The sequence below is a fragment of the Manacus vitellinus genome, unplaced genomic scaffold, assembly GCF_001715985.3.
Source record: "Manacus vitellinus isolate BGI_N305 unplaced genomic scaffold, ASM171598v3 scaffold_6_pilon, whole genome shotgun sequence".
Taxonomy (NCBI): domain Eukaryota; kingdom Metazoa; phylum Chordata; class Aves; order Passeriformes; family Pipridae; genus Manacus; species Manacus vitellinus.
In genome coordinates, this window is record NW_021940750.1 from 26,198,462 (window position 1) to 26,270,550 (window position 72,089).

General features: G+C 39.2%; 1 protein-coding gene across 1 annotated transcript; it reads left to right on the forward strand.

The window, feature by feature from the left end:
* Nucleotides 1-5,024: 5,024 nt before the first annotated feature.
* Nucleotides 5,025-58,079, forward strand: KCNK13 (potassium two pore domain channel subfamily K member 13). The gene is given in 4 exon segments (XM_029964137.1): nucleotides 5,025-5,771; nucleotides 5,842-5,972; nucleotides 5,974-6,149; nucleotides 55,018-58,079. Coding segments are annotated over 4 exon segments (1,947 nt in total). The 3' UTR covers nucleotides 55,911-58,079.
* The last annotated feature ends 14,010 nt before the right edge of the window (nucleotides 58,080-72,089 follow it).

Sequence of the window (72,089 nt, forward strand, 5' to 3'; positions counted from 1 at the left end):
GAAATGGAGCGCTGTGCTCTAAAAACTGAGATAGCAACTTCATTGTTGGACTTTCCTTTTAACAGTGTTACTATTTTAGTAATTTTCATTCTGTGAGAATTAGAGAAGTTCTCTAAGTAGGAAGATGTCTTTACATGAGGAAAGCTTTAAGAGCTCTAGAAGGCTGGCTAACAAGTGGTTTTCCTGAATTTGTAAAGGATGTGATTTATTATGTTACATATATGAGTATTTCTGTTTTTGTCATAGAATGGTTTGACCAGCTCTGAGGCATTCCTGGTAAATTCCAGCTGGAATCTTTCAGTGTCCAGGAACTTGGTGTGATTTAACTTTAGCTCTTCAAGGCTCAGATTAATGAAAGTGTCAGAAGATCCTTCCAAAGTCTGCCTTTGGGGACAAATAAACCAAGTGATCAGTTCCAGTAGGAAAACACTCAGGAAATCTTTCCAACAAAGAGCCGTGACCCAAAGCAACTTAGGCTGTGGAATAAGCATGGAAGTGAGGCAGTGCTGAGTGGCAGAGGGGAAAGAAGAGTGAATGTGAGGGGTTTGTTTTGTTGGACAGTATGTGGTGTGAGTCTAATGGTTCAAATAAAGGCTGAGTTTGGTTGAAAATGACATGCGTTTAGTTTTGTTTTAACTGTTTAAACAATTATCTTCCAAAAAGACAAGGAAAACCCATTTTGAGAAAAACCTGTCCAAAGATAACTAAAACTCCAAGGTGGCAACAGTCTTTTGCAGCCAGTCCTATGCAACTCAAACTGAGCTGCACTTCAGTACTCACTGGAGCTGGACAGAAGGCTCTTGGGAAAACCTTTGGCCAGAAAATGTTATTTAATAACAATTTTCTAGACCTGCATGTTCTCGGGTCCCAGGGCAGACTTAAAAACGCTTCTTGATTGTCCAGATTTTAATTTTTTTCTTGTCAGAGTATTTTTAAATTATATTTTTCATACCACCCTAATAAATGTTTTGTTTCATACTCTGGGTACCTAATGCGTGTGTTTGACAAAAGCTAGAATGGAGATGTAATGTTCTTTATGGTGCTAGATGGTGCCTAATCCCACAGATATTTTTGCTGACATTCTACAGCTGTGGAATTAATCAGTGCCCCAGGATGTCAGAATTTTAGCCAAACACTGACAGTGGTCACACCATTCCCTCTGTCTTACCTCTGAGTTTCTTTTAATCTGAGCAACTGTAACTGGCATCCTGAAGGGCAAAGAAAGAAACTGGAAAGTACTGGAGGCTGAAAGGAGCTGAGTAAGTTCAGAGAATTAAGTTCCCATGTTAATCTCCAGTTTTTCTATCCTTGGCTTATCTTCTTTTTGTAATATACTTTTCTGCTTCTCTGTTTATCAAAAATTTATCACTACTCAAACTAATTCCCGATTACTGCTCTCTAAATACGTTTGCAGTGCTTTCAAGGTATTGCGATCCCATTGTATTAATCAATGTAAAAGTTCATCCTTTAGTTGAAAGTATTTTCCACTGTTTAGGATGGAGGAATGCTTGGAGGCTCTTGGAGTCTTTTACCAACTTTTTTTCTGACTCTGTTCTGTCTTTAAACAAGTTGATTTGTGTGTCTTAGTTCTCCCTTAACTGCAAATTATTGCCTCTGAACTGTGGTTGGTTGGTCAGCAGTTTGAGAAACTAAGCTGTCAGCCCCACAGTGGTTTTCTTACCTGTTGAAATGATGGAAGATAAACAGCATGCAAAGTGACTTCCAAAAGTGGAAGTTGTTCTTGAGGACAGCTCTTTAAGAGCCCTTTATAGGGGCTTCTAAGCCCTGTCTATCTCTGCCTCACTTTTCCAATTGTAGAAATTAATTTGCAAATACCTTCAAATAAAAGTGCCCCTATGGGGTGTTCCCTAACTATAAGTGAACTGTTGTCTTCCCCAAGAGGACTAGAATGCCACACTTCAGCAACTGAAGTAAAAGAGATGGAAAAAGTTTTCACATTTCTCATTTTTTGAAAATCTGTTTTATATAGCCAGGTTCAGCCATCTTATCTGCTAAGTGCCTTCTGGTTTGTGAAGGCAAGGAGCAGCATTCCAGCTGAACATGAGCAGCAGTGTGCCCAGGTGGCCAGGAAAGCCAGTGGCATCCTGGCTTGTACCAGAAATAGTGTGGCCAGCAGGACCAGGGCAGTGATTGTCCCCCTGTACTCAGCACTGGTGAGGCCACACCTTGAACCCAATGTCCAGTTCTGGGCCCCTCACTGCAAGACAGACCTTGAGGTGCTGGAGTATGTCCAGAGAAGGACAACAGAGCTGGTGAAGGGTCTGGAGCACAAATCTTATGAGGAGCAGGTGAGGGAGCTGGGGGTGTTTAGCCTGGGGAAAAGGAAGCTCAGGGGAAAACTTATCACTGTCTGCAACTACCTGAAAGGAGGTTGTAGCAAGGTAGGGGTTGGTCTCTTTTCCCACGTAACAAGTGACAGGACAAGAGGAAATGGCCTCAAGTTGCACCAGGTGTGGTTTAGATTGGATATTAGGAAAAAATCTTCACAGAGGGTTGTCAGGCACTGGAACAGACTGCCCAGGGAAGTGATGGAGTTAAGATCCCTGGAGGTATTAAAAGATGTGTAGATGTGGCACTTGGGATATGGTTTAGTGGTGGACTTGGTAGTGTTAATGATTGTGGCTTGGACTAAATGATCTCAAGGTCTTCTCCAACTTAAATAATTCCATAATTCCCTATTTCATATTCCTGCTCCTCTAGCAGAATGTTTCATTATGTATAAAGTTTGCTCAGGAGTATATTTCAGCTCTCCCATAGCTCCTCCCAAGATGATTAGTGATTTTTGGTTAAGTGTACCAGCTAATCACTTCCAAAGGAGATCTCTAATTAAAAAGTAATTGACCCTATGAAAGAGTGAGAGTAACTAAATCCCTGCATGAGTCTTCCAAATAATTTGATGATGCATTAATAATAAATCTATTCTGACCAGACATTTGTTGGTAATCATTACTAGTGACTGTAGCTTTCTTAATTACAGGGTTGTAATTCAATATTATCAACAGAATGAGTAAGTACATTGATTTTTTTCCTATTATTTTATAATGGTGCTAAGATTCACCACCACCAATCTGTTGTTACTAAATGCCCACACACACAGACACCGGGGAGCTGTGAGCTTGTGGTGCTGAGGGGTAGGACAGACATAGCAGGTTTCCTGGTAATGATGCCACAAGTGGCTGTACTGAGGTTAATGGCAATGCTTTCAGGGCTCAGGCTCTCTTGATGCAAACTTAGCTTTGGGGTTAATTTAAATATCAGCAACATATTTAACAACTTTTTTTACCTGAAACTAAAAGATTAATTTTAATTTTTAGCTTATGCCAGTGAACACATTGCATTTCTTTATTCAGCCTTGCTTAAACGATCTGAATGGGTGACTGCATCATTACACTGTTTGTGTTCTCCACACACTCCAGTTTTTCCAGGTACCTACCCAAGAGCAATGGAAATGGTGACCTTTGTTACACAAAAGTATTCTTTAGAGTAAGTACCTTAATTAAAACAGGGGAATAAAGGAAGAAAAGGAGCTTAAAACAACAAAAGGTGCCACACCTTTGATATTTGCCAGCCTCTTCTCATTTTCTTCTTCAGGATTCCAGCCAGTATTAACTCACTCTTGGTCTAGTGCTTAAAAAGCCACTTTTTTGAAAGATGATTAAATCACTGCATATCCTTCATAGTGTTTTAGTTTGGTGAAGATCAAATTTGACAAATTAAGGGAACTTGCAACGTTTGATGACCAGTGACAGTAGTAAACTTCATTGTCTTTCAAAACTGTGCCAGATGGTTTTACCTGCATTAATGTGATAATTCCCTCTATGCCCAAGACCAACACCAAAATAACTATTCCACACTAACAAAATAATATGTAAATAAGGAGGAACTTAATAACTTTGAATAATTTTCCTTGGATAATCCTTAGGACAGTGTGATTGTTATTCACATTCCTTTGGGCAATCACATTGATGTCATGGTTGCAAACAGTTAAAGGCTCCTTTTCCCACTGTGCTAATCCAAGCCACCCTAGAACAGCTTTCGTGGGTGGAGATTTCAGTGTGGACTGAGGGTGCTCACTCAGTTCTGCTGCCTATGCTGGCTGGGAGCACACTGATTGAGTTCTTTCTTCTTTCTGGATGGCAAAGACTGGCAATAGGTTGGGAGTTTTTTACTCTAATAGGAACTATTAATAATTTTAAAGATATACCAGCACTTTTTATGGAAGCATGTGGTTACCTTTAGCACTTGTCACAGTCTGGTTAATTTGACTGGCATCTTGTTTTTCTATTTTTCACTAGTGTCTTCCAGCATCGCTGCTAATTTTGATTGCCATATGTTAGTCTATACTGAAGACTAATGATGAGGGAATAAAAACTTGCAACATGATGTACTGTGCAACATGAGCTACCCAAGCAGCTGTTGCCACACAGCTGGTGATCCTATCCCAAACACTGGCAGAGAACTGCCCACAGTGCACCCCCAGGGCTCAGACCAATACCCAAATATATCTCAGGCTATGAGACCATCAATGGCTCTTACAACCAGTATCTACCATTGTGTGGGATTTCTAATTGCTAAGACCTTAGGGTTCATTCCCATTGCATTTTGACTGCAACATAATTAGAAAACAGAAATAGAAAAGAGGTGAAGGGGAGTAGATGTTACAGTAATAGCTCGTTAACCTGATTTAAAAAAAATATATGTAGGTTGTCTTTCACTGGAAAGTGTTTATATACTAATATGTTTAACAGAGCTGAATTCTAGCCTCCAGTTATTTTAAAGTAGAATTCAGCACTATACTAACTGCCAGATATTGCTAGGTTTAGCTTTTTCTTCTTGTAGTAAGAATATTTCCAGAAGATTTGGATCAAGAGCTCTTTGAACCTGCAAATAACGCTTTTTTAAACCACACTGCAGCTGGAGAGCTGCCTCTGTCTTCCCTTCACGACTTCCCTTTGACTGCCCAGCGCTGGAGGATGAAGATGTAACACCTTGTCGGGAAGGCGATGGATAACCAGATCTGTGGAGAAGGAGGTGCCCTCTTTTGGCAAAGGGCGGTAATTTTTATGGCTTTGATACTAGAGGCATATCACCGACTGAAGGGTTTCACTCCCGACCTCTCTAAGAGGCGCCGTTGCCTGGGGCGCTCCTCGGCCCCACGGCCGGGGCTGAGCACAGGCCGGGAGGGAAGGGGGAGCCCCTTGTCCCCCTGTGAGAGGTGGAGGCAGCGGGGCGGCCCGCCCTGCCAGCTGCTCTCCTGGAGCACCGGGGACACCCTCGGGGACGGCGGTCGCGCCTCTGCCGCGGGGAGCGACCCTCGGGGCGGTGGAGGACACCGTCGGGGGCGCGACCCGGGCGGAGGAGCCCCGCGGGGGGAGGGCGGGCGGGGCGAGCTTGGGCGCGCGATCCGCCTGCCCCCGGCCTACCAGGCAGGAGGCGCTGGCGATGCTGTCCTGCGCTCCCGCTCCGGACGGTGTCGGGGCGGGGGCAGGAGGGATATGAAACTGGGGGCACGGGAGCCCGCCCGGCGGGCGGGTGGGCTGAGAGGCTATGCGGGCGGGGGGACGGGGCGGCGGTTCCTCGCCGCAGGATTTGCGCTGCAGCCCGAAGCGCGTCCGCCGCGCCACTGCCCCGGGGCGGAGGTCCGGCCGGCTCCCGGCGATGCTCGCGCCGCCGGGCTCCGCGGCGCCTTGAGCCCCACAGCCCGCGACGGCGGGGCGGTGCGTGATGCGGCGGCCGGCAGCGGGGCCCGCGTGCGTGGCGGCGCGGAGCCGGTCGCGGGGCGGGGATGCGTGTGGCGGCGGCTGCTGCTTGCTGCTCCAGCCGGGTCGCCTGAACGCGGACAACGCGCGGTTCCTCCTGCTGGCGGTGCTGATCGTGCTCTACATGCTGTGCGGCGCCGCCGTCTTCTCGGCCATCGAGCTGCCCACGGAGCGGGAGGCCAAGGAGCGCTGGGAGGAACGGCGGGATTGGAGAACTTCACCCGGGCCCAACTCAGCCGCGCGAGCTCCGGCTCTTTCTCCGGGAGTACGAGGGGCCAACGTGGCCGGGCATCCGTGTCGATGACATCCGGCCCCGATGGGACTTCACCGGCGCTTTCTACTTCGTGGGCACCGTCGTTTCCACTATCGGTGAGCGGCGGGACGCGCTGGCGGCAGCGCGGGACGGGCGGGACCGGGGCGGCGGTGGCGAGGCCAGGGCGGGGGGGCCGGGGATGCGCAGCCCCTTTCCTCCTCCCCAGCTCCCGGGCTCACAGCAGGCTCCTGCCGGTGCCGGGCATGTTTCTGTTTATTCGCTGCTCCTTTTTTGCCTTCTCCTGTCAAAGAGGCGCTGCCACGGTCGCACCACGCTTGCGGGAAGCGCTCGCCTCTGGGAGCGCCCCCGGAGCCCCGGGCAGCACCGGCTGGCGCTGGGGGTCGTGCTCCGGGCGGGCAGGGAAGCGGACACCACACTGTTCCCCTCGCCAGTCACTTGCCTGCGCGGAACAACTTGTCCAGGATGCGGTGGCAGACTTTGTGAGAGATCAGCACATCCAAAGCCGAAAGCTCTGAACGATCGCTGTATGTCTTTAAATTCTGGGAAATCTTATAGCAAATGTTAGATCTGGACGTAGATTGTTTCATAGGCTGTAAGATCAGAAGAGCCCTTTCTGAGAATTATTTGGTTCTAACAAGAACCATGAAACAGATTTTATGGTGTCCAGCTGCAAAGTGTGCAACTTGGAAAGGCTGGGTTTCAAACCACTTGGCTTTTCGCTCTTCAGGCTCTCCGTGGCAGAACCATCAAGTCAGTGGGCACAGCTTATTTTGCTGTAATAATAAATAAGTAAACCCAAGTTTATTCTGGCTGAAGGAGCCTTCAGGGGAAGGTGATACTGAATAGAAATTCCGAGGGGTCTGACAGGTGTACATTAAGATTAAAAGGGATAGCACCAGGAACTGACATAAGCACCCCAGGGAGCCCATGGGTGTCAACAGAAAGGCTTCATTCGAGCAGCTGCAGACAGCTAAAAGCCTTGTTAAAATGGAGCTTGCTTTAGTTAAAGACAGGCAGTCTGTGTGCAGTTACCACTGTGACAAATGGGGTCACTAAATCTTAGTAACGGTATATCCAGTTCACATTAGACTCCCTCCACATGTGAAACGCACGCTGAGGTGTGAATGTTTAATCCCCAACAGCATTTCTTTAGGAAATCTCTATTAACAGTTTTTTCCTGAAGAGCAGTTTAGAGATGCCTTGCTTTTTGTGGTATATGTGAGAGCTTGTGCTGTCCTGCAGCACACTCCTCCCTAATACTGACTTTTTTAGGTCTGGGGTTATTCTGTTGTTAAAGGCGTCATCGATTTGGTTTAATATTTCCTCAAGGCCTCAAGATTGGGTGTTTTGTGTCCTTAGACCTAAAGTCTGTAGGACGCAAGAACTATGCTTCACTGTTCTGCTGAACTGGTGATTTAGAGTAACTTATAACATTGTTAAGCCCATTTTTGTGAATGTCTGTAATTTGTTTGCCACTGTAACATCTCCCTTAAAGCATGCTTCTTGTATGATCAAAATAAAATGTTTATACTAACCTTTGCTACAGTCATAAAATCGTATAAAGAGCCAGGATCAGATTTCAAAAATCTACCTTGTTTGCCTGTGTTCCTAGAAGAGGTCAGTTATATGTGACTTCTTTTTTTTGTGATAGCTATTGTCCATTTCATACCTGCACTGCTGGAGATTCCACAGCTTCCACAAGGAATCCAGCCTTGTTCATTATTACTCTGAGGTTTTCCTGATGTCTACCTTACTGCAGTTCAGTTACTTGCGTTATTTTTGTCTTTCCATCCCTCATACCCAGAGAATGGCCTCTTAGGTACTCAAAGACCGTTGTCAATGTGTCCCTTCAGTCTTCTCTCAATTCAGAAAACCACAGTGTTGTAGCCCCCTTTTCCAGTGATACAGTTGCTTCTCACATGTTAATAGTTCTACATTAATATATGTCTTCTATAAATGAGATTGGTAAGGAGAGAAGTGTATCTGTGGTATTACTAACTGTAGTTGCTCACAAACACAAGTATCCACTTATCCACTCACACTTTTTGGTAATTTCTCTGGCTTGCTGATTTCCATTGCCCCCATTTTACAGCTCCATCAGTGTTTCTGCAGAAAAGTCCTCAAGACTCCTTTTTCCTTTAGACTCTGTATGGTCTGTAGCCTTTGGCAATTTACACCCTTTCCCTTCTTTTTACCTGACATTGCTTTTCTAAGTCTTATCAATGATGGCACTTTCTCAATGTGTTTTATGAATTGCATCATTCTTTCTTAATCCACTCAGTGTCATTGCACACTTTCATCATATCAGTGGTGACAGGACCCAAGGGAATGGCCTGAAGTTGTGTCAGGGAAGGTTTAGGTTGGATATTAGAAAAAGGTTCCTCACCCAGAGGGTGGTTGGGCACTGGAACAGGCTCCCTAGGGAAGTGGTCACAGCACCAAGCCTGACAGAGTTCAAGAAGCATTGGGACAATACTCTCAGGCACATGGTGCAACTCTTGGGGATGGTCCTGTGCAGAGCCAGGAGTTGGACTTGATGATCCTTGTGGGCGCCTTCCAACTCAGCATATTCTGTGATTCTGTGGTATATCTCTTTCGTAATCTTCTCAGTAGCACTTCTGCTTTGTGAGACTGATTGTGCATTTCAATGCTTTAACTTAGCTTGTGCTGTGGACTGGGATCTCCAGGCATTCACAGGATCCTGCTTCGACCAGGTCCCCTCAGATGTGCCACTCAGGAGCATTTTCCTGCAGGCTCTGCAACCACACTCGTGTGTCAACCATACTGGTGTCCTAACAATAGATTTTATTTTACACACCTAAAATTGAGGGAGCCACAAGGAGCATCAAGTCCAACTCCTGGCTCTGCACAGGACACCCAAAGAGTCAAACCGTGTACCTGAGAGCATTGTCCCAATGCTTCTTGAACTCTGTCAGGCTTGGTACGGTGACCACTTCTCTGGGGAACCTGTTCCAGTGCCCAACCACCCTCTGGGTGAAGAACCTTTTTCTAATGTCCAATCTAAGCCTCCTCTGACATAACTTCAGGCCATTCCCTCAGGTCCTGTCACTGGTCACCACAGAGAAGAGATCAATGCCTGCCTCTCTGCTTCCCCTCATGAGGAAGTTGTGGACTATGAAGAGGTGTCCCCTCAGTCTCCTCTTCTCCAGGCTGAATAAACCAAGCTACCTCAGCCGCTCCTCATAAGGCTTCCCCTCTAAGCCCTTCACTGTATTCATGGTCCTCCTTTGGATGTTCTCTAATAGTTTAATATCTTTCTTGTATTGTGGTGACCAAAACTGCACACAGGTCTCGAGGTGAGGCCGCACCAAAACAGGGTAGAGCAGGACAATCACCTCCCTTGACTGGCTGGCGATGCTGTGCTTATTTAAATTTGTGCAGCACAAGGTGCCTTGTTCTCCTACCTAACATGTTGCTGAGAACACAGCTGCGCTGGGCAGGGCACATCTCCAGGATGAAGAACCACCGCCTCCCTAAGATCCTGCTTTATGGTGAACTTGCCACCGGCTGCTGCATGAGAGGAGCCCCGAAGAGGAGATGCAAGGACTCCCTGAAACAACATCTCAACCTCGGCCATATTGATCACCATAACTGGTCTACTCTGGCCTCCAGTTGGGAGGCCTGGAGACACACCATCTATAACACTGCTGATGCTTTTGAGAAAGCACACAGGATCACCCTTGAGGAGAAAAGACAACGCAGAAAGTTTCGTGCCTTGCAGAATATACCACCTAAGGAATCTTTCTGCTGCCTTTTGCAACTGGACGTGCTTATCTCATATTGGCCTTTTTAGCCACCAGTGTGCTTGTAACAAACATGGGTAGAGCCCTCCCCAAATCTTCGTTCACAAAGCCCAGCCATGATGATGATGATCTGAAGTAAGTCAGATGAATTAATGTGTCCTAATGTGCCTGTTCCTCTTCCCTTACTGGAATAAAACAACTGATGTGCCAAGTGCAAAGGTTGATATTTATACTAGTGTTGAAATTTAGTGTTGAAATGTAGGTGAAATAAATCCCACCTTACCAACCTACAGATGGGCACCCAGGCAGCAGCAGAACCAGATCAACACACCCCTGCTGACAACATGACTCTAATGTCTCTGCCACAGGTTCTCTCTCTCTCTTAAATGAGATCTGTGCTCTGTAAAGGAAATAGTGTTAGTGGTTACACCTTTTCAAGAAGACTGGAATTAGTTCTTTTTGTGAGGAGTTGGCATTCTCCAGGGCATGATTTTATCATAATAGGGCATTTCTCTATTTACAGGTGTATGTGCTGGGAGCAGAGCACAAGTTCTCTACCAAGTTTTTGAAACATATAAGCAACTTTAGAAAAAGCTTTCTGGATTTGAATTTAACCTAAGAAGTGTAGAAGGCAACTTCTGTGACCACAGAGTGGCAGAGTTCATTAGTCTTTAGAGAAGAAGGAGAAAGTACAGGAAAACAGGGGATTTTGAGAACAAAACTTTCCATAAAGAGAAATTTGCAATTTGGAATCTCAGAGGAACCAAAACTAAAGAAGGCAGGCTATCAGTTTTCTGGACAAGAGATGTGAATGATGCTGGCTCATGGGATCCAAATGTGAGATGTAAAAGGACAGGAGATGTAATAAAAGACACACGTGTCTAAATTTTAAGTTACTTGTTGTTCTCTGTCACAAGAAGGAAGCATATAGAGAATGCGTAGAAAATTAGATCAGTGAAGACAAATAAAAGGAATAATATGGAAATACAGGGAACAGATACAAAATTATGCTATTAGCAAGGGGTGTCAAGGGTTATGTGAACTGATTCATCAGCACAATACTGGTGAAAAAGACTAAGAAAAACATTGGTCTGCTGTATAGAAAAGAGGAAGAGCTCTCAACAAATGATTCCAAGAAGGCTGAAATGTTTAATGGTTTTTTCTGCATCAGTCTTCTGAAAAGGTCAACTCTGAAGTAATGTGTGGTACAATTAACACTTGTGAGAAAGAGGAAAGTGAAAGAACAGGTTAGAATCCCTAAATCTGTCAGACCTTTTCAAATCATTTAGGCCAAATCAACTGTATTCTAGAATATTCAAAGAAATTGCTAAAACAATAAGGAGCACCTTGGCAACTTATGGAAGGGGCTGAAATTCTGGGTGACTTAAAATGACAAGCATTTTGCCAGTCTTTGAGAAATGGATGATGGAAGGAAGGAATTTTCAAAGACTAGGCTTAAATTGCAACAAAGAAGATTCAGGTTGTATAAGGAAAAAAGTTTCCTAAGTGAAGTGAAGCAATTGTACAGTCTCCCTAGGAATGCCATAGAGACTTTATCCAGAGTCCCTTACGCTCAGGTTAACCAGGCACCCCAAAAGAATTACAATGTGCAATTATGCTGCCCTGTTTAGTATACATCTCAAATTAAATAAACTTTAAACCAGCCCAAAATAGAACTGATCATGGACTGAGAAGCACTTACTTAATTAAAGCAATGAGGTCAGATATAACAATAACTGCTGCTGAAAGGAAAAAAAACTGGATGGAAAAATAGTCATCAAAAAAGCAGCTAAAAATAAACAGAATGTTACTTTAAAGAACTTAGTCCTGCAAGGAAGGACTTTGCTGGAAGTCTGTGTTTTGGCAGATGTAATTAACTGTACCTCCCTCTGCTTGTGTTTCATACAGTGGTATGTTTTGGAGACAAAGAGCATGAGGAAAGTACTCCTATTGTCCTTTTTTTGCACAAAACACTGCTGAAAATGGAACATAGTCCTTCAGTTGGCACGCAGCAGGGACCTTTGTAGGAGCTCTGTGTGCCTGAAGGAAATGTTGCCAGTTCACTGGGTGGACAATTGGAAGGAGTCTCCATCCCCAGGCTATTCCACTGCAGCCCTTTGCAGAGACAGAGATGAGGAGCACATCGTGCTCATGGCTGCCTTTGCAACTCCCTGGCAGACTGAGCATACAAACACTGGGCCAAGGAAAGCTCCAGTAGGTGTTGGATTTCCCCAGATGGGCCAACTGGAGAATGGGTCCATTCTCCAGCCAGGCTGCTCTTGGCCTATGCACATTGTGAACTGATATCGCTGCTAAAATTCTACTGTGTCTGCCTAAGACTTACTTCTAAGGCATCTATAATTTTCCCAGCCAGAAGTTCCCTAAGGAGCATATGCTGCAGGCTGAACTGGAGATAGTTTTATGTACTGCAGCACTCAGCAAGTGAGGTTTTCTGACTGGAGCAGTGACACATGCAATGCTAAGTTTTCCTATTTCCTGGAGGAAAAATTGCTCTTTTAATTGAAAGCAGAAGCTGAATCAGGGCTGAGAACAGTAGACGTACCATGAAGTGGGATAAGTTGGATGAAGAAAAGAAAAACACTAATTTAAACAAATTACTGGCTGGTTATAGGAGCAGTCTTAGTTTGTCCAGTGAATGAATTCTAGGAATAAAAATGGTCTGGGTATGCTGAATAGTGATGCTGTTTAAAAAAAAAAAGAGAAACTACATTGACTTAAGTGATTAATAACTAGTCAGTTCAAGTAATGATTTATATTATAGTTATTAATATAAAATAATTATTTTGACTTGGATTAAGCCACATATACAAAGAAGGAGAAATTTGTCCTAAATTAAATCATAAATGCTGGGGAAAGGTTTGCAAACTTGAATCTCAGCATTAGCTGACTGTCTTAAGTGATTTAGAATAATTTGGTCAAGATATAAAATACTGGAAACAAAGGCTTTGTTGCTATTTATGTTTACTTATAGATAGCACTGTTTGCTCAGTGGAATTATTTCAGCTGTTAAAGTGAAGCATTTGTTCAGGTGACTGATACACTAACAGTTAATATATTAAAGCTTTTTCAGTGTGGTAAAATACTTCAAAACAGAATTTTTTCAATATTAAAAATGAAAAAAAATAATTTTGTATATGAATGGTAAAATATCTTTCAAATATTATTCTGTAATTTAGATTGCCAGAAGATATATTTAGGATTATAACATTGCAATTTTTATAGCATTCGTGAGACATAAGTGTTCCACTGATTTCACACTGCCATCCCTGAAGACAGAATATGGCTTGTGAAAATGTTTCAGTCTTCTTGACTTGTGAAAATTCAGTATATCAGTAGGTGCTGTTGATTGCAAATATAGCCTAGGCTTTTTGCAACCTCAAACCAATTTTGAGTTTGAGGTGGTTTTGTCCTCACAATGAGAATGTTAATAAGACCTTAAGTGTGATTTTATTCACACAAAAATAATCATGCCTATTTTAAGTGTGATAGTTTTTAACAGAAAACGGTTCTGCTGATAATCTGATAGTCATCAGTTATTAGAAAACAAAAGAAGTGGCAAGTATATATTCCTTCAGAGTAAAACTGTAACATTGTAAAAAAAACCCCCAAGTAGTAGCAAAAGATTGAATTTAAAAGTACTAAAGGTACAGACTAAAGAAAAGTTTTCTATTTTGAGCATAAATTTGCATCTTTTTTGTACTTTTCTGCAACACTCTTTTGCAGTAATTAGTCGGAACTTCACAGCAACAGCTGTCCAGCCTTCTTGCTAAAATAAACTGTTCCTTGTGTACATCTGTGCTTGTGATTCTGTCATTCATGCCTGCCTGTATGGACAGCTGAGCTTCGTTCATTTTCTCTGGTAGAGGACAATGCCTGCCAAACAGGCATGATATTGAATTTTGTGTTCTTATGCACACAGATAAAGTAATTTGTATAGTCAAGCTTAAAAATCTTAAACAGCTTGGTTAGAGTGAAACCATGTTCCACGAATTGTTTTGAAAATAAGGAAATGTTATAATCCAGTTAGAAGCAGAAACTTTTTTTTCCTGAAGTTATTTCTATAAAATATAAATAGAAAAATGCTGTTAAGGTAGAATCTTCTCTTTAAATGCAACTTTTCTTTCATATTGCAAATTAATTCCTTTTTTTAATATAACTTCCTTTTGTAGTCTTCCTACATCGTATCTCTTTTCATTCCCTGTATGCTGTACACTGGAATCCGTTTTGCTGTTTATTCTAAGAAAAGTGTTTTGTAATGGCCAGTTTCTCTTATTTTCTAAGTAGGAGTTAATTTTGTTACACAGGCTGCCCTTCTTCCTTTCATCTTTCATGTGTAATGCTTTAAACAGGAATTCTCATCTGCCCACAGAACTAGAGTCTGCATCGTCTGTCTCAGGCTGCAATATTCCTATTTCCTCGAGTCAGCAGATACAAGTTTGGATTGCAGATTAATGAGAAAGTTCTTAAGACTGTCCTATGTGCTCCAGGGAACTGTACTGGCCATTCTTTCACCACAAATTTAAATATCCTTGTGCTGAAGGAGATCTACCTTTCAGACAACATGTAAACCAAAACCTTGTAACATTAGAACAGTCCTGACACCTCTTTAAGGGTAAAACTTTATCCTTGCCTATATTTTAATTTGGATACTCCTGGTACAGGTACAGAAAAGGAATTCTCCCCATGTTTTCAGCTGGACAGTGTATTCTGGCTGTTCTCTGATATCCCATGGGGATATAACTTTCAGAAGTTATAATATTGAAATATTGCAAAAAGAAATAAAACATTTACTCATGAGTGCCTTTAGTTACTCTTGATGGCCATTAATGACAATTTCAAGGTTCCCCACATTTGTTTCTTCCAATTTGTTTGTCTAGAATCCAAAAGGGCAGAACAATAGGAGGTAGCATGTAACATGCTTATCATAACAAAGTACTAAATATTTTGTAATTTATGCAGCTGAAGCTGCATTAAAAAAAAAACAAACTTTTCAAATTTTATAAGGAGAAATGCTCCTATTAGTGATGGCTTTTCTCTGTTCCTCCTCCTGAATGAATTATCTCCTCCTTCAAGAACTAATTCAGGAGAGTACTGGGAAAAGAAATTAACTGGATAAGATTTTATTGAAGAAACTTTTGAACTGTTTTTCTGATGTATTTAAAATTGAGCATGTGAACAACAAGATGGGTGAGTTTCCAATCAGTTCTAAAGCAACCATCTTTTGCACTGTACTTCTGTATAGATAGTGAAGTGTTTTACTACCCAAATCAAGGACAAAATACTAGTTTTGGAAATATGATTTTATTTAGTCTACAGGTTTATATCTTATCTTGGAGGGCTGTTGCACTGATGAAATTGCAAATAATTTAAAGATTATTTTTTTTAATCTTACCAACATTCAAAGGAATAAATACTATGTTTCATACAACCTGCTGCAGAGCATTCTCTCCCTAAGGAAAACATTGGTATGCCTCAAAATACACACAGAACAGATCTGCTTTGTTTACTAGGTGATTTTACAGTTATGTTTCATAACAGACTTGCACTTTTAAAATCAAATGTTGTTTCTATTGAATAAAACCCATCAAATATTATCTATTAATACTAGTTTATGCATTTGTTCTTCCCAGAGTTCTTTCCCATTGTCTCTGAGGCTCATTAACCTAAACATGTCCTAGAAAAGGACATGTAAATCCTGCTTTTAACCCTCTGTCCATGCTTAAAGGCAGAGCTGCAGTCATCTGGGTGTCACCACTCTTTTTAAAGAAGATGCCTGGGCAGCAAGCTGGCAGAAATGAGGAGGGGATGGCCAGTAGTGATCAAGGCAACTTCAGAAAAAAAGCCCCTTGTAACGGGCTAGTAGGCAGGCAAGGGTTTAGGATGAGGATCACAAGCTTAGAGACACCTGCTGAGCTTCACCAGCGGCGCAGGTACTCACTGTGCCTTGCTCAAACTGAAGTGATCCAGCTGTCTTTTGGTGCCACTGAATATTTTCCAGGCTAAATGCCTTTGTCCTTCATTCACAGGTACTTCAGGTATTTTGAAGGCATAGGTTTGGATAGAGTGTTTTCAGTATAGACACTTGCCTTTTGACAATGATGCTGTGCTCCAAAATCTTCTGACTTGCATGTTCCTGAACTGCTTGATTTAATGGTGCACTCGGCAGTGTCAGGTTAGCAATTGGACTCAATGATCATAAAGGTCTTTTCAAACCAAAATAATTCCATTATTCTATAACCAGTCTTAAGATAGATTTTGTCCCTTACACAATGACAATTAGAGCATCACAGAGGTACTTGTTCCTACAACATTTAATTTCTTTATCAATGACTTACAGCGTGAGGCTTTGTTGCTAACTGGCGTATCTGTAGTTCCTGAAGATGAAATACCTGTAATATAATGACAGAATCCATTCATTAACAATGTCTCTCCATTTATTTCACACAGGAAATGCTATTCTTCTCACTATTTCAATGGGAAACATTTTAATCAGAGCATATGTAGAAAATATTGTCACTTGGAGTAGATACAGTTAATTTTACTTTAACTGTGGCAAAGGCTTAAAATTTACATAATTTCATTGTAAACAAGAGCTGTGAACTTAAAACTTCATCTTCAACATGTATGGCTAGGGATGGGACCCATCCTATGGCCTTCGTAAGAATTTTGTGAACAAGGAACTAATGTGAACCAGGAACATATTTCAGGTAAAAATGGCCTCTCAATATACATCGCTTCTGTCTTGTCTCAGCTTCAGCCTGGCATTCCTACTTGGAACCTTCTCCCAGGCTGTCCCAAGCATGCTGGAAACCTTTCCAAGGATTAAAAAAATTATGCAGATTTCTGCACAGTTCTTGTCATGGAGATATAGATCATGTTGTTACAGCTGCACTATGAGTTCCTCTGACAGGACCAATCTTGATGGCAGAAAATTCTCCTCCAGCATAAGGAGTCACTTTGCTCTGAAACAGCCAGATTGGTATTTAAGCAGCCACCAAAGTTGATGAGGAAAGGGCTCAACAAGTGCAATAACTATCACCGACTCTGCATATTTTTGGGGCATCCTTGTCAGAGTCTCTTGTGCAATCCTAGCTGGAATTCAAAACTGCGCTGATTCAGTGGGGTCCCTGGGATGATCCATTTGCACACACCCACACACACCCATAGCCACTCATACCCCACCCCACCCAGTTGCTCAGGAGAAAATTCCCTTGCAGTAGGGCAGTCTCTCTGATCATCTGGGGTGTAATTCTGAGCATACTAGGGTAGTGCTGGTTAGAATAAATGAACAAAAGTAGTGTTTTTTCATCTCTTTTTTTTTTCTTTTCCTAAAGCAATGCATTATATCAGCAACACTTTCAGTTGCAAACAGATTATTTTTTCCATGACAGAGCATGTTTCATAAGAACAAAGTAATAGGAAGTAGCCCAAATCAAGCAGGAAAACGAGTATCTAGAAGCATACAAAAATATCGGCTCATTTTTCTACATGTTTATTTGCTTCTGTAGCTGTGAGATACAACAGTCTCATAGCTAGAATTACCTCCCCAGCAGATTAAAGGGGGAGCATTGGCTAGTGTTTGCAATCCTGACAAAATCATGTCAACTTCTGACAAAATGAATAATTAAAAAAAAAAAAGGCATGAAACACATTAAAGTATTAGTTTGAGGTATCTTAGAGGTGACAGAGAATTAGGACCTGGTCAGCAGAGAGAGAAATGAAAGCAAGAAATATGGATAAGCAGAAACACTGCTCTAACTTCCATAAGCACTTCCCAACATATGCTCCAAGTGCAGGTCGGAGGTATAGCTATCTGCAGCAAGGAGACTCTGGGTGTCAGAAGCCACATTTTGCCTTGCTATGATATTAGAAAGGTCAAGTGACTAAGCTGTAAGTTAAAATAGCTGTGGAAGAAAGAAATAAATGTAAAGGGCTATGAATTTACAGGAAAACAATGAGTATGCACGGCAGGGGAGACTTGTCTGGTTGGGCTGAAGCATTAAAATCACATCATTTATTAACCTTTCATCTTAATTGCATCTTGGTTAAAAATACAGTCCCTTTTTCTCCCCACCCCCTGCTGTTCTGATTCTTATCCTATCTATTAAATGGAGCTATGCCCAAGGAGCTGTGCCCAAACTATATAACTGGCAAAACTGAACCCTCATGCCATGGTTGATGCCTGTGATTTGTGAGAAGGAAGATGCTCTCTTCAAAGCAGTGTGTAGAAGTTCTTTGCTAATACTGGCTACTGTAGGAGTCTCCTGTATCCAGGGATGGGGGATATGTCTTACTGCTTCTCAGTATCCAGTCCACTAGTCCCCCACTACCTTGGAATTATGCCTCTTGTAGCTGAGGAAGGACTTGTTTCTGACAAAAATATTTTTTCCTCATTCTTCAGTTCTATTCTGTAAGTCTTATTTTCCATGCAATGCCTAGTGGGCCCTGACCCTTTATTCTGCTGTAATGCTAAAATTATGGTGTCCAGATAACCAGCTACAGAGAGATGGGTATGAAGTCTCCTCCTGACAGCAGCTGAATTTCATCTTCTGACCTGGAATAATGAGTATTCCTCTTTGTCTGAGTTCTTGTAAATCCAAACATTTGGTCATCATTTTGTCTGCTCTTTAATGGTAAATTAGGCTGCAGAATATCTGTGACTTCATTTCTGCAATGCTACTGCTTAATACAGACTAATGTATAAAATGAAAATGTGTTTCTTAGCGGAACTTCTTACAAAGCAGATACTCTTTGAGAAAGGAGCTGGCTGGTAGTCAGTCAGTAATTGGCCCAGTAAACCCCTTAACTCTGCAACTGTCCCGGGGCACAGGGTTGGTGCTCAGAGTGCAAGAGGACAGTTTGCAATTAGCACCATGTTCAAAGGAGTTACAGGGACCAGGTGACCTAGTGGAGCTGTTCAGGCTCAAGATAATATTTGCACTGGGAGTCCAAAAGTTTCTACAGATCATATACAAAAGTTATCTGCAGGAATACTTCAGTTTGTCCTCATTTTTCAGAGTGACATGGAGCAGACAGATATGTAGTGTCAGGGGTTTTGCATGCTGCCAAGTGCCCCAAGGACTCCACTTGCTGAATCTGAAAAAGAGTGGGTTTTGGAACATTTCTGGTATTGGGAGAGTCGGAGGCTTTTCCTGGAATAAGAGTAGTTTCTGCCCATGTCAAGAGGAGCCTAAGGAGTGCTGTGTGTCTGAGAGCTGCGAGCACAGCTGGGCTGTCATGAACCTCTGGCTCTACAACAAACTGTTTCTTGGGCTCTTACTTGTCACCAGACAGCACACAGAGCAGGGCTGTCTCTGAGACACACACAAGAAAACAGGGGGTTTTAGCAGACCACTAAGGAAGATGGCTTCTCAATTGTCAGAATCCTGTTTCTGTTTTGGGAAAAATATGTCAAAACCAAAATGTTTCCATGAATCACTTGGGTTTGAAGCTTTGTTATACTCCATGAAAAAATGTTTTGTTAGAAAATTCCTAGTTAATTCTACTACGCAGAAACAATTAGAATATAAGTAATTTTCCTTCTTTGTTCCACTATTGTTTTTCACCTTTAAAAGATACCCCTTTTTTAAAATTAGAAAGTAATCAAGCCTCTGGCAACAAGGGCTTTTCTTCAAGTCAAGTAACTATTATGGGACTTGGTAAGAAGGCAGTGTGTTCTGCCTGGTGAAGTTCATCTATGGTGGCCAATAGAATCTTACTTGAATACAGAGAAAACAAATATTTTGTTCCATAGAGGATGTCAGAAGACTCTGTCTTAACCACAGAACTAAATTCAAATTCTCCTTGGCAAAAAACCCAACAGTGCTGATCAACAGGAACATAAGAAAGTGAAGTTGGCCCTCCCCACCATTTCTGGGGCTTGTGCTGTTGCAGGGCTCTGACTCAGAGAACAGATAACTCAAACCAGTGATCAAACATGGATGTAGACCATGAGAGGTGTGTAGTTCCCTTTCATTGTTTTAATGAGACTTTACCCAGAGCAAAACAACAGGATCCTGGTGCATTTTAAGTATTTTGTTAACTTCGCTTTAATGAAGCATCCTGAGAGTCGTGAGTTCTGCAGACATTTCAGCTCTTCATATATAATTGCCACTTAATAAAAATATTTAAGTGGAATAACTGTACTGGTTAATGCTCAGCAGCAGTGATGCAGAAAATGTTCATGCAAGAAAGGAAAATGGGTAATGACAAACTTTAATAACATGCTTTGTGTTAGATGTAAACAGAATTGATTGTCATTACTTCTTTAATTAGGAGGTGATCAAAGACCTGTAGAGAGAAGCAAAAGCCTCAATTGCATAAAAAACAACTTTTAAGTACTTGGAGTGACAGCCATTTTGAAAGAATGGCAAATACTTCTGAACAATACAATTACTAATTTTCTAGCAATGTACTGTGTTTAGCACTTGCCCTTTCAGAAGACTTACAAAAAGTAAACCTATGCAAGATCCCACAAAACTAAGCAGTATAGAAGAATAAAATACTCAGCAGAGTAGATGCATAATTAAACACTGGGTCAGACCATGAAATACCATGAACTGATTAGGTTTTGTTTTCTAAAATGATGAATTCAGTTTTGGTCAAACAGAAGCAGTAGCTGTAGGGTTTTTCATTTCAGAGGTTTATTTCTAAAATGGAGAGTGTAGTATTTGCAACTAGTCTGTGCAGAGAAGAATATCCCTCTCAGAGCCTCCCTGGGTCTTGTTTTTTATTTCAGGACTCAGTAAAGCTGTGGGATCTAAAGTCAGCAGGATTCCAACAGGCACTGCTATGAATGGTTTTTGCACTTTGTATGTAATCGCTTTCAACAGCCACAGACTTTGCACCCAATCTTCCTTTCCTACCCCTTTTTCTTTCCTTATTGTCTACTTGTTCATTTGTTCTTGACCATTACCTTGCCCCTGATGGCAACAGAGGCATGACTGAGGCTTTTGGGCTGTGTTGGCTTCTCTGAAGAGTGCTTCTCTAGAACAGAGCTCTGCAGAAGCTCTCTAGGGCTTTTACCTGAGCCAGCTATCCTGTGGGATAAGCTAAGGAACTAATAGAAGTGGTTTTTCCAGGAGCAGATGCATGTGAAGAACCTCATTTTCCTAGGGCAGGGATGAAAAATGATTCCTTTAACAGCAGTCATAAGTGGTGACAATTGGTGTCAGGACTTTGCTATACTGGTAAAATTAAAGAGTAGAGGTGACACAATCATCTTCCCTGTCAGCTCTATGTCCATGCTCTGTTCCTCTTCCTGTTATAGTCAGCATTTTGGCCCAGGTCCCTAAAAAGGGACAGAAAAGGCTTGGTCCCAACCTTGTGTTCAAGTTGGTGGTTTAAATACTGCTCTGGGGAACGAAAGCAATGCTTGAAGCCTCCCTGTGGCCAAGTAGGACTTAGAGTTGAAGCTTCTGACTTCCCAGATGATTGGTTACTTCACTCCTTGCCTGCTACATGCAATAAAATTAGGCACCACTACTAGTGATTCTGAACAGAATTTATAATTGCCAGTGCCTAATAAAGTCAACAAATATAAATCAAGGATGCAAAGAGAGTTTAGGCATCATCCCTTCCAACTCAGAATATTCTGTGACTCTGGATTTCTTTGCATGACTTCTAGAACACAAGGGTTGGATAGTCAGGCTGAATTGCTGTAGGGTATTCATGGCAACTCATATTTAGGTGCTTTGGATATTTTGTGGAGAAACAATGCAATACAATCTGAAATACAGTCCAAATTTATGCAAGTGCTTAATTTTACACATCCTCTGTAACGACCCTGAAGTAACAGAATGACTTACTTCCTTACTAGGGTCAAGCAAAAAATATAAACATGTCTCTGCAGAAACGAGTTTTATTTTTTTTCTTCTGCGATGACACACAAAACATATAATAAATGTACTTGAAACTTCTTTTTTGCTTTTTTTTTCTACATTTATTTCTTTACAGGAGAGTGAAGTATAGCTAGTTTTCTTGATAGTGTCATTTCTTAAAGTGAGGTGAAACAAGTGAAGTATTCTGTAAAACCACAACCAACCTCAGGAGAAAAAAGTAGCTATTTTTTAGATTGATTAGATTTCAAGTTTTTAGTGTCCATTTAATTTTACTTTTAAAATTTTCTTTTTAAAGTATTATGACAAAAATACATGGGCTTGAAGCTCCGATGTGTGAAGTAAAAGAATAAACCCAATACTTGCTGTTGAGTAAATCCTTCTGCTGTTGATCTGAGGACTGCAAAATCTGCCAAAACTTCTCATAGCAGCACCATGGGAACCTCTGGAACTATCGAAGGGTTCAGTGATTACTGTCAAAACATGCACAGATCAGCAATAAAAACAACAACCGTGCAGCATTTCAGTCATTATTATCTCCTTTGAACCTTTCTGGATTGTAATGGATGTCAGTTCAGTTTCATTAAATTAAGAGTATTTTGTTGAAAAAACAATCATTGTCCATTTTGATATGACATAATGAACCATGGCAGTAACAGTTTCATGGTCATTATTCAACTGTGTGCCTGAAGTGTGAAGTGTAAACTGCATGGTTTCCTATCACAAGGTCTTGGCTCGTGGGCTGCACTGCCAGCGACTGCCTTGACGTGCTGCCAGGGCCATCACGCCTACAGGCCATGCTAATCTGCAGGTGCTGGGCTGTGATATTAGCTTAGACTTGGGTAGAAATTGCTTTTTTCAGTGCATCAGCACTTAGAAATGAAGATTTCTAATCTTACAGATTCCTTCCTTTGCAGAAGTTACAGAGGAGGGCTGCCCAGGCTATTGTGCCACCTGTGTGAACGTGTATTTGACACACACCATGGCATAGACAACCTGCATTCATTTACACACCTACACACAAGTGAAGTAGTAAATAGAAATGAACCAAATCTGCAAAATTTTCCTCAAATTTATCATTGTTTTTGATATGGGATTTTCCTGTTTGCAGGTAGCATGTTTTCATGTAGAAGCAATATGCATTCTTTAGCTGACTTCTGTGTTTGGTAGGTAATCAAAAGGCAGGAGTAATACTCCTGTATTGAACACCAAAATGTGTGTGTCTGATCAAAGTCATAGGGACATGATGACCAGTGATGACTGGGTAGTCCATGTAGAGGAACTGATTTTAGGGATGTTTTTGAAGATGGTTCTAGTTGTACCAGGTGCACTGACACATCTGGTAATAACCTCAGGAAACAAAGCAGAGGTTGTAACTTAGTTTTCAACTGAACTGTGGGTATGTCACATCCCAAACGGCCTAGATGTTTCCAAGGATTTATTGAAAATTAAGATTCTATCCATTCTATCAGATTTCTTTTTAATTTTAATTTTTTACCTGAACTCAATTTCCTTTCATTTATTCCTTTTATCCCCTCAGCCAACTCTTGCTCCAGGAAACATTGAGTATCTTCTGATCCCCTTTATTTCACAAAAGTCAGCACATGCTGACTTATCAAGAGCTACGTGACCTTGTCAAGAGCTACATTGCTAAATGCTTGGCAATGTGAATATGCTGATCTCTGTCAAACATAATATACAGAAGTTTTATCAGGCTGCTCTTGTTTTAGAATAACATGAAATAGCATCTCTGTCTGTTACCCAAACTCTTATTGTCAGAAAATCTGTAGGATCATAAATATCTTGGAGACTTCTAGCCCAGTTTCAGATGTGACAGAGACTGATCAACAGCTCCAAAAATTAGTCAAGCTGAATATGACTGACTGATAATCAGAGAGATAGGCGGGTTGTCACATAAACTCTATTTTATTGCGAAGCCCAACTAATACTATATATATATTTTTTTCCCCTCCCAGTTGCTATCACTACAGGGCTTTCCTCTGCCAAGCTTTTCTTTAGATTTCTGAAAGCCTTGAGCTTCAAAGTGTGTTTGTGGGTGTAATCGCTTTGTTGTTAGTTCCTGGCCAGGCATGGCAAGAATGTTTTTTGCATTTACATGTTTTATGTAAATGTACATTGATAGGCTCAACAGAGGTATAGAGGGCTTCTTATGACAGAATTAGGCAGGGAAACCATGATCTTTGTCTAAAAATGGTTTTCCTTTGTAAATAATAATCTAAATTAACTAGAATGTAAAGGATAAGCAGGAAGAATATAGACTGTGGATATTCATGCATACTTGAATTAAAACTTGATCAACTTCTGACCAGCAAATGAAAGTGGGTAAGACAAAACTGAAGTCTTTTATGAAAATTAGTGAGATGAAACTTTATTTTCATCTGTCAGACACTATAATCTGACATGATTATTGTTACCTGTGCCATTTCTTCTCATTGTTATGGGACTGTGAAAAAACTTACTGGGTAAAAATGTAGCAGCCATTTTTTCCTTCCCCATAAAATCCAGTGAATCATCTTTGGCTATAAGACATTGCTCATGATCACATTTAATGAAAATCAAGAACACAATGGATTTTTCTCAGCAATTGTAAGAAAAGAGTTTCTGGAGAAAGCAGCCTTTGAGACAGTTGAGGGAAATTCTGTGGAGGAGATTTTCAGTCTTCCATCCCCCAGTTTAGTCCTGGGGCTCATAAATTATCAGAGCTTTCAGTACCCAGTAGGGAAAATCCAGGATAAATAATCAGCCTTGAAATGTAAAGAATGGAAAAAATTCACTGATTTATCCAGGTATTTATAATTTTAAAAATTTGGAACCACCATTTAGAACCAATATAAAGTACCAGCTAGAAAGAATAGTATTGCAGGCATAGGCAAGAAAGCCTGCTGTTCTTATAATTTTGTTAGTTGCTAGGAAAATGTCACTGCCAATGTGGTCCTGTACCCATGAAAATATAAGTGTGTGAAGATGAGATTGCAGCACTCAGGTTCTCCTGATTTCCATATTGAAATGCAAGTCATCCTAAGACTTTTACCCTCACTTCAGGAGCCATATAACAATGAAATTAATAGCTCTACCATTAGGAAAAAAAATGGTGATTGCGCATTTTACAGTGCTAATGTTCTTGCTTAGCACACTGGGAGATGAAACTTGCTGTTAATTGTGATTTTAGTTTTTCACTGATAGAGGCAGTGACATTGATTATTGCTGGGAACTTAATGTGTTCTGAGCCACAGGTTTTCTGCCTTAGATTAGAGCCAGGTGGTCATTTCCTAAGTCTAGAAAGTCCTGAATTTGGAAACTCAGCAACACTTTTATTTTTTGGTAGTCAGTTCGTAATAGGGAAGGAGAAAAGGAAATGATATCACAGTTTCTCACCTACACAACTTTGGATTCCATATTTTTTCTTTATTCTGAACTCTGTGTTACTGTATATATTCCTTGAGAAGTGATGCTTTGTTCTTAAAAGTTACCATGTGATCTGGAAGGAAAGAAATGTCTGTAAGGAATGGATCATTTAATGTTTTCATGATGATACATCCAGTTGTATTAATTGTAGCGGTTTGTGTTTAATCCTGAAATATCTTAAGATTGACTCAGTGCTTTGGCATGGGAAATGTGTCAAGAAATCAGCAAGCTACACTTGCCAGGTAGTGCTCAAAGGTATGACTTGACCCAGGTATTTACAATACTGCAAAGTGTCATCTTGCAAAGGTGCCTTGACAACATATTTTAAGTAGAAAATTAGAATAAAATTTTCCTCTTGAACTATATGGACTTCATTATCTTCATGCAATGGACTAGACCCTGAAATTAGTTTTCACACTTGAGCAGATGTGGCAGCAAAGACATTGATGTCGATTTATTACAGATGGTCTTGAACATTAAAATTGAAGTGGACTATGCTATGATCTGAGCTTCAGATACCTCAGAGTTCCCATTTATATAAAGTCAGGGATGATTTGCAAGGGGCTGAAAATTAGTGTTTCGTTAGTTCTGAAGTGATGTTTTCCTACAGATCTTTCTGTCTTTCCAAATTTGATCTCATATTGCAGTGATATTTGGGGCTTCCCTTTCTCAGAGTTAAAGTGATGAATGCCTCAGCAGGCAGGAATGGGGGAGTATGGCAGGACTTCCCCAGGCCTTTTAAATGACGTAGGGTATTTACATCCCACCTACACAGCATCCAGGCTTGAATAGAAGAAACACTGGCTTAATATCTCAGCATGACGAGAAGCATTTATTACCTTCTGGCAATTGATAAGCACTCCTGGTCCCTCCTTGAAGGAGTAATTAAAAGTAGAAACACAAATAGAGATAGACTGACTTCACTGGAAGAACATCTCTTGTTTGTCTAAAGATTTCTTGGCAAAGAACCAAGACCGATGTATACCTGCATCATGTAGGAAAGTTTGTGCCAATGCCACTCAAACCCAAGATTTTTCTAATGTCTTTCTCTTCCTGTGTGTCAGCTGAACAGAACAATTAAATTCTGCAAGAGAAACATGTACTGCCTGTCACAGATACCTCACTACACTGTATTTTGCATCACTACTTCAGTTAAAGCTTACCAGATCATGCCCTCATTAATAATAATATATGTATTTGTTGTTATTTCAATAGGAAATTGTTGTTAATTCTATCACATAAAAAGCCTGTTATATTGTTCAAGCTCAGAAATCACTGTCTTTACTACTATATAATGTCAACTGGCCATGCCATAGAGATCTTGCATGTTGCACCATGCGATCTGTCCCCACCAATGTGAGCAGGAAAAGGAAAGAAGATTGAATTCCTTCTATGCAATAATATTGTTGAAAAGAAAAAGGCTAAGTTTAGCTCATATTTTGTGGGCTGACATGCAGCTGAAGAAATCTGAGTTTGCTGATAAAATAATACTTCAATTATAATACAACAATACAAATTATGACAGATGCAAAGCATTCGGTAATTATATTCTATTAATACCACCAAAACAAAATTTTCAATGCAAAGTTTGGCAAATGCAGGATCTTAAAGGGTTAAGTAAACTAAGGAGAAGGAAGTACAAAGTCCACTGTCAGTGGGAGGCAAAGATGAGTTGGCAAAATAAGATGACATAGAAATTTAGGCAGACATAACGGGATGATTTGCTAGAAGTGAAAAAGTGGAACCATTCACAGATTGTTTGGTTTGGTTTGGGGTTTGTTTGTTTGCTTGGTTGGATTTGGTGGGTATTTTTCTGGTTGTTTTTTTTCCCCCTGTATCTCCGCTGAAAATGAAGACAGTAGTTGTCTTTCTGGTGTTGATAATGGCCCGCCATCCTGACAGTAATGGACTGTCCATCTGGACGGGGGGAGTCGTGTTAGTTCATCTGGATGGAGCTGAACTGCGCTGGGCAGTGATTCCTGCCCATGGGTCCAGGTCCAGCTCCATGTGGGGGCAAGACCTGAGCACACCTGAGGTGTTGCTCCAAGCAATCAGAGACTGTCAGAGAATATATTTTATGAATCAACAAAGTACACAGTGCAAGTACAAACTAAAAAATGCTTGTATGCTTTTAAGAAATAATATAAGAGATACATAAGATATGTACACTTATATGTGTGGATATGGTGTTTATGAAATGTTTGTGAGGGGTGAAAACATTGGTGTTATACATCAGTTCTTCATGTTGTTTTGCAATACGCATGAACGCTGTTGATTTGAGCCCCTGGCCTTTACAACAGTAGGGTTAATGGTCTAGCTTTCCCTGCTTCCCTAAAAAGCTATCTAACCAAAAAGAAATAATTTGTGATATTCTGCCAGGGTAAAAGGCAGTCAGGAAAAGTGTTCATCTTCGTGAGGTTGCCATCACACATCTCTCCATGCAGTGATGAAGCATTTTGTTTCACAGTATAAGCTTAAATGACAGGCAGGCAGACAAATTGGACCATTTGGAGGTTTTTGACTTACCAATATTTATTGCCTCTTGTGATGGCTTTGCTTCTTGCTGTGTATGAAATAACCACTTACTCACTTGGAACCTAAAGAAGATGGAAAGACAATAAAAGAGTGTGAAGTTATCCACTGAAAATGAGCAGGTAGAAGTGCACCAGAAAACTAGGGGAAAAATATTTTGTGATCGCTTTCCTGAAGACGAAGGATGGAATTTGACTTAAATTGTCAAGGAACAGCTGGGCATAGTTTGCTGAAGAAATCATTAGCTAGTTAAGAGACATGCAATAAGCAGTAGACATATAATAGGCAAATACATAGTGGGAGTTATAAAGAAAGAAAATGCCAAAATATTAGTAACAGCTTCAAAGACAGATTTGAAGTGGGCCAGTGACTGCTGTGGTGACAGACAGCCAGAGAGTCACTGTTATCTGAGCACTAAAATGCAGCAGTTACAGATCAGAGAGTAACTTCCCTAAAAAAAAGATGTTGGAAACAATTGTGCAATATCTGGACAAATTAAGCTGTGACAAATGCAATTTTGTCAATTGACCAACTTCTATTTATGAAAAGAAAATGTTCTTAATTGAATTGTGATAATTTTATAAAATAAATAATTAAGTACCTAGTTAAGGAGATGTTATATACTATGTTATGCTGTGGTGTAATATATACTATTTCATAGTATATAACTTGTATGTAAAAAAATATATTCATATATATTTGATAATTTTGCCAGATATGGATTATTTTTTGAAAAAAACCCTCACATTTTTATTATCTCTTTGTAATAAAAAGAAACAAATTAAGTAAAAAGCACATTTTCCAAATAACAACAAAAATATATTTTTTTTAAATTTCAGATTTTCTGAAACTTTTTTTATTAATTGAAAAGATATCTGGAATAAATTGGAGCATTCAAGTAGCTTGGTTAGAGCTATTTAAAAGTTACAACTGTTTATTGCTGGTATTAGATTTGGGGTAGGGAGGAATGTTCCATAGAAATAATTAGAAAATATTCTTTTGAAAAATAAGTTTCTTCTATTGAAAAAAGTTGCTCGTTTGTTTGTTTTGGTTTTTTTTTTTAATAAGCAGTGAATCTCAGGTAGGAAGAAGAAAGAACAGATCTGAGAATCAGACAGGTGAGGTTGGGCATGCTAGGTAACAATTCATCAAGTTAACCATTTTGGGGGGTTTTTGTTTGCTTTCTGTGAATGGTTGTCTCTAGTTTCTCTGAACTTTTTCCCCACTGGAAATTCCTGCCTGGTCCCACTTCACTATTTTTAATTTTAGATAATTCCATTTTTATACCATTTCAAGAAAAAAAACAAGTTTACTGATGTGTGTTGCCAGTTTCTACCCCAATATAATTGCAAAGTCAGGGAAAAGGGAAGTCTGATGTTTGGATCTCTGCATTTACAAGGACTACATATGATGAGAAAACATGACTAGAAAGAAAATAATGGGCAAAACCATGAAAGTGTATGAGGGATGGCCTGCATGAATTAATTTATTTCTAGACAAGGCACTGGGCCTTTTCAGTAGGAAAATATACCAGTCATCATTTCAGCATAAATTTTGACACTGTCTCACATGGCTTTTCATGCAAATACAGAGTAAATTACTGTTAAGTGAGTATAATCTGGTTGCAGAACTCTGTGCACACACAAGTCATCCCCATGAGTGTGTGTACATAGATCAGATGGTGATCCTCAGCTGGGTAATCTGGTCCCAGTCCAATTATTCAGTATTTTTGTTGGAAGTCTTTCAATGAAAAAGGAGATGATTTCCTTACTGAGCTCATGGCTGCCATAATGGTGGGAGGGGTGCAAGCCTTTGTAATGGTAGAATGAGAATTCAAATTGGAGGCAAGATCTGCAAGAAGAGGGTGAGATCTAATACATGGGAATGCAAAATCCTGCACTGGAGAATGACCAAGTAGGCAAGTATAGGAGCTGAACAACACATTGCATAGAAATTCTTCATCAACAACACCTGGCATTATGGAGGATCACAAACTAAACATGAGGAGATACCTTGCTGGAAAAGAAAGGAGGGTCTCCCTCTGTGGTGTATAAGCAAGAATATTGATGTAAATCACGTAAAGCAAACAATGCTGTCTGTTCAGACCCTGTTTGCCATTACTGGAGCACTCCCCAGTTCTGGGCAGTGCAGCACAAGAAAAAAGTGGAACTACATTGAAGAGAGTCCCGAGCAGATGGCTGAGAATGATCAGAGCCTTAAAAGGCTGTTAGTAAAAACTGAAGACAATGTTGTGCTGAAGAAAGAAAGAGGAAGGGAAAATGGGATAAGAATCTTTCACTACATGAAAGAAACCTGGAAAGGCAGAGGGAGCAGTTTGCTGTCTGTCTGAAGAACAGGGCAGGATGTGCCAGGGGAATGGAGAAAGTTTTGGACTAGATGTTAGCAGCAAAGTATTTCAGTGCCTTTTGGATCTTACTAAGCAATTAGACAACCTCACTTAGCCTTGCTGTGGGTGAAGTAATAGATGAGATGACCTTTGGAGTTTATTCATATTTAAATTGCAGGAGTGTATAGAGTTCTCATGCCCACTTCTGGGTGGCTTTATGCAAGTGTGTGGTAAAGTGCAATCCCCATTTCTGGTGATTTATATAATGTGAAAATATTTTCTTCTTCTTCAGTATTTGTATGGTGTTTAAAGAAATACCCTCTTGTTCTTGGATTAGAAAATATAAGCAAGAATGGTATCTTTTTTTATTTTTATCATAGTATATCTTCCCTTTATTTTTAACAGCCAGAGCCTTTTCAATCTCTCTACATTCAGCAGTTTTCCAGTGCTTTTCATAATTTTTTTATTATTCCTAATGCTCTTTCTCTTACACTGAGAAACCCACAGCTGAAGATAACTGTGAAGGGATCACATCAGTGATGTGGACTGGGGCTTTACTGAGCTGCACACTCTGACTCCCAACTCCAGCAGTTTACATAAGTGCTTACTTTAAATTATGTATAGTACCTTACCCTGTACCATATTTTAGATTATTCTTTTCTCCTGTTATTTTTGTTCTAGCATTTGTTAACTATTTTGGTTGTTACTCAGCTCTGTGTCTTTTTAATGATAAAATAGTTTGGTGTGGCAAATCAGCATCTCTTTTTATTGTAGAAGGCTCTGTCCTTTCTTGTCATTCTCTCCAAAGGCACATATTTCTCAAGTATTAAACAGGTTCATATTACATTAATTTATTTCATTATAATAGTTATTTTAGGTTATACTTCTTCCACGTATAATTTCCTTTTATTTTTTTTTCACAGTCTGATGACATTTTCTATTTCTTGGGGGGATTCTTTACTGAACTACTCCCTTGGCAAAATTCAAGGTCCAACTGTGGTCTTCCAGGCCAAGGATAAAATCAGGACGAGAGCCAGTTCATGCGTGTAGTTTTGGACAGGTTAAGATCCAAATGCTGTGTTGAAGCTGTCCTGAAAACCTCAGAGCTGTGACCAGCATGTGAGGCCATAGGCTTGCAATGTTTTTCCACAAGGGAAAAGTCAGGGGTGAATGTAGAAGTAATTCATATATGAAAAAAGGGTTCAAGTACCTCTGAGGTGAGGACTTGCAGCACTGCAAAATCCTGCCTTAAATAACAGGAATGCTTTCACACTTGCCATAGTAACAGCAAAATTGCTAGTGATAAAATTAACTCATCCTCTGTATACTTTGTATGATTGCCATTTTAGCACTTGGTGTGCTTTTTAACTTTACCCAAGGCCAGAATATATAATGCAATCAGAAGGGCTACAGTCTATTAAAGTAACCCTTGATAGTGGTGGTAACCCATACATGGCAATGATGGTTTAAAATTGATTCTTGGAAAACAAGTTTTAATTCAGTCTATCTCCATCAGAAAAAAAATCTGAAAAAATGCCATTCAATCTAAAACACAGAATACTTGAAATGATACATTTACTACTAACTGTACATTTTACCACTGAAGCTGTGTTTGGATTTTGCAGAGTCACCACAAGCTTTAACAGGGACCTACATACAGGCTTTTCTCTTAAAGTGTTCATTAGAGCTGCCCTGAGTTAACTAATATGTCATTGTTCAGATCATGAACATCAGTGGAAATTGAGTTTTAAAGCAAGTAACAGTATTAGGCTGCAGACAGCATGAGTTTCCTAATATATCTTCATGTGATTGTTGTAAATATGAATAGATCACACATCCTAGTAATTTTGAAAGAACTCTGAGGAATCAAAGTGACTTTTACAGACTTTTTATAATAAACTCTCACTTTTCTAAGAAAGTATTTTCTTTAAAAAACAACCCAACAGTTTTCTTCCCTTTCTGAGTCACAAACACTTAAAAGCACTAATAGAATGTCCTCATGATAAATGCTTTAGTGGCAAGGAAAATACAATTGTTTTTTGCAAGTCAGATTATGTATTTCTATTGAATTTCTAGAAACCAGAAAACTCAGTTATTGCTTAGTCAGTTCACTGAGTTTTGTGGAGGCAACAAGGAACTAGAGGAAAATGTCCTCCTTCTCTGCAGAAGTCTGCAGTCGAGAGTTCTGCCTCCCTCATTTAGGTAGCAGGGTAGTGCCAGCTCTTGTACTGCCTCTCTAGCACAGAGCCTCTCTAGGAAAATCTTTAAGTTGATGCATCTTGAAGCCTCCTAGAAACTCATTTGGATATCAGTGGCTGCACAGGGTTTGGCAGTGGAGCAAATGGGACATTGCCACCGTCCTTGTCCACACCCAGGAGAGGAGAGGCAAATGGTGCCAGTGGACAGGCAATGAGCTGTGGCAGCTCCCCACTTGAACCAGTCCCTCCACACACCTGGCCAAAGTGGTAGAGGCTTTTGGGACCCCAAAGTGCTTACTCACATCTTTGGGTAAACACACATAGTTTTTTTGACTATTTTTTTTCTATTGTAAGCAAAATTGTTACTCTGTAGAGGGAGCCTAAGGGGAGAGTCCCACTAATTTCCAGCAGGTTGAGGTGTGAACGGATGACAGAGAATTAAAGAAGGCAAATAGTAATCACATGGTAAGAGTCAGTTATGTTACAGCCTATAAATATTTGATAGTACAGGATCAACTGGTAACAATCTGCAAGTATTTGAAAATGTAACCTTATGGGAGGTGTGGATTTGCTTAACATGCAAAAGAACATGATTAATAGTAATGGACTAATATTAAGCAAGAACAACTTTGAGAGAAATATCAGGAAAAAACTGGAAATTTTATTAATCACTAGCTCTCAGATTGTGGTTTTGAATCAGCAGTGGTCTAGAGGATGCTTGCTCTTAAGTGTTCTAGCTACGTGGATTATCTGTTATGTTCAAGTCAATTAAAATTTTTGTGGATATTTTCTTATTATTTCCTTACAAGTTTTTAATTGTGTTAAGCTGAGCATGAGATGGACTACAATTGCAAATGCTGAGGAAATGGGCATGCTCAATCATAAGCAGAAGAGGCACCTATGAAAAACTTTTCTAGTAAGATGTGATTCTCGCACAGGAAAAGATTTTTCATTATTTTATGAGTCAATGAGGGATATTTGGTTAGAAGTTATGCTGATCCTAGTGCACAATGTATTTTAGCCAATTTAATAACTTCAGTGAGTTAGAAATCTTGAAAAAAATAAGGATCCTACTTTAAATTCAGGAATACCATGTAACTTTATTTCAATGGAAAAGCTATGCCCAATGTGTAGCTTTCAGAATATTAAATCTTTTCATATTTTTTCAATATAATCTAAAAGTAATGTAGCTGAAATTGTATGTAGCTTATTACTCAACATGGGGATTTTAATGTTTTTCCCCCCAATTTTCATCATCCTTATCAGATAATATTTGTTTTGTTTGCTAGATACTGAGTCATTTGTGCAAAGTTTTACATCTGTTGTTTACAGCACATTTATATGTCACCGAATTTGCTGTCTTGGTGTCTGACTCATTGCTGTGTTTCCTCAGTGTAAAAAGATTTTTTGTAATGGAATTAAAAAGGCATAAGAAAGAAGTAACATAGCAGTTACATACCAAACTCTTTGGCTAGTGTAACATTTTCCTTTGTGAAAATCTGTGCATGGCTAATGAGAATATGCGTAAATAGATAAAATTTTTTTATAAGCTGTGTAGTTATGCTTTGGGGTCAAACTGCTCTCTAACTGACGTAGACAGATTGTCATTAAGGCAACTGGCAATAGCCTTTCTCTTTACATAGACTAGTTATCTGGTTATTTTCAGACACCATAATGCTATATCTATATTCCTTGGGAAATGAAACACTAACACAATGGTGGTGAAATGAATGCAACTTTAAAAACATGCTTTTGCCTTGGTTTCATACCATTTACAATGTTTTCCAGCCTGCAACCCAGTGCAGGGCTCCCATGCTAAGCCTATTACCTTGTACTGTGTAGCAAACAGGGTATCTGAATGTCAATGCCTGGGTCTCTCTTACCAGTGCAGAAGTAATTGGGTGATGCTGACATGGAGAACAGCACACAAGGGTGAGGGCAGCCACTGAAACTGGCCTCCAAACCTGGACAGGTGAAAATCTTGGCTGTGCTGCAGGATTAACACACTGCCTTGTTAGGGAGGCTGGAAATGTGGGAAAGACCAGAAGGATGTGAGGCCATTGCTGTTCCTGGCCTTTTGCAGTACAACCTTTCTGCCCCCACAGCAACAGTGTACTGAAGCTTTAGCTATGGAAGTGTACATGGATTCAAATGTAGAGTAGCTTGTCCATGGGAATTCAGTTAGGGGTCAGCCATGCAGTTGCCTTATGCCAATATGGTTAATCATGTGGTTACATGCTATGAGTTGCAGTGTCTTTTTGTTGTGTTTAGCACTTTAATATGCTTTCCTGATTAGCACTCATTTTATACTCATAGTACATTTGCATAGTCAAGGAATTAGTGCTGTAGGTTGATTAAAGAAATGGGAATCAAAAAGCTTTTAGCATCTACTTGAAATTTTGCCACTAACTGATAGACTTTGTTTCTCCTATGTCTTAGTTTTAAACATCTGCCAAATTAGGCAAAATGCTTAATTATCTAATACAACTGCAGTGAGATTCAGTTTAATCACATATATAATGGAATATAATATTTGAGTTTATGAATTATGAGAAGTACAAGCAAATACCAGTGTTAAAGCCTTGTGAGTCATCGTTTTCATTAACTTCTGCAGTTTTTCAAGTGATGCTTTGCCACTGATTTCAGCCAAGTCAAGATTTTACTCCAAATGCAGGGAGTTTTGCACATTTAACCCAATGAAATGGGGTTTTTAGTTACCCCATACAGGTTTAAAATTACTGGGAAACATTTTGTAAATTCTGCGCCTTACCTGGTTTGAGAATAAGTAATGTGAGGGCACTGATAGTCATCTCTAATCACAAACTCTCTTTAATATCCTGCTTCACTGCTTGCTTTTTTCCATTTTATCTTTTTTTTTCTTTAATAGGACACCTGGGGTGTATTAGTTAACTCTTCTTCAGATTTCTCTCCCTTGGTCAAGTCTATGCTTTGTCTTTCTCGCTTCGAACCACATACAAAGAGTAGGGAGAGAAGATAAAGTTTTAGGAAAGGGTCATGGGAAGAATAAAGTATCATGGGATTTATTTTCTAAGGAAATTGTAATTTATGAAAAAGAAGGAGCCATGATGCTTTTGCGACAACATGAGACAGCAAATCTAGCAGATTGGTTTGTATTGTTTGACCAGCTTAGGCTTTCAATTTTTCTTTCATTTTAGCTACTGGAGTTAGAGCAGAATTTTTCCATCAGCATTGACAGAGATTCTTTCATTCAGAATTTATGAACAAGGATTTTTTTCCTGCTGAAGATTTCATTCCTTTCCGATGTCAAGAAATAGTGACAGGAAGAATATTGATATAATTTCAAGTTAACAACTATGTATTATTTTTATTAATCTAAACTCTTTTATTGCTTTAAACATAATCTTGCCTAATGTATTCTCTTTCACATGTAAACAGTTTTTACTTTTTTATTTGTCATGTTTTCTGAACTTCATGTGATACATAGGGGGAAAAGTTTCTCTGCATTCTGGGCATCAAAATACATGAGAAGATGCTCTGTGGAAGGTATTTCTTTCCAGGGGCAATGTAAATAATAGACAGAAATCTAGTTTAATGTTTTACTCTAGCCTTTAATTACCATTCCATATGCTGATTAACACATTATTGTGGCAGGTATGGTGATTATTTAATGGAAATATTTTTGAATCATTGTATATTGTTGCCTCAGAATCTGTCCAGATATAGCAGAACTCCTACTTGTTTTCACTAACTGCAAACTCACTGAAAAACCCCTCAGAAGGGCCGCAGATGACAGTTAAGGAAATGCTTTTGGTTGTTGTTTTTCTCACTTTCATTAGTCTGTGACTGTGTAATTCACATTGAAGAAGAAAACTAACTTGACTTTTGAGTTGGTTTTGATTTGAATTGTAGAGAAAAAAAAATTCTCTGAGAGAACCAGTTGTACCTTTATCAGCATCAGTTTAAACCATTAAAAAATAAGATTTTTGTATCACTGAAAGAAAATTTCAGATCCATCTATTGTAATTGAAAGAGCACTGTGGGAGTGAATTGCCATCCGTTGATTTTTTCATTTCTCAAAGATGTACCCATGCACTGCAATTTGTCATGGCTTCAAGCTGGTAATTTCTCACCATAGGATAAACTGAGCAAATGTGTAAGTTTTTGAAAACTGTGATAGTATTTTCAGTCATTCACGTTTTGGTGAGAAGCTCAAGGGGAAGGCTGTGTGTTTGAGACAGCCTTGCTGTACACATTGCACACTTGCTTCTTATCTGCATATGCCATCAGCAACTGCTTTTCTTTCTGAAAGAGTTGAAGGTCACATTTCATGTCTTCGCTTTTTTCATATGCCCCACACCATCTGTGCACATTCCATTGAAAGGCTCTAATTTCTATCTGTCAAGCTAAAAGGAAGAATCTCTTCACAGCAGTTCAGTATTGCTCACTGACATTCAGTGGGATTCATCCTGGAAGGCAGGAGAAAATTTTGTCAGAAAAAGAGAAGCTTTAAGCTGTGTGAACAGGGCTCAAAAGTGTCCACAGCCCATGAAGATATACTTAACTTTCCAGGAAGAACAAATATGGCAATTTCCTGCATCTTGTTACTTTAAATAGACCCAACTTGTATTGATGGAACTGTTCACTTGTTCTACAGTGGAAAATGTTAGAAATTATTTCTTAATTATTGACATGAACAATTTCATTTTATCCAGTGTGCTAAAAATGGTGCTTCATCTCTGGATGTGCATGTGCTACTTTGAAGTGAAATCTTGTCCTGTTCTGTATTTTGTATATAAAGCCATAATTCTCTCTTGCAATGTTCCAGTGAGTTTACGTGCACATAATAGCAGGGAAGAGAAGCTTAAAATCTTAAGAAAGTGAGGTTGTTCATTCCTAGCAGATTATGCCTGTATCAAATGCGAAAAGGAGTAAAATGGGCAAGAAAGCTGAATGCTGTCTTTAGGTAGAACCACCCCTAGTCAGAAGATGTCTCAGATTTTTCTATGAGGTGCTGGCAGACTCTTACTGAACCTGTTTAATGATACTAGAAAATATTTGGAGACCTGAAGATGTGACAGTTCCTGACATGACTTCGTTCAATTTATTAAAGTTTGGCTTGGATAAAGTCATCCTTCATTGAAAAAATGGCAATGAAATATAAACTGTCATTGACTGTTTCACTATTACTTCTTCAGAGCGCTTGCTTCTGTTCTCTGGGAAATAGAAGACTAAAATAAATTATATTATATTAAAGACCTCCTTGCAAATTTCAGGATAAGTTCTTGTTTATTTTTGCAGTCAATTTCTTGCCTTAAAAAGAAATACCATAAAGCAGGAGAGTTAAAACTGCACATGCATAACATTTGGCTGAAAAAGATCCCAGGAGTCTTTAGTCTCACTTGGGTTTGTGTTAAAAAGTGAGTAATTTACCATACTTGAAAAAAAAAGCTTGATTTAGCTGAGCTGCCATCATATAAAACAGAGGTGGCTGGAGTCTAATCTGGACAAGTGTGTCCCAAAGGAGCCTGGCTGTGTAACATCCCAGTTCGTCCCTCTCCACTTGAACCGGCTGGCAGGCAAACAAGCTAATGCTTGGATCTGGGAAGAGAAAGGAAACAGCAATGGGATGGAATATTAAAATAAGAAAAATCAAGTACTTGATTGTCCATGTGGCCTTTGAGATAGAAGGAGCAGTATTGATCTCCTGGTTCCCCCGTGCCTGTATCCAAGGGAGAGACCAGGACAGCAGGAAAACGCAAACTGGAGGACAGAGGAAAAACACTGTCACAGGTTTCCAGCAGTAGCATTGGCATAGCTGATATCTTGCTTTCACAGTGCTTTCTGGCTCGGTGCTATACAGTCATAGGAAAGTTACCAAAGCTGAGGCACGGTGGTATGCATGGAGTTGTCCATCTTGCACTCCTAAATACAGTGCAAAACAACTGGAGGTGAAAGTCAGCTTTTAAATGCAGGTGTGTAATAGCTGTTTCTGCTACTTTTTGTGTTAATAGAAAGAAAGAACATTTTTCTTCAATGGAGGGTTGCACAGAAGGTAACCTGCTCTTTTGCTGGACAGCTGACCTGCTCAGGTTAAACTGGCTTGTACAAACACCTGTCAGACACTCTGCAAGTGCCTTTGGAGAAACTGAATTTCTCTTACAAAAAACCTGAGTAATGATGGTTCCAAAAAAACAACCAAAAACAACAAAACCCAGAAAATTGTGCCCAGTTAGAAATGAGAAAGGTATTAGATCAATCATGATGGACAACTCTACCTGTCCATATGTCAGCTTTTCCTCATCTTTCACAGGAGGAGAGAAGACAGGAGAGGAAGGTGCAGAGCTGACTGCTTTGCTGTGTCTCTGCACCTCTCTGTCTGCTCCCTGTCCTCAGAGGAACAGGCACCTCAGCACCCTCATTTTAAGAAGGAGGAAAACTCACATCTGCTTCCAGAAGCAATAAACAATTCCACTGGCACATTGGCTGCGATTTTTTGCAATTGCTAGCAGACTGCTTGAGATGCCACTTTATCCGCATTTGTACCCCCTCCTAGAGCTTTCCTGCTAGGCTGTTGTTTCTACTCTGCTCCATCCCCCTGGCTTTCTCAGCCTCTGCCTACGTTCTCCTACATACAGTTGCCCATAGCAACACCCATTTGAAAAGGCCCCGGGTGCTATCATCTCCCCCATCCTCCGGAGGGGAGCTCTGCCAGAGCCAGCAGCAGCACTTGCAGACCTCAGCTCTCTGAGCCTCCCCTGGTGAGCTGGGACTGAAGGAAATGTACCTCCAGAAAACAACAGTTTCCAGGAATGAGAGGACAGCATATCCAACACCAGAAGCATTTGGTGAATCAATCCCACTAGAAGCTGGTCTGGTGGAAACACCACATCCCTGATGTTCTTCAGAGGCAGTGCTGCACCCCATAGCCCTGAACCCATTCCACATCTAGAAGCACCCCCCTCTCCCACCTACCTGCTTCTTGTGGGTTTGTGCAATTAGCTGGATCGAGAGACTCATCTGGTTAAAAATAGTCTGACAAAAGGGTTATTTTAAAATTGAAAGAGAGTAGGTTTACATTAGATATTAGGAAGCAATTCTTTATTGAGGGTGGTGAGGCACTGGCACAGGTTGCCTAGAGAAGTTGTGGATGTCCCATCTCTGGAAATGTTTAAGGCCAGGTTGAAAGGGGCTATGAGTAACCCTAACCCGGTCTACTGAAAGATGTCCCTGCCCATGGCACGGGGCTTGGTATTAGATGATCTTTAAGGTCCTTTCCAACCTAAGTCATTCTATGATTCTGTGATTTTTAATCTCTCCTCTGGATCAATGTGAGGCCACAGACAGTTGCATTGGCACAACAAGAAAGCCAGTGCCAGGGTTAAATGCACAAGAGCTGCTTCTGCTGCCATTGCCACTGAGATAAATGCTTATCATATTTCAGTGGAAATCGAGAAAGCTACATTTTTTCGTCAGTGTAGCTGACAACTTGTGTGTTTGTGTGGCATTGCTGGTGTAACTGCAGCAACAGGGCTCAAGCAGAACTTAGTAGGTGGAATCCGCTTACTTTGGAGTCCTGCACTCAAATTTGCTATCACCTGAAAGTATAAATGATTTGGTGAAAGATGCACATTGCTGATATGGAGCAAACGTCTGTCAAGTCTGTGTTCCTGAAGATGCAAATCCCAGTCTTTTCTGACATTAATGTTAGGATGTTTGGAGTCAGGTCTACATACATTTTTTACATTAGGTCATTTATCCTTATGCCAACCTCCTTCTGCATCCTCTTTCTTTCCTTCCTTTATCCTCAACATATGCCATCACTTGCCATTTCTATGAAATCATGGATCTGTAGCTTTTGACCCATCACAAATTCCATTTAACCAATCAGAACTGCAAAGTATTTAGCAAGGCTCGATGTGGTGAGGTCTCTGGGCAAGAACTGCTGTAGTTGGTGTGTTGTAACTCAGAAGAGTGGTGCAGCTCAAAACTGAGCGCTGGAGCTTCAGAGTCCTCGAGCCTGCCCCTCATCATTGTTAATAATGCCTTCATTTTCTCATTTGGTGTGCATTACACTTAATTTATCTTAATAGGAGGGAGTTATATTATCTCTGTTCTTACAGCTATGGCTGTTCTCATGTCCAATTAAAAATTAGAAAAGAAGTGTGTGTGTCAGATCTCTAATAAACATGATGAAATAGAAGTATATTATAGCTTTTCAAACTAAATATCTATTTATCATGTAGAGCATGGGGTTTAGAGACACTGGAAAAATGCATAGTAGGTGTGTAAATCTTGGAAGAGAAGCTTATGGAAACAGTAGTGGGAACCTAGATTTTTCTTAGCCAGTACAGTGGGTAGAAAATTTTAAATAGTCACAGATACCTTCCTACTCAAACCAGTCCACCCATGGTTTAAGGTTTTAAATTTGTTCAACTTGTCAAATTGTATGCCTGATCCAGCTCTCAGGGGATCAGTACAGGCAGTGCTGTTTGCTGTGTGATTTGGAGTGTAAGCATCACTCCAAAGAGAGCACTGCTGCACCAAAGGGTTGTGTAAAATGGGTAATACAGAGGTTTTAAAATTATGTTCTAACATTTTAGAAGCCAAAGCAGTAAATGATGTTTCATTTTTAAAGACATCTATACCAGTTGGGTATCATTATGTTGTGGAAGACCTGATCCTTTAGCAGACTGCATTGGCATGTTCCTACTCACACAGCACTGGAATAAATCTGTCATTTCCTCACACCTGCTCACATCCTTAAGTTGTGACAATGCTGAATCACTGCCCTCACACTGCCAAGATTAAAAACAGCCATTTCAGCCTATTTAAAATAGAATTAATTGGAGGATTCCATAATAAAGACTCTGAGATCTCCTCAGACTCAGTTGTTCCAAGGGAAAAATGGCAAAGACTTCAAATGAAATTGTGCATGTTCTGTAGAAAGACAAGAGTGGGAGAACTGCATATCCTCTTCCCCACAAGCTCCAAGACCTCAGTTCTGGCAAGAGATGTAGAAGGTTATCTACACACTGTGTGTTTTCATAAATGAGTTGTGAACAAAAACTGAAATACATGTAGTCATGATTATTATCTGTTGAAAGGAAATATGTACCCTAATAATGTATGGAGATAATACAATGATTTGCAATTCAATCTATATATTTTTAGTCATAGAATCTTGTTCTCCAATTTAAATTGACATGAAATAAAGTAATTCTGCTTTATTTATCTCTTAATAATTTTATGAGAACATATTGGTTCTCACTTGAAAACTTTTTTTGGGAGGAGATACCCAAAATTCAATCCTGTGGATGATGTCAGTCAGCCCAGCCTCCCTCATCTCTTTGTTTTTACTGTGTCAGTAAGTGTGTCATGCTGGAAGCATAGTAAATAGATGTTTCTGAGATGTTTTCATAGTAGGTATTTTCTTAGATGTATGCTTTATTAAGTAATGAAGGTAAAAAGGATTTTCTGAGCTTGAATTAATACTTTTGCAAAGGAACACAACAGAAATATAAAATCTAAGCTGAGACAAAAGGAGAAGATGGGAGAAAGGAAGGATAGAATTTTCAGCAGAATTGGAGTAACATGCAAACCCTTTGGTCCCTTGTTACGTTCCAACAGCAGCATGAAGTTATGCCATTTGGGGATGAGAGCCTGGTCAAAGTCACAGGTCCATTCTCCCTGTACTCCCTCAGCATCCAAAATCATTGGCTGTGGATGTTAGAAGGCAACTTGTGATTCTATTCCCATTACTCTCTGTGGACCCTTTGTCTAAGAATGTGTCCAATTCTTTTTTGAGTTTGCTCTTACTGTCTGACTGTATGATCTTCTTTGGAAGCAAATTCTAGACATTCAAAACTATGCAAAAAAAATAACTTTCCATAACTTTTAAACCAGTTTCTTATTTGTTTCATTGAATGATGTTCTTGCATTTCAGAATCTGGGCAATACCATACCCCAACTCAACTTTTCTGCTGCATGGATTTTGCAACCCTTAATCAAATCCAGCCTTAACTCATTACTCTCTAAATAGAGAAACTCTGTCCTCACTAAAAAGTTACTCCATTCCCTTAATCACTTCAGTCATCCTTCTTTGTTCCTTCTTGAACTCCAGTATCTCCGTGAGCTGTAGAGACCAGAGCTGAATGCAGTTCAAGATGTTTTCATAAGGATGCTTACAAAGCAGCCAAATGATGCCTTTGTTTCTATTTTGTGCCCTTTTTTTCTCTTTCTTTTTTTTTCTTTCTTTTCTTTCTTTTTCTTTCTTTCTTTCTTTTCTTCCTTCCTTCCCTCCTTTTTTTCTTCCTTTCTTTCTTTCTCTTCCTTTCATCCTTCCTTTCTTTCTTCTTTCTTGATCTTCCTATGGTGAAGTGGCCAGGTCTGACTTCAGCATTATATAGCCATGGTTTAGATTATTTAGATTATTTTTCCCTTACTATGTTTCCCTACATTTTTACACTGAAGTTTACCTGCTAGCTTTCTGCAAACTCACTCCATTCTGTGAAATCCTTCCTGCTGTCAGTGGCATTTGATCACCCAAACAAACGTAGTATCATCCACAAACCTGGGGATCTCACAATGAGCTTTCTTCTAATTCCTTTCCTGAAACTTTTCTGTGGCCATTACTGTTTGCATGCAAAGACTGATGCTTAACATCAGTAGGAAACAGGATTTAAGAAATAAGTAGAACTTATTGCCAGAGTGAATAAATAAAGTTTCTGAGTGAACTGAGCAACAACCAGGTCTTTTACAAGACAAATTTACTAATGACATGGAAGCAAAAATTAATATGATTTTCAATAAGCTCAGTTAGTGAAGATCTAACAAAACATGATAACCTACAGTCATGCCTCTTTTGATGTAGCCCAGGATATGGGTGGCCTTCAGGACTGCAAGCACCCATTGCTGGGTCATCTTGAGCTTTTCATCCACAAACACTGCCAAGTCTTTCTCCTCGGGATTAATCTCAATCCATTCTCTGCCCAGCCTGTATTTGTGTTCGGAATGGCCCTGACCCAGGTACAGGACCTTATATTTGGCCTTGTTGAACTTCATGAGATTCACACAGGCCCACCCCTCAAGTGGTCTTTTGAATTACTTAAAGCTTATTATTCCAATTCTTCTGTTAAGAGAATTATTAGTGGTCCATTTTGAAAAACATAAATCATAAAGCCATACATATGTCATGATTATATAAAAACATGTTTTAACAAGCCCAGACACACATCTGGTAAAGAATATTATTGTCATGTTTGTAAGCAAAACATCACTCTTGGGACTGCAAGACAACTGCTGGTTTGTTTTATTTTTTTTGCTAGTTTTTCTTTAACCACTTCTAAGAAAGCATTAATTGTGATATTTTAAAAACAGAATTTTATTCAAAGTCAAACTTTAAAATCCCATCTTTAAAATATATATAAAAGATAAAAATGTTTATATGTGTCTCAATAAGTACTTTAGCCAATTTTCACTTTATAGGAGGCCAGAGAGGAAGGGACAGTAGTGAGTTTTGTCAAATACAGTGTCTGTGACACAGATTTTTCTGGTGTTCCCAGAAATCCTGGAAGGCAGCAACAGTTAGGACACAGCAAAATATGGCATCACCAGGTCAGCCATAGTTTTCATTAAAGTATCAGCACCGTAGGAGCTCTTATAATCTTGACAAAGCCAAGTGCTTTGGAATAATTACTAGACAATTTTTGTTCTACAATTCCCCTGGTTATTTCACAAAATATTTTTGCACTGGACCAGTAAATTTGGTCATTCAATATTTTAATATTAGTACATGTTTAAGTCATACTATACTCCTAACAATAGCCTGGTGGTGGTTGGGTTTTTGTTTTTTGTTTCTATATTTTGCACTTGTGGGAGTTTGGCAGTTATGATCTGTGTATGCTGTTGAAACAGGGTTAATTTTTCTCAATCGACATCATTCTGCATCATATGTGTTAAGAATTTTTTGAAAACACAATGTTTAGAACTGTCTTTTGCAGAATGTGACTTATTTTTCTACTTGTTAAGAAAGTTTCTGTGACTTTGAAACCATTGATTTCTTCAGCTCCTGGATGGGTGAATTTATTTTTTTTTCTATGTAGTTCACAAACCTTGTTTTCAGAAGGAAACAAGGTTCTAATGGAAGTCTAATAGACTCTGTCTCTTCAGCTACTTCACTAACAGGCTTTTTATTTTAAAATAGAGTCCCTCATGACACAGGATTTTGCACCTGTTTTTCAGCATGTGCATTATATGCTGTATCAAAGCACTATTGCCTTTTCATGTATGGCAAACTGTTTTGAACGTGGCTTCCAGGAAGCCATTATAGAGAGACAAAAGATGTCACAGAGTTGGTTTAGTGCAGAAAGAACTTGATAAATAGCTTCAAAATGTTCAGATTTCTTTTCACACAGATAGCGACCAAACACTTACAGTCCTAAGAAATCCTGTTATTTAATTATGTGCTTCTTTTCCAAAGCAAAACGTGCTGCTCAGATGGGGAATAAGTACTGTGAATGATGAGGTTAGAAGCATTTAAACCTATTAGCAGTACAGGTGGCATCTTCAAAACTTCTAGGAAAAGCCAGGACTTTACTTTGTCAATTTTTCAAGGGTTTTAAGATAAATCAAGTCTACTGTATTTGGAGCTATCCGTGCATTTCTTCTTCCTCTGAAAGAATATGTAATTAATTAAATAGGTGATACTGCAGTTTTGGGATGAACATTTTTAGTCAAATCTTTCTCAGCTTCACTATTTTCATAAGCAGAATGTGAAAAATAATAGATGGTAGCTGATATAGTCTTTGGAGTAGCCTGACATTACTCAGGTTGAGCAGCCTACTCTAGTGGAAGGTGTCCCTGCCCATGACAGGGAGATTGGATGAGATGATCCTTGAAGGTCCTTCCCAACCGAAAGTGTTCTACGATTACTTGACAAACTCAGATTTTATTCCTGTGTCCATCCATCAGCCCCCTCAGCATAAGTTTTTTCTTTCAAAATGTCAAAAAGGTGAGAAATTGCCTTTGCCCCTTTTATAAGTCCTAGCTTTTGAGACACAGATCAATGGGTAAGAAACTCAGAGATGATCAAACAGGAGTTCATCATCATATGCTCATCGCAAGCACTCGCAGAATTGCCAGTTCTCAGTGATATATATTCAGTGATGAATATTCACTGAAATCTCTGATGATGTTGGCTGTCATCACTGTCTGCCAGTTTTTGTAATTTTAATCACAATATTAATATCTGCTTCTGCTTTTATATGGAATATTCTAAATCCTTACTGTACACCATGCCAATAGCCTTTTCTATGTGGTGTAAGCTCGTGGGCCTTGCTTTATATTTGTAGTTCCTGCAGCACCTGCTTGGAAACTGTGAATGTTTTTGCCTTTATTCTTAGCTTTTTGGGGCTTTCTCTCAGTCTCCAAGGAACTAAAGCAGTGTTTGTGCTGTCTTTTATGCTATGCTTCTTTGACCAATCCTTCAGTTTGATGTATCCAAGCATCAGGCCAATCTAATTTTCTGGGTGAGGTTTTCATTTCCTTGGAGGTAGCAAGGCTGAGGCCCTTGGCACATGGTGGTTCTGGTAGCGATTGCTACCAACCTTCCTCTCTGCCATCAAGATAAGACTTGAAATTGATTAGGAAAATGTAATCACACCCAAACACACCTGCACATATACTATTCCTTCTCCTACTGAAAATGTAATTTTCTTATCTGTGTCCAGCTTCCTTACAGCCTGTAGTGCTGCAGATTTTTTTTTCTTTACTTTTTTGAGCTTAACACTCAGAGCTGAGGTCTTTTTGCTTTAGATGAACCACAAGGGACATTGTTGCATAAAGTTGTTGGTATTTAAAGCCAGGGAAGAGGATTCAAAAAGACACCACTTGGTTTTTTTCATCAGAGGGGAACCAAAAAGCCCATAGTTTTACCCCCTAAATGAGAAGACATGCTAAAGCTTTACTTTAGGGAAAAGCTGTATATGCCAACAATAAAACTCACAATAAGCAAATTTAAACAGACCTTTGAAAATTCTTAAAATACAACCAGCTTTGTTCTATTTAAAAGGAAAATTTTAGAGTAGATGAACCTATAACTCAATTAGTACACATCACTATGTTCCTTTGCCTTGATAGTTGGAGTTATTATGTTTATACAGACTGATTGACTGCAAACAAACCCTTGGAACAGCATTAATTACATACAAAATTCAGATGAATTATTATCCTGCCACAATGAATAATGGCTTGAAGTTACTGTTATTTGTTAGTAAGGTACACTATTCCACAGGAAAAAAAGGTTTCTATACATGTATATCAATTTGACTCAGATGTAATTATATGTATTTTCCAGTTTTGCATATATATGAATCTTGTCCACAGAACTAACACTCATCAGTATTACTGTACCCTTACCGAGGTAGCAGCTGTTAAGGATGTTTCAGCACAGGGTTTCAGGTTGTCTTGGTTTCAGGCACATGCAGGCAAAAGTGCCTTTTCATACAACATATTAAAATTAAGATGTGATTAAATATTAAATAGAAATGTTAATAAAATATATATGATTTAATTAGACAAATGTTTCTATGTTTTGAGGCTAAATAAAAACTACACAAACCTTTAAATGACTGTTACAAGGAAATTTGAAAATAGCAATAAGGTACTTCAAAACTGAACCCTGTTCTATCCCTATAGAAACACAAAAGATGTACAGACTTACAAATCTATCTAGGGCTGATGGAAAGGCACTAGGCATAGCACCTCTGGCATCAAAAACTACATAAAAATTATAAATGGAAACCCAAAGGTAGGTGTAAAACATTTATACATTGAATTTATTATCACACAGGAGCTGTAACAAGGCTCTGTACATCTCTTACAGAAGACCTGGAGTGAACCTGAAATCATATAAAGCAGAATGACAAGGTTCCATAAATTATCTTATGTGAAAAACTTACAATGATGAAAATTACAGACTGCCAAAGAGTCATGTATTGTTAAGGGCCACACAGACATTATAACAGTGGTGTCAACAGACCCATCAAGATGTCTATTAAAATTTATCTTTTATTATATTTTTCATTTAATGTTGTCCCTTTAGCATTTTTTCTACTTATGTCTTTTAGATTTCTTAGCATTGGAAGCTTTTCCTAAGCTAGGTTTCTGTTCAAGGCAGAACATACAGTTTCTCTGTGTGAAGTGAGAGAAGGGCAGTAACAGGTACCCAGCTCTCCAGACAGGTTTTAACAGTGACTCACTGTGAGCTGAACTTTGCTGTGTTAAATACAGCACACACTAACACAAAACCAGCTTTTCTGATGTTTTCCAGAACAAATCAGTGAAAGCCCAAGGTTTTGCTATTTCTAACCTTGGAGTCCCATTCACACTTGGTGTAACACTAGCCTACATTTGTGTCACAGGGTTGCATTTACAAAAGCCTGTACTCAGAGGGTGTGCACAACCTCTTCTGTTATGCACAATCTCTTACACAAGTCCTCTACCCCTCTACTGGCACAGACAGCACACGACTCATGCAGTCCTTGAAGGATTATCTCTCTCCAGTCCTTCAGCCTCATTTAAACTGTCAAGAGTGCTGTCTGTCAGCTGTGACAAGTCTTCAAACAAGTTAGAGAGTGAAAAAGATCTCAGTACCTATGAGAAAGTGTAGCTTGTATTTGGGTAACTGTATTTATTGTTTAATCTATACCTTATACCTTTACTTTCAGCATCAGTATTGTCCTTTAGGAACAGACTGAACCCCGCTAGGAGCTCTGCAGAAGGTTACATCTCTCATCCTGCCTGTGCGTGACATTGCAGGTGCAGACTGGCAGAGATGGAAGCCACAGTACTCAGCAGAGGTCCCAGGTCACCAAGCAGCTAAGCACTCATCTTAGCAGTCTGTTTGCAGATATGACTCAGCTGTAATAGCCTGGAGACATTTCCAGCTTTTACAGCTCTGGAGTGCTGGAGATGCCCAGGCAGGAGGTGCAGAGCTCACTCAGGCGGGTAGATCTGGAAACAGAAGAGCATACAGCACATAGGAGTGCTGTTATAGCCATGTATCCCTGCCTCCCTGGACAGGCTGAGCCTTTCTGCCCCACGTAGCCATCTGCACAAAAAATTGCATTGCAATTAAATAATGCTACCACACACCAGGCTGTCCCCAGTAAAATATCGTTTTGTCAAATAATTGTTGCATTACAGGAGAGGTTCATGGCTAGCTCATCCTCCCCTCCTTATCAGAGAGAGGATCAAGATGTTGAAATTAATGGTTGTGACAACATGTATGGATGTGTCTCACCAACCAGCCATGCAGTTCAGATGCTGATCTTCCACTGATGGAAAATCACAGAGGTGTCTGTGTGCATATGTGTGTGTGTGTGTGTGTTTCTGCATCAATTTAGCAAAATAAGTGTGTGTGTGTTTCTGCATCGATTTAGCAAAATAAATGACATGAGATTTTTTTTCATATCAGAAATTGGACCCAAGTGCAGGTTTGTTGCTGTCATCAACAAACTTAGCTTTTAGCTGCTGTTACTTGTGACAGCACTGTGCCTGCTTCCATGGTTGTGTCCTCTTACACAGTGGAAGTCTCACAGAAATGAATCTTTTTCTTCTCTTCCTGGAAAGAAGGACTTAATGTCTTCATTCCTTTCTGGAACAGGACACTGTTACAAGCTTGCTGATACAGCAATGTCATAAGGGCAGTGATGGGACAATATTTGGGAGTACTTTAGCTGTTCCTTCAAGAGTGTCTACAGGTGAGAATTACTCCAGTAGAACTAGTTTTGCTAGGACAACTTATTCTGCTCAGAGAGCATCAGACTAGGCTATTATGGCAGAAGCGAATTTTGCCAAATTATTAGTGTCTGCACACTGTCAGAACTGTGCACAGTACAGGACATTTTCTCAAGTCTTTGAAGTATAGCTTCTGTTAGAGTTGTTTCTTCTGTCCCTGTTTTAGAAGCACAAAACATCCTTATGTAGATAGTTCACTGCAGAATGTGTCTGAGGGAAGGAGGATTAGTATCTTTGCAGGTATCTAAGACTTCCTATATTTCTCTTTCCTAATTACTATTTTCTTGATGATTTTTTCACTGCAGTTGAAAGTCTTGATCCTGTTTAGTTTTTTTTCACAACTTTCATGATCCTCAATCATTTTCTTGTGTTTCTGTTCCACTGGTGAAATTCATAATTTCCCCAGTGATTCACTTCCAAAGTAGAGCTGATAAACAAATAAACATAAAATACATTAGGAATACAGACACAATATCACAAAGAGCTCTGATTGTAGGCTAAACTGGAATGCTGTTTTCTGATGATATTTATATTTCTGACTTCACAATGATTCATTATTGTTGCTATAGCATTGCCCCCTCTTTCTACCCACTTCCTCTTTGTGGGAAGGGCAGGAGTAGCAAACTGCACACATTCAAAAAGGAAATGAAAACTCTCAGAAAAGAGAGATATTTTGCAGAACAATAGAAAGACCCAATCTCGTGATGTAAAATTAACTGTGAAATCTATATGTCTGTCCTAGTCTTCCTACCCACACACACTATATGAGGTGCTCCAAGCTTCGTTCATGAGGGATTAGGTTTGATGAACTGTTTCTCATACCCTTTCATGGCACCAAGTGCACCGGGAAATGAAAACTCAAGTTTTAGTTAATGCAACCTGTGAATGTCAGGACATACAGAATTAAAACACAAAATGTCCAACCATGTATCACCAGGCAGAGAGAGATAAGTGTGGGTAATGATCCAGGAAAAATACCAGTGGTTGGTAGCACTGAAACAGTTTACAGAACAGAAAAGATGAAATGACCTAAGATTGGCCTGAAATGGGCAGTTGGGTTCTCTGAGGCTGAGTGCTGTGTGTGTGACATACCAGGATGTGGGTGGTGTGAGTCCCCTGAGCTGTGCACCCTGGCTGTGTCTGGGTAATGGGATGTGATGGGTCTGGGGGACCTGGGCAGAGCAAGAAGGGCTGGATGGGAACACTGCACAGCCTCATAGCAGAGGGATGGCTGTTGGAGCAGGGAGGTGTTTTAATTCACCTTTTTTAGATTTTCAGGGGCTGGTAGATCAGGGTATTGAGGAAAGAAAATAGAGAAACAAGATTTTTTTTTTTTGTAGAATTGATTAATTATAAAAAGTTGATGCCTGTTTCCTCTTGTTAGGTTTCAATATAATCATTTTACTGTTAGATTCAGACTAATATCTGCTTAACATTTTTCACTGTTTACTCTCTGTTGGAGGATTCTGCTTTAGGAGAATTTCCTGTTGGACCTCAGTCCTTCTTATCGAACTGGTTATTGATAAGAATTACAGCTGCTTGCTTTTCTCCATTTATACCCAGTACTTACTTCAGGAAATCATAAAGGATGATTATGTTATACTATCGATGTGATTTCACTTTTTAATTTTTCTTTTGTATGAGTGTATCCTTTTGGAATGTCCACACAATATCAACTGAACACACAGGTGGATTTTATAATGGTTTGCACTAACAGACTTCATAATAGAAATTTTGCTGCCAAAATAAAATCTGAAAATTTATTTTGCATAGGAGGTGTGTTTAGAAAACTTTTACTGACTCTACTTGGAGTATAAATTCCTTCTAACTTGAAAGAAAATTGAAGCTACAAGGAATGTACTTCCTCAGTTCAGCTGAATATTAGGAAAGATAAAACCGTTTACAGTGGTCAATGAATCATGGGGCAAATCAGTATCGTACTGATTTCAAAATAGGAACCTGAAATTTTTACTAAGAAGGCTGCCTTCATTGCTGGGCTGGTAAAGTTAGGATTTGTCATGCATTTCTATCAGTGGTGGTATTACAATGCCATGTCTGCAGACGTGTCTAACAAATTGATTGAAATACTTTTTAGTACCTTAAAAACATTCAATTTTTCCAACTCAGAATGATCTGATTTCCACTTGATTAACTATAATCTCAATTGTTACTCGAAATAACTCTTTCAAGAAATGTCACCCAACTTGTAAAATAAAATTCACTAAGTTTGATCAGCATTCTCTCATACCATAAAATCATCAGCATTTTTTTCCTGAAGTTGCTTCCTGTTTTTATTTCTTCATCACAAGAAGCAATTTTGTATTTTCAAATAGTCTCCAAGTGTCAGCCACTGGTTTTATTTCCTCTTTTATACAATTTCATAATTTCATTCTGTATTTGCTTCCCAGTCTGCAATGTAACTTCTTTCTCTTTCACTGTTTTGCTCTGTGGGTCAGGCTGGTACTGACATTATTCACTAAGTCATTTACCTTTGATACGTTTGACTGTTGGTTTCTCTTCTATTCCTTGTACTTGAGTAGTCTCTTTCAAATTGCCAGGACCAAAGCTTTTTGTGAAGGACTTTCGGAAGAACTCAAACATGAAAATGCTGCATAACAGAGTGTGCTTTATAGCCTAAAATCAGGTCTGGTGCACAGAAATGAAAAGGTAGCAAGTGTGACAACCATTTGTAGAACAGGTTGCAAAGATGTTCCTGGAAACCATGGGTCAGTAAGTCTGTCTTTGACAGAGGCACATTAGGGAAGTGTAAACAAGAATATAATAGGTCAGGACATTTGAAAAGGTGATGCAGCTTTTGCAGAGGGAAGTCACATCTCACAAAAATTACAGTGTATCTGGACTTTCAGAAAGCTTTTACACAAATGTCTTCACCAAAGCCTCTAAAGAAATAAAGAAATAAAACTAATGGGATGAAAGGTGGAGTTCTACTATTGATAAAGAATTGTTTAAAAAGAATAGCAGAAAAGTCTAGGTATCAATAGTCAGTTTTCAAAATGAAGGCAGATTAACAGCAAAGTCTCTGAGGTTCTTTGCTGACAACTGCACATTTTAACAGTCATAAAAAATATAAGAAAAGAGATAAATACATAACAACATTTCCTTAGGATAGTCAACTATAAACCTGACTGTATGAAACATGGAAGGCCTGTTCATCCCTGGTTCAGTTTGTAAGGTACTCAGCATCCCAAGTGGCATGTCAGAGAGAGCCTCAGCTGCTATGCAGAAACCTGCCAGACATTTACTCACATTACGTTTTGGAAAAAAAAAATTAAATTCCACAATATTTCAGTGGCACCCTACACTCCATTCTTCTTTTCTACAATGAAAGAAAAAAAAGGTATTTTATAAGAAAAGTAGGGAGTTTGTGGTTTTGATATTTTGAAATGAAAAGTTTTATCATAAAAATTCCGAAAGAATAGATTTAATTTAATTTCAACTGTGTCAACCTTTTACAATTTTTCCCTCTTGCATTTCTTGGCTGAAGCAATTCACTAGATTTACTTAGATTTGTACGTATTTCAGACATCTCAGAAGTCCATTTGGGGAAAAATGCATTTACTGTCAAACAAATACTGATCTATAATATGGTGTCACAAATTAATCCCAGTTGTAATATGGTGATGGTCAAACTTAACCAGGCATAATGTGGCCCAATACATCAAAATACAGGGCATTTCAGGAAATGAAATAATTTCTGGGACTAAAAGTTTACAGCTCATTATCTTTAAAGGAAAATTTGTTAAACTAATATCTTTATACTGCTTTCAGTTTTTCTATTATAGCATTTCTTTGGAAATGTTAGTGTCGATTGCTATCATATATAGGTCTGTAAATAGAAAAATGAATTAAAGTTTTACATTTAATCCAGAAGGTAAAAAAGAGTGCTCCCCTGAAGAGGAGGAGGTGACAAGGGACAGTCACCCTGAGACTCACTGCCTCTCTGGATCAATGTCCTGCATCTTTTGGTATTCATGGTTCACCATGATTTCCTGATGCCTGTTGAGTTCCTTTGTAAAGCCTTTGCTAGTGATTTTTTTACCCACACAGAACTGAACTCAGCAACAAAATCCAGTTAGCTAAACAAACAAACCTGAGGAGCTCAGGCTCTGGCCATGACGCCAGTGGCAGGATCCTGACAGGAATCTGTGGGAGGCAGCCCAAAAGCCTGTGCCAGAGGGTCCCCACCTTTCCATCTCTGCCCAGCCTTCATCTGCTTCTCTTCTTCAAGGAAAAGGGGGGGCTGGGATGTGGCAGCCCCTCACTGCCCTTCCCACCGCTGCTTTGGGCAGATCCCACCAGGCTGCAGAGAGATTCCTCTTCTCCATTGGTCTTTACGCCTCTGTCCACAGGGTGGAGGTCATGACTTGCATATAAGCCAGCCTGCACAGAAAATAAGCATCAAAGCTAGGATTATAGAGGCATCAGATCATGGAGCAGAATGGGAAGGTGGAAAGTGAGAGGAAATATTTGTGTGCCAAGGGGAACAACAGCAAAAAGATCATCTTGTCACAAAGAACATTTTGCCTTTGTGGTTTGTCTCTTGTTATGTGCCACCCACACAGAGCTGCAGTCCAGCTCTCTCTAGCACAGAAATTTAATGAGGAGGCTGGAGACTCCTGTAGGACCACTTTATGCTGCACTTTGATTGTGGATCAGGCAAAAGTGCAGTGACCCTTGGGAACCCACATTTGGAGCTGTTATTAGCAGGGATTGTGCTGGAGGGGTGAAGCTGAGGGCTGTCACTTAACAGTGTGAGGACCATTGTTAGAAAGGAATCTGTGTTGGTAGCAGGTCTCCAGTGAAGGGAAGAGGAAAATAGTTCAGCACTGATGGAAACATGGTCTTTTCACACTGCATTTGTCTTGTCTTCCAAGCACAAGTGTATCACATTAAATACAATTTCCTTTATTTCCAAGAGCCTTATATCTTTATTTCATAATTAGCATCTCATAGTTACAAAGAGAAAGAAACAAATAATGTCTCATGTCCTGTATGATTTTTCTGTCCTCTCAGCAAGATTGTTTTGGCTTAGTTGTTCAGTTATGTAATCTCTTATTAATCCTATTAAAAAAGCAGCAAAGATTTATCATGAGTGTTACTCCAATTTGCTCAATGGTGTTCTGAACATACTTTTCATTCTTTAGTAATATCTTATCAAAACAAGGTTGTCTTATCAACAGCTTTAACTGAAACAAAAACACTATTTTCAGGCTTTAGGATGGGAAGGATCTGAGAGAAGACCGAAGCACCTATGGCCTGAGAAATCCCATTTCAGGGAATCAGACCAGAGGAGATTTCTGATAAGACTTACCTACAGGCTTGAGCTGTAGAGTGGGATACAGAGAAATAGGAAAAATTCAGCAAAGCTGATTTAAAAAGGGGTTGATAATGGGTGACAGACACCAGGGTCATGTGCAGGGCATCTTTAACGCCTATTGGGGACCTTCCTGAGGGTCTGCTGATTCCGCTGGGGGCTGGTGTGTGCCCCCAGCCTAGGCATACACAGCCAGGCTACAGTGGGTACTGAGTGCTGGGTGGTGCACCACTTGCACTTACTGCAGGAGCCAGGTGAGCCTCAGAAAAATTTCACCTTGTGTTACAAAGATTTGGTAGGGATAGACCCCTGGAAGTCAAGAGCCACCCCCAGGACAGACCCCTGGTGCAGAACAGCACCTTAGAGAAGAAAGCAGGTGTGATAATTCCAAAGCCTGGAAGCGATCCGAGGCACAAGGAGAGAAAGAGTGAACCTAGCAACCCAACCAAAACTCTCCACTAAACTCTCTTTTCTTTCCTATGTTTTCTTCTGCTTTTTGTTTCGTTCTGATTCTGGAGGAAATAGTGGCATGCATTCCTTCCCCTTATGGCTGGGACAAGGTCAAGCACAAGTGGGTTACACCTGGGGAGAGTGTCCTTACTTTTTTGCAGAGCTGAGCTGTACTACAGGGATTTGCTGCCAGTTTGTCGATCTTGCATGGGATGAAACTCCTGACATGGTAATATAGGTTTATTTTTTTCAACTGTTCTGCTTTGTCTTCCAGGGTTTGGTATGACCACCCCAGCCACCGTTGGAGGCAAAATTTTTCTCATATTTTACGGCCTTATAGGATGTGCAGGGACCATTTTGTTCTTTAACCTGTTCCTGGAACGCTTGATCACAGTCATAGCTTATGTCATGAAGTCCTGCCACGAAAGACAGCTGAGGAGGAAAGGCGTTCTCCCTCACAACGGCCGGCGGGGCTCAGGGACATCTGAGGTGGACAGCCTGGCGGGCTGGAAGCCCTCTGTGTACTATGTCATGCTGATTTTATGTGTAGCATCACTCATCATTTCCTGCTGTGCCTCTGCAATGTATACACCAATTGAAGGGTGGAGTTACTTTGACTCACTTTACTTCTGCTTCGTGGCCTTCAGCACCATAGGTTTTGGTGACCTGGTCAGTAGCCAGAACATCAAGTATGAAAGCCAAGGCCTTTACCGCTTTGGCAATTTCGTCTTCATACTCATGGGGGTGTGCTGCATCTATTCCTTATTCAATGTGATCTCTATTGTGATCAAACAATCCATAAACTGGATATTAAAGAAGTTGTCCTGCAAGTGCTGCCACAGATGCCAAAGAAGATTATTTCGTTCAAGGAGGAACGTGGTAATGCCTGGAAATGTGCGCAGCCAGAGAAACATCTCCATCGAGACTGATGTTGTCAATGAGAGTGACACAGATGGACGCCGTCTGTCAGGAGAGATGATCTCCATGAAAGACTTCCTGGCCTCAAATAAAGTCTCATTGGCCATCATGCAGAAACAGCTGTCAGAAACTGCTAATGGGTATCCAAGGCAAATGAGCTGTAATTCAAAGCAAAACGGATTCTCTGGTGGGGTTGGAGCCCTGGCAATTATGAATAACAGACTGGCAGAGACAAGTGTGGATAGGTAAAATTGTAACAGTAATAACAGTGAAACAGTGTGAGCCATTTCAACAAGTATTGAAACAATGTGAATCAAGTGGAAGTAGCTAGGGAGAGAGTGCCACCAGAGGCTGGGATGAATGTGAAGGGCATACCTCCTGATGGAAGACCGCTGACACTTTTTGGGGGCTGTCACTTAATGTTTTTGAATTGCACCAGTCCCAGCCTTCCTTATTTCCCATCCCTCTGCTTCTCAAGCAGGTCACTGCAGAAGGAATTTAATTTAGCCTCCAGATCAAATTTCCATGTCCTGTTCTTTTCCATTTATGTGAGACACAGATTTCAGGATAAGAAATATGTGGGATGGGAAGAAACCAAGTGTGTCTTCTGAACACATCCTTAATTCAAAGGGTTTTTTTGAGCTTTCTGTTTTATTCTCATCATACCTGTTTCCTGAAAGTAGTTCATCTGAGACCAAAAGAGGAATAAGACTTTCTCTATGATATTGCAGATCTAATTTAATGAAAAATAGTATGAAAGTTGGTAGGTATATTTTTGGGTTATTGTGATGCGAATGAGGAGAGAATTTTGCCCTTAGAATTTAATTTAGTCTTTCCTTTAAGAGGATACTGTCAAAAGTGATAGAATAAAAATTTATCCTACTTTTGTTTTCTTCTCTTCATTTGCAAAACATGATTTTTTTTCAAGGCTACTTTTTCTTCTAGAATCGAATCACTGTGGCTTTCTGTTTCAAAAATATCAAATTAAATTAAAAACTGATGTATTTATGAGTGGTATGAATTATTCGACAGTAGCAATCAGAGACTTTTCAACTTTCTGTTCATATTTGGCTCAGTTGTGACTGAAGCAACTGAGTATCAGCATTGTGTAGTGCAACTAGTAACTGAGTTTACGCAACAGGCTTTAGTATGCAATTAGATTGTCATGCCAGCATCCAGGTATTATTATAAATGACTGTGATCACAGAATCACTTTGGCAGTGTCCTTTTTCTCTTTCATGTAATTCTGTAATTCTTCCCCTGTTTCTCTGGCTTTTGGTGATGATAATGACAGGATCCTGATTAGGGAGGTAGAAAATGTTTAACTCCTCGTTTTTCTCAATGAAATGTTCTGAGTGTTCATTATGACTAGAAAAGAAATTTCAATGAGAAGAGTAATTACAGTGAGAAGAACATGAAAACAGGAAAAGAGGTGATCTTTAATGACAGTGAAATCATCCTTTTTAATAGGTAACTGGAGAAATAAGGGATCAAATTACCATAAAGTCTGGAAAGAATTTAAGGCAGACTGGGCTGAATTCCTGATTCTCCTTTATCCATGCAATGCATTAAAGCTAAATAGTATATAAGAGTGTAAATAAGCAGAGTTGGTCACAAAGGACTGGAAAGGAGTAGTACATGCATCAGGACTAAATGTTGCCTCACAGCCAGAAAGACTTTCAGAATACTACCATTTTAGGGAATTTAAAACACCATATGCAGTTCTCATTTTCTCTCATACAGAACAATGCAAATAGCCTCTTCAGTTTAATTTCTATTGGGAATTAATAACATATCCTATTTCTTCATTCTGGCCAAAAGTTCTTTTATTTAGGTTTCTAATACTGTAGAATAACATTTTGATACACATTTAAAGCAATATTTGAATTTGAAAACAAAAACTTGGAATTCTTTCATATAATAAACTAACCCCAGATATTCAACAAATGTATTTAACCAGTGAAAAGAATTGCAGTCTCTTTTGACTTTATTAGAGGTAAAATCCTATTTAAAGTCAAATCCTACTGTCCTTAGTTACAAGGAAAGCTTAAAGCTGAAGTCATTAGTCCAAATTCTGATATTTATCAACTCAACTGTGCAGCAGTGGAATAACCCTAGCAGTATCCCTTCATATTTGCATCCATGTAAAAGCTAAACCAGCTCCCAAACCCTAACTTTGGTGAGAAAAGCAGTCTTATTTGGTTTTTTGTGGAGTTACATATTAGCAAAAATTGCCACAGAGTTAATTTAGATGGTATTATAATACCCAAGATCCATTACATTGTTACATTACATTTTTTTTTATCCCAAGACGTTCTTTGTCTCAACCTCACTGAATAAAAATACTTGGATATAAAAAGAGAAAAGTACTATTCTGAAGCCTTCTTTTGAGTTTCATCCAGCAATACTTCTGTTCACTGCCTGTAACACTAAGATCTCATTGTTATCGATGTATTCCTCATGCTGCCAACTAGCAGAAATAGTTTAGGACTTGACCCATTGCTTGAGCAATCATTAAGATGGTCTTCAGATGGTTTCAACTGCTCTCAAGACATGAGACAGTTATGTTTCATTCTTTGTGGTACCAAGCCTTGGTTATTCATCACCACAGAGGTATCTTACCAGCTATTTTCGACAGATCTGGAAGCATCTATGGTTGCAAAAGCAAGGGACTAATAAATAGTCTTGATCAAAAAGATTTGGCAAGGCTGTCTGAGATCACTGTTGTACACTAACTCTGCTTTCATTGAGTCCTGACCTTCTGCTCTCTCAAGCACTGCCTTCCTCATGACACAAGCCTGCCAGCTGAAAGGATCTTTGCACTGGTTTTGTGGTTGGATTTCATGTGCACTGAAGATAATGAGGGAATAACGGCACTGATCACCTCTGTTCAGATATGAATTGCTGTTCCAGACATGAAGGACTGGCATATTCTGTCCCTGTGCCATCTTGTATAATGATGTCATCCTGTCCCTAAAAGACCTCTGATTTTGCTGTTGAGTTCATCTTATAGCAGCCACACTACACATTGAATGAGGTAGCTTTACCAAGGAGACCAATATTCTTAGAGAATATTTGGGGATAAATAATAAAACTTTTAAGATCAGAGAGGGAAATTTCTACCTCCAGTCCCATGGTACTACTACAGTGTTTTTTTCTAAAGGCATTGGACAGAGAAATCCTGAAAAGCTCCGTGCATAATGTAGCATGAAGTTATTAAATTCATAAAACATGTGGAGATATAAACTTAAATGTGCCAAAAAAGAGCAGAATTTAGCGTAGGAGTGACAAATGCCCATCCTGTGTGAAAAATAAGTTACAACAAAAATACAGACAACATCGCATTTCTTGCATTACTTTTTAAAGTAGCAATGAGGAATTAAAGGAAAGAGAGATCTGTGTAAATTTTAATGCCATACTGTTTAACACTAAAATCTCAGTCAACAACAGAAACCTGCTTTCACAAGTAATGAGTTTCCCTATTGCCTGCTATGAATTTGCATGATGGCTAATGAGATATGGGTGTGGGTTTTTAAGGCAAAAATGCTTTGGTGGAAACCTTGGATGTATTGAGCCTCTGAATCTGCACTTAAGAGGTCAGCACTTAAAGAGTACCACTAAAATCAGTGGGTTAATCTGCAGGTTGGAGCCTGGCAGATTTAAACTCAAAGCCCTTAAAGGAGTAATCTACTGGAAGTTAGCCTTAGTTATGCCACAACTTAATAATATCATTATTGAACCATATAATTATTACACATTGGAAGGAAATATCTACTGCTAACCAAAATACAATCAAATAAGTAAAGATAGCTCTTAGGATTTTCTGCCTAGTTTAGGTTTTGTAACATTTGTGCATCAGATGCTTTGCTGGGTATGTAGATGTCAAAGCAGCTACACTCATTTATCTCCATGAAGGACATGGATCTCTTTTTGCAAGGACATGAATAGACTTTTTAAAGGCATTTCATTCCTGCTGAAAGTCAATCCACTTCCCACCACACATTGACTTTCAGTAGAAGTCAGGTACCCAATTCCCTTAGGCAATTTCAGAATCCCAGCCATATATTAGGTTTTGAATCTAAGCTGACCTGACAGTGTCCCTGAAAAGTTCAAACACTTGGAGCAAAGTTTCAGTGCTGCAGCACTCTAATAGCTGAGTTCATTTATCTAAAAGCCTTTTATGGTGAAAGCTTTGCATCAACCAAATAACACAAGCAATGTTTACAGTTTGTTTGATTTAATCTTGGCCTTTGACAGATTTAATTATATTTGACACATTTATAAATTAGAGAACAAAGAGAAGGTAAGGCTGGACATGAAAACTAAACCAGCTCCATTTCTCAGACTGAATTAATCAAGAGAAAGAGGTCAGGTTTGGAAAAAAGCTTCTTGATTAACATTATATTTGAATAAAGTTTCTGTGGAGATGGAGGGTATTAAGTTGTTCGGGTGACTCCTTTCCAACAACTGTGGAAGTGGAGCTGTTTGTGTGACCCGCTGATGTCCCCACTCTGGGAACAGAAGCTCAGTGAGCCTTAGCTGAGAGAAGGGTCAGCATTTCAAATAATACAGTTGGCATCTCTTGTTTTACTAACACTCGGCTTATATAGTAATTTCTTAGATTCTTCAAGAAGTAGTGAAGTTATTTTGTCCAATTTCATGTACAAACTGTGGAGAATCACCAAGTGTTTTCTTTCCCCTGGGTAGAAAATACTGCCAAGTACAATGTGCCTATTTGAGAATGTTCAGAGTAGTTTTTTGCTTAATCCAGGAAATAAGAATGCAATCCCTTCCCTGTTCTGTATTTTCCAAACATCTATGAGCAACACTGCCTACACAATACTCTGCTTATTGCTTACAAGGTCACAATTCACTAGGAAAATTAAAGCCATTGCTCATCAGTGTGGACAAACACAGTCTTATTTTTTATTAGATTTAAGAGAAACACAGTGTGAACACAAAGAATGGCACTTCAGGTCCAAGTAGTCAGAAGCTTTTTGATATGACCTGTGTTTAAAGAGCTGTTTCATGTCAAACCAGAGAAAAACCCTGTCACTGCAGACTTTTAAGGGCATTAGTAAATGTAAAAACAACCTTGTGGAATAGATGCCCTAAGTTTTATTCTGGTTTTCTACAGTTTCACTCTAATATTTGCCTGCAGTTTTTATTATTTGAAATTATTTGCAATAATAGAATAAATAATATAAATCTGCAAAGATTTTGAGAGGCATGATCGTCAGATATGTTTTAAATTAAATATTTTTTTCCTCAGGCTGCCTAGCTTTTTGTAAAGGGAAACTTTGATGAAAGGCAGAATCAACTCTTTCCAAGCAAGGGTACAGTTTCTGGATTCAAATGGATTTCCTGTTAGGTGTACATGCAGAAGCTCACAGAGAGGCAAGATGGCCTAGTTTTCAAACATTATCTTTTGAAATGTCTTTCAAAGCTATTCCCCTTTTAAAGACATAGAACACTGTCAGTGTTTACTTTTTGTAGCTTTATCTGAGAAAACTTAACCTTGCTTTCTGATATATTTAGAAGAAACAGATGCTCATGAAGAAAAATGAAAATAACCTTACATAACCTTTACATGTATCTCTTGGAGCTGCTGAAATCCTCTTCTTTATCCTAACTTGAAGATTACATCAGAGTTTAATTTCTCCAGCTCACCAAAGAGGTTTGGTCTTACTAGTGAATAGTCACAGTTCAAAACCAAGAACTCTAAAGTTGTATTTGTTCATCTGTTCTAAATGCTGCAATGAGCCCGTGGGTGCCATCTAGTCTCCAAACCCTTTTCCAAAGCAGGCCTAGCTAGTTCCTGCCCTTCTCTGTGCAAATATCTGTCATTTGGCAGGCAATGCTGCTTCTGCATGTAGCAATCTGTTCGCAGTGCACTGAAAGTGCCCTTCTCATATGAAATACTGACCAGCACCCTGTACCAAGAGAAAGTCACAGCCCCTTCTCTGAGCTATTGCATTTAGGCAAGCACTGAACTCTAAGTTAAACACATTTCTTCATAAATAGCATTCAGGTAGCTGCTTTTCTCAATCTAATACATAGCAGATGGGTATTTTGATCCCTAGGTATCATTATTGTTGGCACTCTTAATTGAGATGGCAAGGACTGAAAAGGTCAGTCTGTCTGCCCTAGGCTCCTAGGCAGGGTCATTAATTACCCTTTTAGCAAGCAACTTATGGCACTGTGGCTTGGCTCTGCACATTGGATGTGCAGAGTTCTCAGGAGTGGATTCTGATGCACTGAAATCAATGAAGACTTTGCTTCTGGATTCTTTATCTGGCATTTTTCACAAGAATTAATTCCACTTCACAAAATAATCCAAAGAAATGTGACTATCCTCTTACTTTGCTTTTACCACTAGCTGTGCAAATGCTAATTCTACTCATGCAGTACCGTGTTCTGTGCTAAGTTATTGCCCAGGGACCATTATTTGGTCTACAAAATAATAACCTACTTCTGATGAAGACCTGCTTAAAATTGAAAGTATCCAGATTATTGTCTCTAAGAATTGTTTGGTAGTCATTCATTTCCTCAGCTGAAAAAACTGTGACAAATAACACATTTTCCATGAAAATTCATTCTGTTCTACAAGGGTAGATTTTGCTCTGTGCTGACTGTTTGTGTCAGCTCATTCTTTCCCTCAGCTTTCTTCTCTCAGTCCACACCTGCAAGATCCTTCTCCCTCCTTTTTTTCTTTCCATTTATCTTTATCTCAGTTCATCAAATCTTTCTGCTAGCCAAATATACCATGGGGTTTGTCTCTGCTGAACATTGCACTGGGAAGTGGTCTCTGTCAAAAAAAAAGCAGAGCCATACCTCATTTACTAAATGGAATGATAAAGATGTGGTTTTATTATTTTTCATTCATAGGCATTTGAGTGAAATTTTTTACACCAGTATCAGAGGCAGTGATAAGATGTTCTTAAAGCATTTTTGATGTCTTATGGAAGAAAAGTGCAAGGGTTCAGACTGCACATATGTGTCCCTGTGTCTCTGCTCTCTTTTACACATTGGCCAGTTTCCAAAAAAATTGCCAAAAGGGAGGACATCTCACACAGAATCAACATCCTACCCCTTTTGATAAATGTTGGCACCCCACCTGAGAAAAGGTCTGAGAAGCAGGCTCGCAACCTGTTAGATACAAGAAAAGCCACACAAAGCAAGTCAGGAGGTAAAGAAAGTGAGGCACACAGAGAGACTGATGTTCTGAATGTTCCATCAGCTGAGAAGGTGTCAAACAGAGCTTACACCTCCTCACACTTGCAGCACAGATCCAAAGGGTAAACAGCAAGTGTTGTGATATTTTAGCACCTCAAAAAAAAAAGATCCCTTTATTCTGTCAGGATTTTAACTTCTTTATTCACAGCTCTATCCCTGCTCTTAGCTCTTCTACCTTCTTGGATGTCTAGGGCTTAATAAATTTGCATAAATAACCAAAACTACAGAAATATTTCACCTGATTTGCGGAAGACCTGGTCCTTTTTTGACACCATGTAATAGGTCTGTGCAATAACAAGCATTATAATCCCCAAACTACAGCCCATGATGATAAGAAAATGGAGAATTTTGTCAAGCTTTAATGAATTTCAAGTGTTAGAGATTTTACAGTTGTCCCAGTCAACCTATTGAAGAACATTTTAATTTTAAACATATTCCCAGATGCTTAATTTAATTCTCCCTTGCTACAGCTGAGGCACAGTGTTTGCATTTGAGCCATGCTGAATATGGAGAACAGAATATTCCCTTTCTTTTTGAAAGGGAGGTATTTTTTACAGTAGCTCATCTCAGTCTTTGCTATCCCAGACTAGAAAAATACCCTTCCATATGTGACACTTTCTATAGTTGCTCTACCATGCTCCAGACTGTGCTTGATCCTTGGTCCACTTTTTATTTTCCTTTCAAGTATTGTGCTCAAAATCAAATACAGTGACACAGAAAACATGTTGTTAATAGAGCATGGAGCAGCATGATTATTTTCCATATCTTATCTACACATCCTGTTCCTTTAGTTTCTGGGTTGGTGCTTGCTTGCCATTTTAAAACACTGTAGATTCATCTTCAGTTTTTCATGTACCATCAATACCAAATTCTATTCTTGCAAAATTGTTACCCAAACTGTAGTGCCTCCAGTTAGTGCCTATGTACCATTTCATGTATTGTTGTTGAATAGTTTCTATTTTTTCAGACCCCTTTCCCATATCCATTTTTGTTTGAATCCTAGTCCTTCAGCATCTTTGCCATAACTGACTGTCTGGGGTCATCTGCAGACTTGAAACTGTGTTCCCTATCCAAGTTAGTAATAAAAATATGGACCCAGAGCAAGTTTTGCAAAACCTTCTTCCAGTTTGAAACTAAACTACTGCTCTATACATACTGTTGTCCAAACATTGTTTCCCAATCAATTTTACTCTCATATTGTGTTAATTTCATCAAGTGTAAATGACAGTAAGCTGCAATTGCAATATTGTTATTCCTGATGTTCAGATATGAGCTAGAATAGATTTAACTTTCAGATCCTGATAGAATTTGCGCAACTGATTAGTCGGTGGAAAAGTGGTTAAAATTTAAAATCAGACAAAAGTAAATCTTGATTTGCCAGTTCTCCAACATAAAGCTTCACTTTCTTCTTTTACAGTTACATATTATAAAATAATTGTGTACCCAGAGCTACAAAAGAAAATAATAGAAAGATCACATGGAAGAATTCAGTCTGAAAAATACAAAAGTGCTTTGGCAATATATGGAAGAACTTGAGTTGGTTTTTTTCCTCCACAACATGTATTTCTGTAATAATATTTTTCTATGCATATTATTTTAATTTATATTTAACCTAATCGGCTAAAAGTACTGAAACACGGAATAACTATTTTACTGTGTGTGATAAAAAGGTTTTTCAAGAACATTCTTCCCTTGATGTGTCTGCCTGTTCATTTTCTTTTTTGAAACATTCTTCTCCTTGAGGACAGCAGGAATAGAACCATGCAACCAGCAGATGTTAGAAACTTCCTTGCTTCAACACCCAAACAAATGTTGTGGATTTAATGCTGAACGTGAAGGACTGCATTATTCATTTGTCTAAGTCATCTTGGCTTATGGTCCAAGCAAATGTTTGTCTGACAGAAAAAAAAAAAGGGTATTAAATGTACTTTGCATTTCCACCAGGTACCCATCATAAGCAAATCTTTCTTGCAGGGAAGCTGGCTTGAGCTGAGGTTTGCTGGAGGGAAGTCATGCTGCTCTCTCTCTGAACCCTGGAGAGTTACACATTAAGTAAACAACATCAACTCTGTAGGAAGTACATCAATACAGTAAAGCCATCACTCTCTTGATCTTGATAAACTTCAGATGAGCTCATGAGAGGAGTTGTATCACGACTGTTTGGCAACAGTAATAACTGTAGTAAGCTGTTTCCAGCACAGAGCTAAATGGGGCCTCTGGAATTAGAGACGATGTAGAACAGGACCGCAGAGAGGAAAGTGAGGACAATTCTCTAAACATACTCCTCATCTTCTTACTCTCATTAGGAAGGGACACTGCATGTCAAAGACTGGATGTAGGTTGGGACTTTTAAAAGGGAAGCACTGGTCTCCTTTCAGATGCATGGTAAAGTGGAAATTTTTAAGGCTGATTTTTCAAGAAATGTGTAAGCAAATGCATGCAGCATCATGATAATCCTATTGTCATGGTAAACTGCAGCAGGAGAATATGTGATAGTCAAAGTGTATGAGTTGTTATTGTAGGAATAGAGTATTCTTCTGAAGGGAAGAAAAGTACTTAAATATCTTACACAGTCTAGATTCCTCCTAGATAAAATTTCCAAAATATCCAGATTATTTAGCTGCCTGAATTTGAAATTAGAATTATTTTCAGCCAAGTTCCACTGGTCACTTTAAACCAGCAGCTATGTTTCCAACACCAGCCCACTTCAATAGTCCCCTTATACCACAGCTCCTTAGAAAGTGGGCAATGTGCCCATGTCACCCCAAATGCCTTCTTTGACACGAACACAGTCACCACACGCTTCCCTCTCCGCACATGCAGCTGGGGCCCCTTCATGCCTGGAGGGTTCAAAGGCATGCACAGCCCTATCCCATGAGGGCTGCTGTGTTTGCAGTAGCAAGGAATTTCCCCACTCTTATGACTTGTTTTTATGGTTATCCAGCTCTGATTTTCCCTGGGAGTGGGCTCTCCAACTAGGCAGCCACTCATCCTGTGTGCTTTCCAGGTACCACATCTCAAGGTTCCTACCCAGCCATCCACAGTTCATGCACCACAGTAGCAGAAAAGGCTGTGCCTTGGTCTGTCTGCCCAGTCTCTGCAGAGATTTCGCTGTCCAGCCAGCAGTTCAGTTGCCCAGACCCCCTGCTAGTTCCAGGGACAGGTACTCCATCCCCCTTCTTCACAATGACAGCCTAAACCAATCTTCAACATTCAGATAGTCTCAACTCCTTTCTGTAACCATAGCAAGGTCACTGTGAAATCCCTTTTTCCACATTTTTAACATGTCTCCTGCACTACCCCTTCCCCCTGGCCAGAGCACCCTAAGCTGGCAGTGGCCAGACAGGCTGCTAAAAGGCCAGGGAGCAGCTGGCCCTTCCCTTTCCTGAAGCACACTTCTCTTCTACGCACTTACATTCACAAAATTTGTGGAAATTTAGTACCTTTCACATTTCTACCTCTGCATATAGTGTCTTTGAAAATAACCAAGAGGTTCAAATGCTTGAAAAGAACCCAAACAGTTGCATTCCCAGCTCATTACCACCAACAATTGCAAGCAGGAAGCAGCAACCATGACATGCCTCTAATACTAAGTAGGTATTGTGATGGGAGAAAGGAATCTGCATCTGACTCAGTCCAACTGCCAGGACAAATAGTCTAAAAACTAATTAGAATCAGAGTATTTCAAGGTAGAATATCAGAATATTTCAGGGACAGTGGAAAATCTGAACAAAGAATAGTGTTTCACATTTAGGGAACTAGAGAAAATTCTGGGGTACTCCAGAAACACTGGTATTAGCAAATGTAATATTACAAACCACTTGAGTATATCCTGTTTTAAAGGGAAAACATTAAATTGCATGAGATAGGTTCTGAATTATATTTATAGAGGCAAGTAAAAAAGCTATTGTCTGTATTTCCAAAGGCAACAGAATGATGACATCTGCTCAAGATGCAAAGTAAACGAAAAAGAAAAAACAAGTTATAGTGCATTAAGAAGTGCATATACAAGTTATTGTACTGTATAGATATTGTATATTTCATTATCCTAGTTATTATTTTAATAGCTTGACACAAAAATGGTCATGAAAGTAAAAAAATAAAGACCAAAGAAAAGCAATTAAAAAAATCCAAATCTGAGGTCCCTAAATGCTTACTTCCAAGGTACATACATAGAAAAACTGTAGGACTATTTGCAAATCTGAGTCATTAAAGAAGTGTGAGTCTTGCTTACACCATGACTGGAAGGAAGAGGGAAAACAAGGAACAGCGGGCATGACTGAGAAAAGCCAGTCCTTCAGCAGGAGCTGTGCTGGCTGCTCAGGAGGGCAGCTATTCCCTCCTGTGCAGGTGCCACAGAAGTAAGGCTCACATGTCTCACTCAAGTCCCAGGGTGTCCAGCAGAATAACCAAATTACCTCTTGTAGAATAAAAGGAGCAGAGCAAATAAATATCTAATATTTGTTTATCTCCATTGAAAGCATTTAAAAGGATTAAGTTAGGGGGAAAAAAAGACCAAAAAAAAGCAAATAAAAGGGGGGGAGTGCACTTTTAAGATTATGTTTAGTTAAAGGAGTATAATAATCACATAAAAAATGCAACAGAATTTTTATAATAGCATAAACAATAATTGTGCTATCTGATTAAAATAACACTGCTGAATTTCATTCTTCCAGCCAGATGATGTTTAAAAAAAAAAATTGCCTTCTCCTGCAAAACATAATTTTTAATAAAAAGTACGTATGAAGTTTTTCACTTTAAAAATTGACCTTAAGGATTTGTACCCAACCCAGTAAACCTCTGCAGCTATCCCAAGCATTTTTCCTGGGTTACTAAAGCTCAAATGCACAAGCAAAGTAAATTTACTTTAGCAACATATCTGTGCAACAAGCAATATGGATCACATAACAGAATATTTATTGAAAAAGCAAAATATATGTTTATATATTACAACCATATCATAGGTTTAAAGGTTTGCTACTCTGCTGACGAATGCTCAGAAAGGCAACAAGTTTGTTAAAAAAGGATGCAAGCTACCAAGTTCGTTTCCAATATTGGTAAATGTTGCGAACTGTTTAAGAGTGAAGCAGTTACATGAGCAGATTTTGGAGATGGGAGTGAATTAACAGATTTACACCAAAGAAGAATTTGGCCTTTGACACTGTGGGCTGCTCTCTCCAAAGCTGTCTGGGGTGCCCACATTTCTGATTCTTGCAGCAGTTACTATAGTAGTAGGGCTATATATTTATTGACAATAAAAAGACCTGTGAGGACATGAATACTAGTATGACTAATATATACAGATGTATGAATCTTTTAGATGGCATTTTATATGTTGTATTCCATCATCTTATTCTACTTTAACATCTATTTGTTTTTTGTACAGATTGGGAATTGGTACATAAGCTTAGCATCAAGGATTATGCTAATGTTTCACAAAGATAGGCAACTGTGATAACATATAATTCAAAACTCACATTTTATGAAATTCAAGTCTTTCAAAGTGATTTTCCCACTATTTCTTGAATTACCTATTCATTTGATGACACTTTCTCAATGGGAGATATTAAGTTATTAACCACCTATTAGAAAGACTGGTGCAGCATGCTGAAAGCAATAAGGAAGTATAAAATCTGACCCTATAAAAGCAGTATCATCACCAAATTTATGTCCTACAAAGAAGAAACTATGAGAGTATTAATAGCATGCAATCCATTAATTTTCCTGCCCAGAAATGGTTTGTAAGTTATTTAAAAATTAAGATATTGATATTTTTCTATTCAATAAAAGACAGCAATGTTATCATATGTGTGTGGATTAATTCTTTTTTTCAGGTAGCACTGACCAAAATGGCTACTTGCTTAACAGTACAATCCTGCAGACTTTAAGAAATGTATCAGGGTTTCTTCCAAACACTGTTTTGGAGTGTGTAAGGACAGGATAAGTGGCATTACTACCAGGCACGGAATGTGTGGCCGGTGGTTTGTGGTGAAAATCATAGAATCATAGAATCATAGAATCGATTGGGTTGGAAAAGACCTCCGAGATCATCGAGTCCAACCCTTGGTCCAAATCCAGTCCATTTACTAGATCATGGCACTCAGTGCCACGTCCAATCTGCATTTAAAAATCTCCAGGGATGGTGAATCCACCACCTCTCTGGGCAGCCCATTCCAATGCCTGATTACTCTCTCTGTAAAGAATTTTCTCCTGATATCCAACCTTAATTTCCCCTGGGTTCATGGATTGTTTTCTTCAGATTATATCTGTCTTACAAAAATGATGCGAAGGTCCTGAAAAGTTATCCAACTAGAAAGTGATAAAGAATTCAAATTATTTCAAAGGAAAATTAGACAAACTGGTGGGGAAAAGGTATGTTAAGGATATTTCCAGGTACTTTTGGGTTTTTAACCGAGTGAGGACTTGTTCTAGGGTATGAAATTCTATGTGATCTATTTTAGTGAATAGCTGGGGTGGTGAAGGACTTTGCTGTACTAGATGAAAGAAAAAAAAAGCACCACTTTAATATTGACTGTAGCGCACTGCGACGGACTGATGATGTAGCAGGCCTGGTAAGTACTTATCAAGCTGAAACAGGACAAATGCATGCAAATGTGAATCTTGTTTTTATTCATTGACTGTCACTACTCTTGAACTTAATATTTTTTTCATTTTAGTCTCCCTGTTCCTCATTTCTAGTGCAATCAATATCAACCAAGAAGTGCTCTGCTAGAAATGTGTTGTGCTTTACATTGAGCATCAGGTTTGTTTGATGTTAATAGCTCTGAGTGTGTGAGGCCAGCTTGTCATTACCTGATATTACTCTTCCCTCATATCAGTGCCAATGAGTCTAGAGGAACTGCTGGGAAGATACAGGTTTTGAAGTTTCCTGCTCTTTCCCTTTATTTTTTTTATATATTCAAATCCCTAGTTTAGTATCCTGCCTTCTAGATGATTGGTTTTGATAAATTCTGGTCAGCTAAAGAGTCAGAGTTGAAAGCCTATCCAAAAGATTAGATCTTCAGACAAGGCCAGTGCACTACCATGGTAATGGAAGATAATAGAAGAGGCTATGCAATGTTTTTTTGTACTCTTCAGTTGTTTACATTCTAACTTGGATTCCTTTAGTCAGTAACTTCTTTTGGTTGTTGGTTGTTTTTTTTTTTCAGTCTGTGAGTTCTAAGAATCTCAATCTTCAGATGAAATAATCACAAGTTCTACCATTTTTTTTCAGTTAGAAGTGTTACTTCTGGCATTTATTGGGTGACTGGTTTCTCTTAGTCCTTATTAGTAAAGTGCTAATGAATTAGTGAGGTGGGTTTCAGATGGGTTTTTATTCAATTTGTATGGTTTTGTTCAGTTTGTATGTTTTCTACTTGATATGGTTACTCTAATCATGTCCGAAAGCCTTGTTCCTACACTAAAGGGTAGTCAAGTAGATTAAACTAACTTTTGATAAAGTATTTTTTACCAATACTAAGGGCAGGAGAGGGAAGAATTGTTCTTCATGTCAAGTTTCATGGACCTTCCTGGTAAACATGTCCTGTTTTTTACTTTTTAGACTCCCACAACTTACTTATTACTTTATGTTACTTTCTGATTGACTCAGATGTTTTCATAGCATGTCAGTGACACTGCAATAATTTAAAACCACTTGTTGCTGATGAAAATAAATGGAAGTGGCCTCATTTACGTCTCTTGACCATTATTTTTGATCTGAATGTCAGAAGCTGTGCTCAGAGGAAGTCTATGTATGCAGATTGATAGAAATCTGAGAACACTCATGGAAATTTGCTACTTAATACGTTGGCAGTTTCCTCTGCCTTTATGGCACTCCCTCTTCCCCCTGCATACAGCAGATGTGGCACCCTTATGAATTAATTATCTGATGTACAGGACCAGAATGAGTTTCCATATATTCCTGTACTACAGTCTTCTGCTTCTAAATTAAAATGTTTGATTGAAAACGAGATGATTGAAGGTTCCATTTCCCCCTGATTATTACACTAGGGTACTTGTAGCCTGCTTAAATGGAATTTGTGGTGGGACAGATGACTTCAAAAAGAACAAGGAAATATGTTTCTCCTTTCCATTCTTTACTTGCAGAAAATACAGAATATTTCATTCTGTCTTCTCTGGGAACAGTTACAAGAAAAAATTTTATTGAGTCAAGGGATTTTACCTCAAGTCTTTTGCCTTAGACAAAAGTTTAGTATTTTTCTTTGCAGTTCCAGTTTTACAGGTTAATGTCTATGCCATTTTGGAGTGCACATCTTTGCAAGTCTACACGAGCACAGTTCAAAAACATAGATATTTTTTCTTACCCTCCGAGATACAGCAGTCTGGGTTTTATTGTGAGCCCAGAAACAGAGCATAAAGTGCTTACAGATTCTGCCCATGCAATTACTGTATGTACAGGCAATCTGCTAATGTGTTTAAGGGTTGTGTTTTCATTGCCATTGTTTTTCAGACAGCTAATTTAAAAATTAGCAGTGGATTTATTTGCAAGAGGTACTGTCATATCTACAGTAAAAACAGTTCCTATGCATTAAAGTTGCTTGAATTTGTGCAACTGGATTTTCTAAGATTCCTGCAGAAAACAATTCAGTTTACTTCTTGGAATTAACTCCTCCAAGATTTCACCTTTATTTTGCAAATGTTTCTCTTATCTATGTGCTTTTCCTGGGATGGTAGCCAAATCTTAAGGCAAAATTACTAAATAGATTAAACAGCAGCAGTATGTAAGGTTTCCTACTCTAGGAAATGAGGCTGAACTGAAATCTCCAACATAAACTCATAGCCCAGACTGTGCAAGAGGAATGATTGAGATACATCTCAGAGACATATTCAGTTAAACTTCCTTTGAAAATTGCATAATTGTATCTCTTGCACGTATATGTGTACTTTATATTAGTTCTAAACAAATCTTAATATGTTCACCGTGCATAATCTTTTTTCATTCATTCACCAGTTTTACTGCTGTGTATCTCTCCTACCAACTTTCAGAATTGTTTGCCTCTTAATGACTCGGTAGAGGACAAGTTTGATGGCAAAAGTACTTCAAACCATTTCAACTCCTGAAGATAGAAGTAAAAGAAGTATCTGTAGCAGAAAAGGGGTTGATGATTTCATTTAACTGCAAGCCTTTTAGCAAATCCATGTCCATCTAGCACTTTGTGATTGTCACCATGC